Here is a 72,089-nt window from a genome sequence, read left to right as displayed (position 1 = left end):
ACCAGTTTTGCTCCCTCAGCATAAGTTAACTTCTCCTCTACTCTCCTTTTCTGAATCACCATCTCCATCTTTAACACTTCACATCCTCTTAAGGCTGCGCTGTTGTGACCCTCACCACAATTACAACACTTTTTGGTTTACTCCCTCCTCACACTTGCCATATTCATGATTTCCTCTGCATCGAGCACATCTACACTGTTCTCTACATCTTGTAGCAACATGCCTAAATCTTTGGCAATTAAAACATCTCACTGGTCCGAGGTGTATAAAGCTTAAACTCTCTTATAACTCATTACCCCCAACATCACTCTTTTTGGAATTTCCTCCCCTTGGAATTCTATCACAACTGTTTCAGTGTCTTTCCTAATCCCTTCAACAACTGACGATTTTAGCCTATAAGCAATCACTACTTTTCCTCCCTTTAGATTTCCTTTAAATTCTTCCATGCCTATGTTAAGAGGAATACTGAAAATAATCCCTTTTTGACCCCTAGCTTTACTTTTAGTTCCAACTCTTGTTTGTGCAGACTTTAATCCCTCCTATTTCCTTTAATTTGAGAGCTTTGTTTGCCTGTTCTTCATTATTACATCCAACTAGCAAATTTCCATCAGAGAGAACTTTAGCAAACCCAACATTTCCTATTTCCCTATTTATGATCTTTGTCAGTTTTAATGGATTCATTTTGCTTACCCCTAACTGCTCCCCAAATCTCACAATGCACTTAATGCTATCCCTACTCTTTTTGTCAGATTCATCAACATTACTCCTTTTCTTCTGTTTTCTCCTTGACTATTTCTAACTTCACTCCACCGGTTCACTAAATATACAACATTCTCCTCTTCACTTCCTACATCCATACTTCCTTCACTATTCCCCCACTGACACCCTCTCTGATCCATTCGTGGAGCAGTTGTGCCTCGCCGCCGATCCTTTCCATCCACCCTCTGAGGTTTCTGCCATCTTCCAACCGTCAGGATAATTTCTTCTTCTTCTTCTTCTTTGAGCTTATTGGCGGTTCACATTCTTAAAAGAGCATTACCGCCATCTACTGTGATAATGGATCAGAGACACTCCCTGCGTTCCATTAGGAAGGGCTCATCCCTATGCCCTAATCCCTTCAAGAATCTGTGCAAAGGATTATGGGAGCACAAAGTTTCCATCAGTTGTACCCTTCGAAATCCTTCATTCCGAGGGCCCTTTAAAGTGTCCAGTTTTGAGCACTTCGGTTTGGAATAACCCTTCAATATGGCGGCCATGATTGTTTTCACTCCGAAGCAGTGTTGTAGTCGAGACCAGCTCATTCGAGTTTGAGTCAAGATCGAGTTCAAAGAGGGTCGAGTCTGAGTCAAGACTGAGTTCAGAAAGGGTTGAGTCCGAGTCAAGGCAGAGACCAGAGAGATTGGGTCTAAGACAAGACCTTAAGAAATCTTCAAGAGTATGTAAAATGTTTGGTGGAAACAAAAAAATTGGTACCATACTCAAACAGTTTATAAAAAATATAACATGGCATGTACACTGTATTTTGTTTACTTGATATAGGTTTAAAAAATACTGTATTATCAGTTAAGGGTAAAAAGGCCACATATCACAGAATGTTTCTTTTTTAGAGTCTTACTGCATACAAACTCTTTGTGGCTCTTATATGCAAACTGAATAATAGATGATGTAACAGATGTTTTAAAAAGACGCTAGTTTTACTCAAATCAAACGGTCAAATGCTCATGAAGTGACTCTCAAAGCAGTTCTGGAGATGTTGTTCATGTGTCCTTATTTAGTGAGACTGCAGACGATGAAATTATGGCGAGCGTCACGCACGCTTCTGTGTGTGTAAATAAACGAAACCGCACTTCTGTGCCATTCATTAACACAGAACATGCAGGATTCATATTTAAATAGACTTTTCTGGCTTAATATTTGCAGGTACTAGTCCATATCGTGATTTGATGTAAGTGCAATGACCTACTTTTGATTAATTCATTCAAAATTGGACAAATTCTGTGACATTCCGCGTTAAACTGTAAATTCCGTTTTTATGACTGGATTCCGCGATTCCGTCTGCGTTTTCTGCATCGCGGAAATCATAGGGCCCTACAATCATATATCAATTTAAAGAAATATTAACATACAGTAGTAATCATGAAATATTTTGATTGGGACTCGAGTGGACTAGGGAATAAGTCCGATTCCTAATATGTTCGAGTCCGAGTCATTACCGAGTCAAAATGCACACAAGTCCATGACAAGACCAAGACCAATAAAATATGGTCTCGAGACCGAGTCTGAGTCTCGAGTACTCAATACTGCTCCGAAGTGCCCTTTGGAGGGCGATATATCCCATTTGGAACACATCGACTATATCCTTACTCCCCAGACCATTCAACAGTGTTAATTTCGTTAACGACGATGACAACTGGAAAATATTCGTTAACGAACATTTTTTCTGTGTTTTTTTTTTTCTATTATCTTCGTTAACTAGACGAGACTGGACTATAATGTTATTTGAGGACTACCGGACATTCAAAATGCATCCTATAGGCTTTTGTCTTTCAAAATGTGTGTCCCTGTCATTGGATTGCGATCGGATAAGGGGCGTTTGAATATCTAGTCAGTATAGCAGCCGCAGTGGATGGATAGACTAATAAAACGCGAACACGTGATCTGAATCAATGGCCTCAGCACCCGAAGGGGTAGGGATAAGGTAACCAGACGTCGTGCTGTTTTTCCCGAGAGTCACAATTTGTTGTTTATTTTATTGTTGTTTGTAGGCGGGATAGGCGGAATCACGCTGATAGAAGTGTTCTCTCTTTCTCGCACTCGATCCACTTCCTCAGTTCTCATATACAGCATGCAATCAGTTCTCAGCGCTCAAATACACACACAGCAGTCCAAATGTTTATCGTGTAGAGTATCTCACATAAATACAGTAGGTTATGGATTAAGTGAACGTAAACAGGTGGGTGAAAACTGAACGTGTGTCAGTATTTCATGCATGCCTTCCGTCTTAAAAGGACAGCATTCCAAATTAAATACCTATCTGTCATTAATGGTAACCAACAAAAGATGTTAAATAAATGTATGAATGTATAATGTATGTTAAGTAAACCTACTGTATCTGAAAAATGAGTTTAATTTGTATCTCTATTGTATTTGTCTTATTGTGCTTCTTAAAAAAAAATAGGAGGATATATATATAATATTAATATATTTATAAGTTGCTCCTTTTTCACTACTGTTAAAGGGATAGTTCAACCAAAAATGAAAATTCTCATAATTTATTCAAGTTTATCCAAATTCAGGCCTTGATTCAAATTTCTCATAAGCGTAATTGATTTGGTCTAAAGAGAGAAGAATTAATGATTATCTTAGTTTAAAGACTACATATAAAAATAGCTACCAAAATAAATTTTGGTAACTACAGTTTGGTTAAAACTATTGACTAAAAGTAATGACTAAATGACTAAAACTAGACTAAAACTATGAAAGACTCAAATGACTAAAATGTGACAGACTATTAAGCATTTTTGTCTCAAGATAAAGACTAAATCAAAAATTGCCTGCCAAAATTAACACTGCCATTCAGGACTCGTGCTTTCAATGTTGCGGCGTGTTCAGCTCCTCCATCTACAGCCCAAGTCCATCACAGTCCAGAGAGGAGAAATAACAACAATATTATTATTAATATTATTATCACTATCATTATTATTATTATTAACAATAACCTATCTATATTCTATTCACTAAATGAGTTCTATTTAAAAATTTTATTAATAAATTATCCCCTTCTACTGGATTTAAAAGCTTTTTTAATGTTAATTGTTGAACACCTTTCTTAAATTCTTCTATTAGATTACTTCTTTCCTCTGAATATCTATTACACTTAATGAGTACACATTCCACTGTTTCTTTAATACCACACAATCCTGTAGGGCGTTTTCCTATTATATGCATTGTTGAATTAAGACCTGTATGTCCAAGTCTTAATCTAGAAATACAGTCTTTCCTTCTCCCACTTGAATTCCTTCCTCTTCCTACCAATGGTTGTATTAAGTGAGGATGCCTTACCTTTTGCTCATTATCCCAATAAGATTGCCAGATTTTATTTATCTCCCTTTTTATTGATTTGAGTTCTGCTTTGCTATACATTATTTCCATATCTATATTTCCCTTTGCCATAACTTGTTTTGCTAACTTGTTTGCTGTTCTATTCCCTGACACTCCAGAATGTGCTGGAACCCACAAAACCGCCGAGGAGGACCCTGGGTGCCAACCGAGTGCAGGACTGTAGAGGAGGCTGTGCTAGAGACCAGACCACAGCACCAGGAACCAAGGGCACTTGGCTATGGAGGTGAAGCCGCACACGTCAGACCTCCAGGGAGGGAGACCCAGTGGCCAGGGAGAAAGCTGGAGGCAAGACAGGAACAGACAGAACTCAAAACACTAGACAAGATTTAAGACAACAAGAGAACAAAAATAGTAATAATAATAATAATAATAATAATAATAATAATAATAATAATAATAATAATAATAATAATAATCAAAACAAGAGCAAAAAGTCAGACAAGAATGCTAAGACCTAGAAAACAAGATAAAAGGGGAGCTAGAGAAATAAAACTGACTAACCAAAGTAAACTAAAAGGTAAAGAAACAAATACAAAATAAAGTTCTAGAAATAACTGGAAAGACCAAATCAAGAAAATAACTCAAACTCAACAAAAAAAAAAACAAGTCAAACCTCAAGAGAAACAAAATGAGATCCAAACAAAAAGAAAAACTGAAACTAGACTAAACCGTTACAAGATAAACTTAAACTAATAAATACCAGACTTTAACAGACAAAGAAAAACTCAATTAGTAAAGATCCGCTAGCAAGCTAAGCAAACACTAACTCACACCAAAACGAACCAGCAAACACATGAGGGGAATGACCACAATAAATAGAAAGGAAAGCACACAACACAAGGTGAGAACAATCAATTAATGAGCGCCAAACAAGGACTAAACGAGGGGGCGTGGTAATGTGAAACAAGGGGGCAGGACGAAAGGAGCACATGGCCAACATAAACAAAGACAAAGCCATGTGGTCATACACAGGACAAACAGACAAACACTAAACAAAGACAAAATAGACACAGCTGCCAGGGCAGAACCCTAACATGTAGTATCTTCAAAACAATATCATGTCTAGTTTCTGACTTTTGAGCTTCTAGGCATAACAAAGCTGAGCTTGAATCTGAGCATATTAGAGATCTGCTTAGTCTTATTTCATTTATTTTATTCATTGCTATCATAAATGCTATTAACTCTCCTGTAAACACAGAAACATGATCTGTTATTCTTTTCCCTCTAGCTACTTGTAACCTTGGAATGATATATGCTACCTGACCATTCTGCAGATCCTTAGATGCATCTGTGTAAACCTGTATATATTGTTCATACTTGGATCCAATATATTCTTTTGTCATCTCTGCTTCTAACATACTCTGATTCTTCTTATCTTTTTTTTTTTTATATTTGTATTGATTTAATATCTTGTTAATAGATCTATATCTGGTTGTGGTATAGATATATATATGTTTGTGGTAAAAATCCATAAAACTATGATTCTTATTTTGTATTGATTCATACATAAAATAGATCTATATATGGTTGTTGTATAAATATGTATATTGTAATTGATGTTAATATAATACTGCTGGAATGACACTGTATTCATTTAATTAACATGGTTTGATTATTACTTTTGTATGGTTTGTATTGTTTTGTTATTTAAGGTTTGTAATTAGCATCTCCCCCATCTCTACCTGAACAATTTAACACTGGAAAGTAAAGTGGAGAAGGAGGATATTCAGGTGTCCTGGAGAACAGACCACAGCAAATTCTCAAAGCTTGTGATTGAATTCTCTCTAATTTTCCTAACTGTAATTTAGTAGCTGAACTGTATGTCATACAAGCATAAACTAATATCAGGATAATAATGTCGATCAAGGATCAAATCGATCCACTATGGCAAACAGTGAATATTTGTGCTGTTTAATGCATTTGAAATGATTTGTTTTCCTCAGTGCATAACTGAATTGTTTGTTTTATTGTTTTTATTATGTGAATTTTAGAAGGTATTTGTTTTATATCCATTTTGCTGTCAGGAGTGAGCGAGACTTATGCGCCCTAAACAGTATGCACGCTAAACAGACTGAGCGCAATAGATAATGGATAAAATAAAATCTGAATAACATTTACATTTAATCATTTAGCAGACGCTTTTATCCAAAGCGACTTACAAATGACAACAATAAAAGCAATCAGACCAACGAGAGAACAACAACAGTATACAAGTGCCATGACAAGTCTCAGTTAGTCTAGCACCGTACACATACAGTAGGTGGAAAACCAGAATGGGTAATACTGTCACGTGTACCACCGCAGCAGGGCCGCGGCGTTAACTGCAAGTCAGTCGCGTGTTAAAATCATTCGCGAAAGGGTTAGTAAACGGAGATGAAAGGATGAAGTAAAACAACAATAACATTATAAAATAACATTGTAACATCCTTAAAATCCATTAGAAAATTTAGAGTTAATTTCAAGATGTGGGATAGTCTTAGGCTACAGTCTACTCATCAAAATTAAAAGAAAGACCTTTACACAAAGGCTCTTATGCATGCTATTGTTATTTAACAGTCATTACATATGTAGGCCTATATATATATATATAGACACACACACACACACACACAGACACACACACACACTGATTAAAAGCTAAATGTTTTCATTTCGGTTTGTTCTTGGTAAAAAAAAAAAAAAAAAAAAATCTTCAGCTTCCACATGCAGAACGAAATGAGAACGGTCCAGTGTTTAGAAATAATTATTATTAACTCTGCTATTATTCTTGATTTTTCAAACTGCTAACACTTTGCAGTTTTGAATTATGCCTTTACTGTGTGACCAAAAATGGAGTATTATCTGTTTCAGCTGTCTGATCACGCTGGTGCCTCACACACACGTATTCATTAGAAACAGCAGCCGTTCACCATGCCATTCGGCGAGAGCAGCGGTACACTTTGGCATATTATCCCAAAGTACACTAATTATGATTTTTTTTTTAATCGATACTGAAACACGCGTGAAATACAAAACCTATTTTACCTAATGAATAATAGTTAAGCTTCAAATGGGCAACATCACGAATATGGAAACGTTTGGATTTGTCCCGAAAGAGACAGGTAAGCCCAACCTTACCTTATGTTTCACTTTAAATTATTATATATTTTTTATTTTATTTTTATAGCTAAGCCTTTATTATTATTATAAACTGCAATTATATTTATCCATTAGAATTATATATCTTTAATTATTGTTCTGTTCTGATAGTTAAATTTAAAGGATTTGATGTAAAGTGAGGGGAACTAAAAATATCCTGTTGGTACATTATAACATTATTATGCCTGCCGTTATTATTTCTGAATGTAATAAAATGCGACTTATACATGACTTATTTATTTTTTTTCCTCTCAAAAACGTAATTTATTTTTACCGTGTTTTTAAAAAACATGCACCAAATGAAAATAGGTGATCAATGTGTTACTGTGGGTTAAAAATTTACATTATAGTATAGCAACAGAGTCTGGGCCTAATCTAGGCTATGTTGTTAACTACTTACAAGTTTCGTGTATGTTTTTATCCAGTTTTTTTTTTTTTTCCATTGCATCTGAAAATTACTTTAAGAAACAAAACAAAAAATACTATACAAGATACAAGTTAATTTAGGCTATGTAACATGCACTGTGACATTTTACCCAATTCAACTTATAAACTCCTTGAGATTTTAAAGTCAGTTTAATAGTATTGAGATTCAAGTTAAATCTAGTATAAAAAAAGCTTTAAATTGCTTAAATTATTTTGATGAATTAAAGTAGCCTAACTTAAAAATATTTTATCATGACTTTTCATCATATCATTTTTTACAGTGTGATAATGAGCTGTATTGATTTTCTATTTTGGAAACCAAGCACCCACTTTTTTCTTTTTTAAATCTATTATTCACTCGCATGTCTCCTACAATTGAGGTTTTAGTTTTTTTGTTTTTTGAGGAAGGTGCCACTGTCAGGGGAGTCAAAAGAAAATTACATCATTAGGGTTGCCAATTAACTTCATAAATGGAAAATAAGGGTTAATTGTGATTCTTTCTCTTTTATTCTTTAGGAAAATAGTGTTTATTCTTGTAGAAAATAAGTGTTTATTCTTTAAGAAAATAAGGGACAGAATAAGGGACGATCCAAATATTTGTAATGTACAATAATGTAGGGCTATATCTGCCTGCAGTTAAAAAGTTATCAGAAATAATCATATTTGTTTTGCTTCACCCATTTATGTACAATTATTAAAAAAAAATTATGTCATACAAAAAATGCCATCAGCCTGAGTGAATTTTACCATTATAGAATTGTGACTTTACAAAGGTAGTAATTTAGGAGGTGAAAATACAATGAAATTACAAATGGCATGGAATTTTAAAGCATAACAACTGAATGTCTATGAAACATCAGTCAATAAAGCATTCTTTTAAACAATGGCACTTAAAGTTTTGAACTAAAATATTATTTCAACCATATAGCCTTGCTTCTGGTGTTTGGATTTGTCCTTCAATATAATGAGGTCCAAGTTTAAGAACAGCCTACACTAGGTTTTTTTTTTTTTTTTAACTCTCTATTTAACAGCATTAATTTACAATGAAAGACGTCTTCCTTCAGGTAGACCGAATGTTTTCCTGCCTTGCTAAATGTTGGGCTCATGATCAATAAGTTGCATTCGACCAAACTGATTTTGTAAAATCAAAACTTGCGGACTGTGAACCTGGGTGCAGTAAGCGCGAGATGCGCTCGCTGTGAAGTGGGAGCAGCTGGCAGAGGATTCTGCTTGGTCTTAAAGCCTGCCTCAAATGCCTAAGTTCACAAATAACAATGATTTTGCAAAAAGAATGAATAATTATCAATTGAGAATTTGTTATTATTATGGTCTGGTGAAAATAATAATATGGGCTGCGAGAAAATAATGAATAAAAAGAGTAGGGCTGCTGTGAGTGCAGGCATGTTTCACCCCAGTAACAACACACCGTTCCTTGCAGCGAAAAAACAGACCGAATTCAGTTCAGCTGGAGGGGGTAGGTTTTTTTGGGGTAGTTCTGTATAGCTTGTAGGGGTTGAAATAAAGGTGTTAATCTCTTGCTCTTTATATGGACATTGTCTTATTAGGGTTTCAAACTTGCAGAGCAGGTTTAGGCAAAGTAGGACAAATGCCTCATTTGGTTTGGCTTTTGTCATTTTTGCAGCTGCATACAGAGTATTAGATACATTACAATATAATATATTTATTTTCTCAGGACAGAAAGAGACACGCATCTGCCAAAGAGACAAAAACATTTGTTCTTAATGTATTTGTTTAACTTTAACAGATGTCTAGAGGGTATTTAATAGGTCTGCCCCCCACGTACGATGTTTCTAGTTACTAGTAGCCTAGTCGTTCAGTTAAGTCATTATTCGACTAATCTCACATTTATAAAAAATTAAACGAACCAATTCGAAACGAAAGCAAATACTCCCTGATTATGTGCATCCTGTGGAGATGAGAGTCAGCACTGTGAATTTCATCTTGCAGCCGACAAGAAAACATTTGTTTATTAATAAATAATTAAAATGTCTCCTTTTTCACAATTATTAGGCTACTTCTGCCTGTGCTTTGTGGCAAACTTAATTCATGTGCTTGAGCGCGGAATATATTAAGCCTCATTATGGATTATAGATGTTAAAAGTAGACATTTAAAGCTTTCTGTAGATATATTTCTCATGTATGTGAGGCACCCTAATTTTAAGTTATTTCATAATCAGAAAAAAATTCAAGTGATCGAGAGGGCGCCTCCCTGTCATGCATGCGCATTAATAATTTTCGCACAAACACTTGAATAGGAATAATACTAGAGCACATTTCTTTTCGGTTACAGTACTGGATCCACATTAAAAAATAATCTTCACAAGTCTACAACTGAGACAGATGCAGTTATAACCTGTAAACTGAAGGCTATTTGACATTTTAAAATGATCTAATGGCTGATGCCGCTCCAATTCGTTGATCATTCATTGTTCTTGATCAAGATTAAACGGATGCATGACTCTTATAAACTTGTTTTAATAAATCCCTTTTGCATTAAATAATAAAGATATTAAAGAAGGTTAAGTTAAATATTATTGTACAAATAATAATAAAATGCTATAGAGTGCGAAAAAGATGGAAGTTTCACATTTTGCATATGCATTACAAAGTAAATAATTTTTTACATGCAATTATCCAAAATAAAACCAAACAAGATTTGTAATGAAGATAAAATATGTAGACAAATAAGAGTAAATGCTGCGCGTCACACACAGCATCATGCGTGCCACGCAAATCTTGCACTCTGATATTTTAAGGAATATGATACACACCTGCATTTAAAATTGTATGAAAGCAAGTAAACAAGGCTCCCTTTAAAATCACTGAAGTTGTCAATTAATGAAGCTCTTTTTTACATCGTGTGCATTTTGGTGATTATAATGAGAGAACTTGAGTTTAAACATGAGAACTTTTTATTAACCAGTTCATTCTTTAGAGTTTCAATGATTTAGCTAAATTGTGCAGGTTTAATTTATTTGTTTCTTATATTAATTAGGCCTAAATAATGGGAGCGAAATTATACAGTGCCTCACGTTTTACTAAAGTAAAGGAAATAATTTATAAAACATGCAACAATTTTTTAATCAGTGTACACACATATGTCTTTTTCCCAAAAGGTTATCTGTCAAAATAAATAACAGGTAACGAATAATAAAGTAGTGTGTGACAAAAATGCATGCTGTTTTATTAAAGGAATTTTAAAATATAAATTAAAAATGTATTTGTGACAAATATAGGCCTAATATGTGAGAATATTGACATTTTGCATATTAATCCATGTAGCCTAGCTCACTAAAATAGGCTACCACTTTTAATGCTCTGATGCAAAGTAAACCAGCATTTCTTTAGGATAATATAACACATAATTCATATTATATAAATAATACTGCACACCTATTAAATGTTTCAAATCTAAAATATGGTGTAATACTCTGTAGCTTAGAGAAAATATAAGCACAGGCTCATAGTCTTGACATTTATCCTGCTTGAATTCGTTCTAAGAAACGCACATAACTGTATAACTACTTAACTTTCATCTGTGAATATTCTATATTTTAACTACAGTGTTTTTCTTTCATTTTCTCTGACTGCAGCTGTCAAATGTAACACATTGGCGAGGCAAAGCTGACGGCTATTTGCAAAAATGTGCTTTGATGCGCCACTCAGCCGTCAAAAGCTACAAATGCACTTTGCAGACGCGGCGGTGGCGGCACTCGCGGAGGCAAAAAGCTCATTTTGGTTGGCCACCTAGTGTACCTATGTTTTTTTTTTTTTTTTTTTTAAGAATAGAATAGAAAAGAAAAGTAAAGTTAAGTGCTAGTATTAGTTGGTCAAGTGCTGGTGAAAAAGATGTGTCTTTAGATGTTTTTCTTTTTGAAAATGAGTAAAGACTGAAAGACTGAATTCAATGAAAATTGAATTAAAAAATATGCATTCTGCTAAAATATTTGTTGTTGGACATTAAATGTGACGCATGTAGAATTTTAATCCTACATTTAAGTTATTTTTTGTATCATAGCAGTAACTGTAAATTAAATGTAAGCTGCTAATACAGCCCTACTATCTTAAATGAGTTAATGTGTGTTCCTCTTACCAGTCAAAATGTTGTCTGATTTCTATTATTTATTTTCATTTTTAATTCAGTGGTTTTAACTTTTAATTTAGTGTTTTAAATGCTTTAATGCTTTAAAGAGAAATTTAAGATGGTACTGTTTTAATGTTCTAATAACCATAAAAGATACAGCTGTCATAAAACCCGAGAGAAGGCTGCATGGCTAGAAACTGCTGATCAACTGAATGGTCAAGTTGAAACGATGTTAAAATGTTTTCATCTTTAAAAAAAAACAAGAAAGAAAAGGGGGGGGGGGGGTCATTACATTTTGTCCACAATACATTAAATATAATTGGTTGTAGCCTATTTTTTATTTATTTGATTATTTAAGTTGCATTTTCTGTATACTTTTTTTTTCAACTAATAATAAAGTCAACTAATTGCAGCCTATGTGAGAGAGTCAGTGGTGATATCAATGTGTTCCTATTGGTCAGTGTTAGAGGAGCTCCTGACAGTTAGCCTGCTCCTGACCAGTTAGCCTGCATAAGTTTGCACCTGAGTTAGTTTCCCAGCATATCAAGTTAAGTAGACACTGAAGTAAGCCTGGGAAACATAGGAAGAGGTGAAAATATCATATGTAAAAGGGAAATACAGCTTCTTTTAATAAAACAAAAGGCAAAGTTTTATTTCAGATTATAGCTTTAGATAAAATCATTAGATAGAAAAAAAACCTAAAACAAAAATAGATAAAAGAGATAGAATGCGATAGATTAAATAGGAGACAGAGTAAAATGAGCAAAAATAGATCAAATACTGTAGATGCACATAGTGTATAAGTGTATGCAATTAATCATACGTGTGCTTGCATAAAGAACATGCATGTCCACTGGTCACATTTAAGGCAAAAGTGTCCAACTGTTAATTTAGGGAAAATGACAAATACCTCCTTGAATTGTAATTATGATGGCTTCAGTGGAGCACTGGTTATTTGGACTATTTTATGCATTCAGCTTGGTCCGCTATTGTCTGCCAGGGCTTACCCACTTATCCACTATGCGTATCTACAGTATTTGATCTATTTTGTTCATTTTTATCTGTCTATTAATCTATCTCATGTCTCTTTTATCTATTTTTTATTTAGATTTTTATTTTTTCTATCTAATTGATTTAATCTAATCTGATAATTTGTCCATGTTTTTTATCTATCTAATCGGGTTATTTATTTTATCACTCTTATCTATCTATCCTTCGTAAAGAACAGCGTGTCTGGCCAAAAAAAGACCTGGCAGCAAGTACAAGAACATTTTGCAGGCTCGGTAAGTGACTTGATGTGTGAAAAAAAAGACAAATTGGTGAATAGTGGTCTGCTGACATCTTTTATTGTCTGTGTGTTGATTTTAGCATTGGAAAAAAAAAGGCTCATATTCTGGCACGGGGGTGGCCCTCCAACCAAGAGACTACCTGACCCAGCAGAGATGGAGCTGGCCCTGGAGATGAATAAACGGGAAGCCAGTGATGGAAGGGACCAGTGAGGGACAGCCCACTGACTCTGGCCCAGCAAGAGAGACTGGCCTCTTCATACAAGGTACATTACTAGCGAGTACTACTGTCACGCTGGAAAACAATCAATTATTTAGATTTTGTTATTTGGACTGTCGCCTTTGCCTTACCTTTCAGTGTCTTGTAACGACACTTACACTTTGGAGCCACCAGAGCTATGATCCGCTGGTTCTTGTTTTGGAATCTTAAAAAAAATAAGCTTGGCACGTCCTGTCAAAACTTTCAATACAAGTTCTATTGATTACTGCAGAAGGGAAGGCACAATCTTTTTGTTTGATGAGATCGTGTCACTGGACTCCAGAAGGCTTGAGGTTGTCATGTCAATTTTGGTGTCAAGAAGATATTTTTGAATATTGCTGGTAATCAAACAGTTGGTTTCTCCTACTCTGACTTTGGTATTTTTTTTTTTTTTTTTTCAACTCACACGGTACTACGGATTAATGGCCAAAAGAGAACATATCAGAACATCTAAGTATTTTGTTATGTTATACTATTGATAACGGTTGTTGCCCATCCCTTGCGGGTAAGAACCAGTTTCAAATATATTTTAGTATTTTCTTTATTAAGTTTTTAACGAGACTCACACATTGAACCTTTATGTTAGAATAAGCCGATATATACAGAGTTCCTGGCCCATGGCAACTATCATCCCCATTTCCTTATAATCTCAACACTGGCATTTCTAAACCCGCTACACATATGAAACAGTCTTCATTAAAAGAGTTATTATGAAGGTGTATGTTCATGCTGAATATAAATGATGCAACATGTTGCAGAAGCACCGGATGACTCAAGCAGGCTCGACGACAGCGGAACTACCGATAAATTTTCAGAATCATCTATTTAGCCTGCTACTGCAGAGTGTCCTCCAAGTACTACTTAATTTTAGCATATTTTCTTTTGCTTTTGAACTGCGTCAGGGCTAAATCCAACCGATAACTGAAATCGCCGGGTCCCACATTTTGCTTTTGTGCAATGGCCTCTCAGAAATACTACTATAATATGTTATTGTGCTCCCATGTTCCCATCATACATAGGGGTTGTAACTGAGTGGGAAGATATAGTGTACGGAGGACATTGAGAGCTGGAATAATCAATAGGGAGGGGCAGACTTCATGTGATCACATAACAGAGCCACGTTGAAGGTGGAAACATTACTATATTTTAATATTTCAGACAGTTTCTTCTGCTCATAATGCATTATTTGATCAAAATAGCAAAGAAACAGTAAGAGTTTGATCAGTATCCACGTAAAATAGAGTTTTCTAAGTGAGGCCCAAAGCTGATTTTCAGCATCATTACCACAGGTTCGCAGGTACATCCAGTCTGTCAATGCTCAAGATCATGCTAATAAATTAGGGATGGAAACACTTAGATGAATGACTATAAAGTATTTATGTCACGTTTACTAACCTGCATCAATTTCACTCCAATTAAGTATTGATTGCAACATTTCTGGCCCAAAGAATGACCATGGAGTGGTGTTGACAGGTAGAAACATGCGTCTCCTGTTTTTTTTTTTTGTGTACTTTTTTATTTCAAAGTATCCTAAAAAGATTGAAATATTACGCCGCAGACAGTTCACTTGATAATGTATCATCATATTAGAATGTGCTTAAGAATAGATCCTCTAACGTCTAAATGGCTAGAAAAAAATATGGTTATAAACAAATTGGGGGTGTATTTGGTAATCCTCCATATAACTTTAATTGGCCGTAAGATATTATATTGGCTAGGGTTAAAACAAAGAATCCTATTGGCCGAGGAGAAAGCGACTCGTGTTTTGATTGGCCCATCACCCCGGGCGCTTTGACTCCATCCTTTCTGTTTATCAAGTTAGAAGCGTAAAAGACTCGCGCCTTGACACATTATGAGCGGTGAGTCCACATTATACTGTCTTTGTGTGTCCATTAACTTCAGTCATCATTGAGGACGCCTCTACTGACGAGTTTAATGTGAGTTTTATATAGTCAAACACCGACATTGATTTGCCCCCAAAACGCCAATTTATATTGTTCGCTAACAGCAGCAGTCTGGCCGGAATTCAGTTGTTTTGGTTTCTGGAGTCAGCGACCTGCAGCTTGTTTGATAACTTGTGGAAGCTGAGTCGATCTTCACAGCGACCTACACTGAGTTATATAACACGAGCGACGACCAACAGCGCTTTAGGGGAGCGAAAGAACAGCCGTTACCGATGATGATGAAGAATTAAAGTGGTTTCAGTCACTGATGTGGCCACTGAGCGAGTGTCAGCTCCTCAGCTAATATTACTGCTGCTCTGATCACTAATAAACCGCTTTATCTGATGATCCGCGAGGCACACTAGATAGATAACACACACGCTGCACTTTATGACTGAGTTTGTTGACTTACTAGTTCCCATGCTGTATCATGACTGAGTTTGTTGACTAACTAGTTCCCATGCTGTATCATGACTGAGTTTGTTGACTAACTAGTTCTCATGCTGTATCATGACTGAGTTTGTTGACTTACTAGTTCCCATGCTGTATCATGACTGAGTTTGTTGACTAACTAGTTCCCATGCTGTATCATGACTGAGTTTGTTGACTAACTAGTTCCCATGCTGTATCATGACTGAGTTTGTTGACTAACTAGTTCCCATGCTGTATCGCCGACTGAGTTTGTTGACTAACTAGTTCCCATGCTGTATCATGACTGAGTTTGTTGACTAACTAGTTCTCATGCTGTATGCATGACTGAGTTTGTTGACTAACTAGTTCCCATGCTGTATCGCTGACTGAGTTTGTTGACTAACTAGTTCCCATGCTGTATCATGACTGAGTTTGTTGACTAACTAGTTCCCATGCTGTATCATGACTGAGTTTTGTTGACTAACTAGTTCCCATGCTGTATCATGACTGAGTTTGTTGACTAACTAGTTCCCATGCTGTATCATGACTGAGTTTGTTGACTAACTAGTTCCCATGCTGTATCATGACTGAGTTTGTTGACTAACTAGTTCCCATGCTGTATCGCTGACTGAGTTTGTTGACTAACTAGTTCTCATGCTGTATCATGACTGAGTTTGTTGACTTACTAGTTCCCATGCTGTATCGCTGACTGAGTTTGTTGACTAACTAGTTCCCATGCTGTATCGCTGACTGAGTTTGTTGACTAACTAGTTCTCATGCTGTATCATGACTGAGTTTGTTGACTAACTAGTTCCCATGCTGTATCGCCGACTGAGTTTGTTGACTAACTAGTTCCCATGCTGTATCATGACTGAGTTTGTTGACTAACTAGTTCCCATGCTGTATCATGACTGAGTTTGTTGACTAACTAGTTCCCATGCTGTATCATGACTGAGTTTGTTGACTTACTAGTTCCCATGCTGTATCGCTGACTGAGTTTGTTGACTAACTAGTTCCCATGCTGTATCCTGACTGAGTTTGTTGACTAACTAGTTCCCATGCTGTATCGCTGACTGGGTTTGTTGACTAACTAGTTCCCATGCTGTATCGCTGAGTTTGTTGACTTACTAGTTCCCATGCTGTATCATGACTGAGTTTGTTGACTAACTAGTTCTCATGCTGTATCACTGTTGACTAACTAGTTCACATGCTGTATCGCTGACTGAGTTTGTTGAGCGGTAAATCTCTAAACGTGTGTGCGTTCACGTGGAGCAGCATTTACTACACAGAGCCGTTGTTCACTGACAAGCTGCGCAAAACCACAGTCATATTTTGTGCATGTTTTGTGCAGCTTGTCAGTGAACAACTTCTCTGTGTAGTAAATGCTGCTCCATGTGAACGCACACACGTTTAGAGATTTACCGCTGATTACAGAACCGGCTTTACTGACGAGATCCGCATCAATATCATGCCGAAATTTATTGTGCATCCCTCGGGGAAGTCGTGGCCTAATGGTTAGAGAGTTTGACTCCTAACCTTAAGGTTGTGGGTTTGAGTCTCGGGCCGGCAATATCACGACTGAGGTGCCCTTGAGCAAGACACTGAACCCCCAACTGCTCCCCGGGCGCCGCAGCATAAATGATACCCACTGCTCCGGGTGTGTGTTCACAGTGTGTGTGTGTTCACTGCTCCGGGTGTGTGTTCACGGGGTGGGTGTGTGCACTTTTGATGGTTTAAATGCAGAGCACAAACTCTGAGTATGGGTCACCATACTTGGCTGTATGTCACGTCACTTGTCACACTTGTTCTCATGCTGTTTTGCTCACTTTAACTAACTAGTTCTCATGCTGTATCGCTGAGTTTGTTGACTAACTAGTTCCTATGCTGTATCGCTGACTGAGTTTTTTGACTGTGTCAGATCAACAGAATGAAATGGCAGCGCTTCTGGACCACAACACAAGCTTCATTCAGAAGAAAGGCTCCAGCACAACTCAAGTAAGTCCTTCAGCTCATGTTGAGCTTTCTCTGTCTGTGTGCGTGTTTTCAACCCTCTATGGACACCTTGGCAATCAATCCACCATTGGCTAGTAAAAAAAAATGTTCTACTCTCCAGACTGAAATACTATACTGTATACAGGTGCTGGTCATATAATTAGAATATCATCAAAAAGTTTATTTATTTCAACTAATTCCATTCAAAAAGTGAAACTTGTATATTATATTAATTCATTACACACAGACTGATATATTTCAAATGTTTATTTCTTTTCATTTTGATGATTATAACTGACAACTAAGGAAAATCCCAAATTCAGTATCTTAGAAAATTAGAATATTTCTTAAAACCAATACAAAGAAAGGATTTTTAGAATTCTTGGCCAACTGAACATGAAAAGTATGAGCATGTAGAGCACTCAATACTTAGTTGGGGCTCCTTCTGCCTGAATTACTGCAGCAATGCGGCGTGGCATGGAGTCGATCAGTCTGTGGCACTGCTCAGGTGTTATGAGAGACCAGGCTGCTCTGATAGTGGCCTTCAGCTCTTCTGCATTCTTGGGTCTGGCATATCACATCTTCCTCTTCCCAATACACCATAGATTTTCTGTGGGGTTAAGGTCAGGCGAGTTTGCTGGCCAATTAAGAACAGGGATACCATGGTCCTTAAACCATGTACTGGTAGCTTTGGCTCTGTGTGCATGTAGCAAGTCCTGTTGGAAAATGAAATCTGCATCTCCATAAAGTTGGTCAGCAGCAGGAAGCATGAAGTGCTCTAAAACTTCCTGGTATACGGCTGCGTTGACCTTGGACCTCAGAAAACACAGTGGACAAACACCAGCAGATGACATGGCACCCCAAACCATCACTGACTGTGGAAACTTTACACTGGACCTCAAGCAACGTGGATTGTGTGCCTCTCCTCTCTTCCTGCATACTCTGGGACCCTGATATCCAAAGGAAATGCAAAATTTACTTTCATCAGAGAACATAACTTTGGACTACTCAGCAGCAGTCCAGTCCTTTTTTGAAGTGAGATTCTTCTGACGCTGTCTGTTGTTCAAGAGTGGGCTTGACACAAGGAATGCGACAGCTGAAACCCATGTCTTGCATACGTCTGTGTGTAGTGGTTCTTGAAGCACTGACTCCAGCTGCAGTCCACTCTTTGTGAACCTCCCCCACATTTTTGAATGGGTTTTTGTTTCACAATCCTCTCCAGGGTGCGGTTATCCCTATTGCTTGTGTACTACACTTCTACCACAACTTTTCCTTCCCTTCGCCTCTCTATTAATGTGCTTGGACACAGAGCTCTGTGAACAGCCAGCCTCTTTTGCAATGACCTTTTGTGTCTTGCCCTCCTTGTGCAAGGTGTCAGTGGTTGTCTTTTGGACAACTGTCAAGTCAGCAGTCTTCCCCATGATTGTGTAGCCTACAGAACTAGACTGAGAGACCATTTAAAGGCCTTTGAAGGTGTTTTGAGTTAATTAGCTGATTAGAGTGTGGCACCAGGTGTCTTCAATACTGAACCTTTTCACAATATTCTAATTTTCTGAGATACTGAATTTGGGATTTTCCTTAGTTGTCAGTTATAAACATCAAAATAAAAAGAAATAAACATTTGAAATATATCAGTCTGTCTGTAATGAATGAATATAATATACAAGTTTCACTTTTTGAATGGAATTAGTGAAATAAATCAACTTTTTGATGATATTCTAATTATATGACCAGCACCTGTATATATCAGGGCTTGAATTTTGGCACGGGATTACGGGGATTGTGCACAATTCTACTGATTCCCACAGTGTCCGTGCTTGTAACGTGGGAAATTCCTGCAAATCTTTCAGCATAAAAGATGCTCGGGACAGGTGATGGAGTGTCTCGTTTGCACGTGCTTCTGAGTCTTACAATTTTAAACACTCAAGTGCTCGATTCAGTACCTGCGCGCTCTCTGTGTGACCTCTTTCTGTGAGCTCACCCCCAAAGTGTGCACACAGAGCGCGCGACTACAGAATGAAGTTGTGTTGCACCTCATTGCACGCAAATACCTACAAAAGTATGTCAAAATGCCCGTCTTATTTGTATTCAGATAAACAGTCGATTTATGCTAGTTAGAATACAGGAACAATGGGAAAGTAAAACAGCCAGCAGGTGGCAGCAAGTATCTTTAGAGTAAGACATTAAATCATTCATTCAAACGGCAGATTCATTCAGTGAGGAATAAAGTGAATCATTCAGTATAAGGCTGCTGTGTGTTGCTTGTAAGACACTGTTCTGCTGTGGCTTTGTTTGGACTCTTCATCAAGCAAAATGAGAAAATAGGTACAATATTAAACTCACTCAAAATGTACTTCTTGTTATATTGATTTTATACAACAGTTCAATGAAGATTTTCAATGGAGCTGATATTCGTTGAAAACACTCTTCCTCTTGTGATACTGCTTAACTGCATGTCATTTTATAATCTCAGAGTAACACAAAATATCATAAATCTTACAAGACCATCAACCTTAAGGAGCGGTCACACTGCACATTTCATTCCATTGACTTCCATTCATAGGCATGCGAATGCACCAGACCGGAAACATATAGTTCAAAGTTCAAGTTTGGTAAACTCTGACCTGCAAATTCGCATCACGTGAAGACGTGTGACCAGTAGAAGATCGATACATCACTGCGGGACCTCTCTGTACAGAAACTCAAAAATGGAGGAAGCGCTAATTGTAACGGCAGCGCAGCGTAGCATCTTTAAAAGATTATAAAAATCTAATAAAAATAGCTGCATGGTTCGCGGTGTCATTGAAAACAGGAACAGATGGTACATTTGAATGCGGACACATTTTATAATTTTTATTTTTGCGATGTGCTTGTACTGTGTCTTTTGTGACGGCGTTGTAAAGCATCTTATATTGTTCTTTCTCTCTCTCTCCGTCGCTAAAGAAACAGTACAAGCACATCGGAATCCATGTAGTGACAACTGAGAGGAAAACTTGGTGCCTGATGTTATATCCTGCTCCCGCCCATATTCGCAGCGGCGTCCGAAAAAAAATTGCACGTTCAAAGTCTAGTGTGACCACCCCTTTATCAATGACATACTGTACATGAAAGAAAAAGCTCCAAAGCTGTTTGCAAAAAAAAAAAAAAAGGCAAAATATTGCCTACAGACAGTTAAAAATTACGAGCAATATACAGCAAACTAATCAATTGTGACTGGGATCTATTACTTATTAATACAAGCAAATCCCTCCCTTTCAAAGCTTGCTCTGCTCTGATTGGTCAGCTGGCCAAGCCTGTTGTGATTGGCACAGACAGGAGTCCTTGAGCCATTTAGCCAGCGCTACCATTGACAAAGCACCTTTACATAAAATAATAGTGCTCCAACCCATTCTTACGATAATGACATAAACTTAAAACAGTAATGGTGGATACGCCAAATGCTAAGGTAACTAACTGATGAAACAATACAGTTTGTAAACCAAAATATGTCTACTGTAATGTTTGAAGAACGACAGACAAAAGACGCTTTGTCTTAACTTTTAATCAGAACGCAGAACAGTTGTATCACAGGAGCACCAGCCGAAATCACTCATCTCTCCCGCATTAACCCTGTAACTGCCAGTGCAGCACAATAAACAGCAGTTTCACTATGTGTGCTACACTACATTCTTTATTTTTAAATGAAGTAATTAGAACAACGTCAGTCAACAATAATCGACATATTCTTAGGTTCACAGTGAATTATCAGAACTACTTCAGTAAGACAGTAATATCGTGCTTTACCTGGAAACCTAAAGCTGCACTAGATATACATCACATATTAGTACAAAAACTTGATATTTTGAGCACTCAATTGAAAATGTACACAATGTATGAATCGTACTTACAGGTTGTGGTTCAGAGAGCTTGTTAGTCCAAAATTAAGAAGATTAGAAGCCAACGAAGATAAAAGCCCAGATTAGAGAAGCAGTTCTTGATAAAATGGCATGCACACAACAAAAGTTTAGAATTGTATTTCTGTGGTATCCTTGAACACCGCGTCTCCTCTCAGCATGATGTAAACGCACTAACTAGCAGAAGTGTTTTTTTTGTGGTCAGATTATGTTCTTTTTTTGTTTCGCGGGCAGGCAGGGATTATGCAAATGTGTACCCAGTGACGTACACTGGTAACAGGCAAAAGAGTCGAAAATATAACGACTCGTTACGGCGATTCAGAACCAACTCTCTCTTGAGAGACAGTATCTTTATTTATCATGCACTTTTTTGATTAACAACTTTGCAGATTGTTTTCATTTAAGGATAGCTACGTTATAAACTGCAAAAGAGAGATTTTTCAAAAACCCATGTGACCTGCTCTTTAAAGGGTGCACTACTGTGAAAACCACACATCTTTAGCATGACATCAATAAGAAAAAATATCATTTCATAGATATTTCTTAATAATTGTTGTTCATAATAAAATATGTTTAACTTAATTTAATTTATCAAAAAGATTCTGCTCCCATTAAGCTCAGTGTACTCTTTTTAAGCTATTTCACACTGAACGTTTATATAAATACTTCATAAACAAACTTTAAATATAAACTTTTGGTTGTCACTTTAAGTTAATCTTTATAAAATGGTTAATAACTTATTTTCACAGCTTTAAGATGACAAAATCTAGACGTAATTATAGTTTATGCCCAAAGATAAAAGAGGCATGTCATCCATTCAAAGAAGGAGCCATTAGAAACCTGTCGTAACTGTCCAGGAAAAAGTGACTAAAGGCTGGAATAAAATACATGACACTTCAAATTTGAACAGATTTTTAAAACCCCAGTGTATGATCTGATCCTCAGTCGTTAAGTGTATGACGGCCAGTTTTCCTTTGTGTCTATTTACAAGTCACAGAGGAAAACTGGCCATCATACACTAAATGACTGAGGATCACACACTACCAGGCCTTCAAGTTGTTCCGATCACAACAAACTCGTCCAGAAACATGTGCATTGTTGCTAGAAAACACTTGAAATGATGGGAAAACAATGGGTTCTAAAATCTGTTGAAAATATCAAACATGTTTGATCTCCTCTGACTGAATGGAAACAAAGTCTAAAGCTTAAAAACTTGTGTCTGTGTCCATCATACACTATGTGATTTTCTATTAAATATGTCAGCTCCAATCTGCAGACTGGCTCTGAACTTTGGCTGCTAGCATCAACTTCTCCAGACTGTAAATCGGTGGAAAATTGTTGCAAAAATCGTGTAGTGTATTAGCCTTAAGAGACGATAGAAATTCACATCCATTTAATAAGAGTCTTCATAATGAGGCTAGTTTCTGTGTTCATCCCCATTAATGAAATGTTTAATTCAACACTTCACTATAATACATAACTGATCAAATTGAATGCCTTGTTGCTTGATTTTAGTGTTCATTTTTTTGTGTGTGTGATTTACTTTGTACCTTTAAATAAAACATTTTTCAATTATTCTTTAAAAAGGTTGTTTAAACATGATGTGAGCTTAATGGGAACAGGGGTGTGCTTTAAGCGTACAAAAATGTATCCATTAAGCACAGCCAGACTTTTTGCATTTAGTTATGTATATCTTAATCGAAATGCTTTTGTCATTTAAAATAAAATGTAATATTTTTGTGTGAGAGATTAAAATTTTATTTTAACATAACTTTTTGTACTGAAACCAATATCTTGTGCACTAAAAATGTCTCAGTGTAGATTTTGGTGAGCTTAATAGGTATGCTTACCCTAATGGCTGAGAAACAACACTTGTATAACAGATCCGTTCATGAGGTCTTAAAGAGACAGCAACCTAAATAAACCTGCTGCTTATTTATACATTGAAGACTAACCAGTGTTTGTAAAGTTAAACAGATTATTCAGTTTCTGTGGTATTTCTGTACCTGAATATTACTGTTATAGGGTAAACGTACCCAGGGCAATCGCTAGTGGGGAGCCCCGGAGATCTCAACTGACTGGCTGAGGCCAGCCTAAAAAGACGATCAGGACAGTTGACAGGCCACTGCTGCGTGTCTTCACGAAAGCTTATCATTTTCAGGTGTTTTTAAGCCTTGCCACTTGCCAATTTAAACATTCAAAAGAGTTTAAAGCATTCAAACACAAGACGCGGAAAAGCTCAACTGAGTAGCCGGTTACTCACGCGCGGTGTTCGGTGCGCACGCAGAGAGCCGCATACCGAGCTCTCCTTTGTGAAGTTCTCCTCGAAGTTCCTCCTGCGCCTGAACGAGCAAATACAAATCGCAGTTGTTTGAACAAACAGAAAAATATGTGAAAGAGCCCAGTTCAGCAACGCTGTGTTCTGGTGTTCAGGGCTCACGCAGAGAGACATGTCTCAAAACGCTTGAACACCGAATTTGCCTCTTTTTGCTCTTGTACCGATAAATACATACAAAATATGTCAAAATACCCATCTTGGAAAGTATGTTCGAAAAAACTCTCGATTATGTCTTAAGTGAAAGTAAACAGTTGAGAAAAAAATCGGATGTGTCTTATATTGGATGCATTAATTGTGTTTTAAAGTTGTGGTTGCTAATTTATCTATTAGATTGTGTGTTGTTAATTTAAGAAAATGAAAGAAAGAAAATCACTCACTGCTCTTGACTGAATTACTTTGTAGTTTTAACAAGAATTAATGCACAGTCAAACCAAAAATTATTCAGTCTCCAGATATAATTGTTTATATTGTTTTACTAGTGGGTGCAGGGCATTATAGTTCATTTATGTAAGTGAGTATAGCAAAATAAAGTGAACTGTGACATATTATACCCAAAAATTCTTCATACAGTTGACTACTAGTGAAATTGATAAAAATTGGGACCAAAAATTATTCAGACACTTTGACCTCACCATTTTTGCTTAAGTGTTTTTTCCTGAATTGCTAATGCAATCTTTTCACACCACATACTGAACAAAATTAAGCACTGCTTGGTAATTGGTCAACAAAGTATTGATAGCTGTGTAAATATTGTCATACTAACAGTTTGAATTTCTTGGTTGATTGTAATCCATTACATGCCTTTCTATCAAAGTTATCTGACATTATCAAGATGTATTTGTTCTGACAGTTTAACTCTTGAGTTCTTGTCATATTTTATTACCATTTTCTAAACTGTAGCAAATAAACTGTGATAATGTGAGAAATGTTGATGGTGTCTGAATAAATTTTAGTTTGACTGTATATTTAATTTTTACAGTGAAGTCTATGCAGTGCTATTTTACATTTAATTTTTCGGTTTCTGTACTTGCACACCTACAAACTTGAAAAATCTTAAACATTGTGTAAATAGTAGGGATGTGCGCGACGACTAATTTGACTGTTGTTTAAATGGAAGTTTTGTGTCCGACTAGTCGACTAGTCTAAAAACAAGAAACCCCCAAAAGATGGTTAAAAAAAAAAAACCGTGTGCATGTATATAATAGCCTGCATTTGAAATACTCAATGAATTCCGCTCAAAATAGGTCACAAATAAGCCATACCCTTGCCTCGCGTTATCATCATTTAATTTTAGGCGGTCGTTAAAAAAAAAAAAAAAAAAAGAACAGAACACACTCAACGTCAGCCAATGCTTGTTTATTAAAATCAGCTGGGGAAATGCAGAACAATGAAAAATCAATCAATAGCCTGACAGAATTCTTCATCTTCATAAAGCAAACATCAGCCAACATATTAAAACACAAGACAAAAACAAAAGGGATTTTTATCAAGGAATAGCATTAAAACGGCTTTTACATTTACATTTAACATTTAATCATTTAGCAGACGCTTTTATCCAAAGCGACTTACAAATGAGAACAGTAGAAGCAATCAGACCAACGAGAGAACAACAACAGTATACAAGTGCCATGACAAGTCTCAGTTAGTCTAGTACAGAACCCGTAGCAAGCTTTGTTGTTTTTTTTTCTTCCCAAGAATAGGATAAACAAGAAAAGAAAAGGTAAGTACTAGTATTAGTTGGTTAAGTGCAGGCGAAAAAGATGAGTCTTTAGATGTTTTTTGAAAATGAGTAAAGACTCAGCTGTTCGAATTGAGATCGGGAGGTCATTCCACCAGCTGGGAGCAGTCCAGGAAAAAGTCCGTGAGAGTGATTTTGAACCTCTTTGGGATGGCAACACAAGGCATCGTTCACTTGCAGAGCGCAAACTTCTGGAGGGTGCGTAAGGTTGAAGTAATGAGCTTAGATATGTTGGTGCTGTGCCAGTGGTCGTCTTGTAGGCAAGCATCAGTACCTTGAATTTGATGCTCGCGGCTACTGGTAGCCAGTGTAACCTGATGAGGAGAGGAGTCACGTTAGCTGTTTTTGGCTCATTGAAGCACAACCCTCGCTGCTGCATTCTGGATCAGTTGTAGAGGCTTGATAGTACATGCAGGAGGCTTGATGTTACATGCAGGAAGGCCCGCCAGGAGAGCATTACAAATAGTCCATTCTGGAGAGAACAAGAGCTTGGACAAGGAGTTGTGTAGCTTGCTCTGACAGGAAGGGTCTGATCTTCCTAATGTTGTATAAGGCAAATCTGCAGGACCGGGTCGTTGTAGCAATATGGTCTGTGAAGCTTAACTGATGATCCATCACAAACTCCTAGGTTTCTGGCTGTCCTGGAAGGAGTTATGGTTGATGAACCCAGCTGTACAGAGAAGTTGTGATGAAACGATGGGTTAGCTGGATCCACCAGCAGTTCAGTCTTAGTGAGGTTGAGCTGAAGGTGATGGTCATTCATCCAGCTAGAAATGTCACTCAGACAGGCTGAAATGCGAGCAACTACCATCGGGTCATCTGGTTGGAATGAGAAGTAGAGTTGAGTGTCATCAGCGTAGCAGTGATAGGAAAAGCCATGCTTCTGAATGAAAGATCCTAATGACGTCATGTAGATGGAGAAGAGAAGTGGTCCAAGTACTGACCCTTGAGGAACCCCAGTAGCAAGAAGTTGTGACTTAGAAACTTCACCCCTCCAAGACACCCTGAAGGATCTATCAGAAAGGTAGGAGTTAAACCACTGGAGTGCGGTTCCAGAGATGCCCATCTTTCTGAGGGTGGACAGTAGAATCTGGTGATTAATGGTGTCAAAGGCAGCAGACAGATCCAGCAAGATGAGTACTGATGATTAGGAAGCTGCTCTTGCCAGTCGCAGGGCTTCAGTAACCGAGAGCAGGGCAGTCTCAGTTGAGTGGGCGCTTTTGAAGCCAGATTGGTTGCTGTTGCTGTCCAATCTTTTAAAAACATACTTCATCATGAAGGCTAAATCATCTAAAAACAAAATGACCAAAAAGAAAGACAGGAACTGAGGTGATTAGGGTTTTCATCCAAAGTTGCGAACTTAACTTAGCCTATGTGCAAAATTGGAGTATCACATAAAACATTTGCGAACAAGCACTGTTTCCATCCAACGCACCAAAGAGAACAAAATCGTCACTTCCTGTTAAACTGGCACTAAATATCAGTAAGAAAACTAGGAGAACTGAATATAATAATTTTCATATATGATAAATTACTTGCGCCTCAGAGCGAGCAGACGAAACACAATAAATTATGTCATTGCTTTCAGAGGCGGATGCATGCTGTTGTTTGGGAACGCAGTTGTGTAAGACATTATACAGAAATACTTAGATGACAGACTTTGCTCAGGCATTTTAGAACAACCATAACAACATTTCAGATGCTGTGGAACAATATCATGCAGTCCGCTGCTAGTCAAGTTAGGGTCCCGCTTCATAGCGCAAAGTAAAAAAAAATGTATGTTAAAATGTAAGTGTAAGTGTAAAGTTTTTAAAATGTTTTAAATGTAACAATGGGAATTTGATAGTAAAATAAAATGATTGTTATTTTAATGATAATCATGTTTTTTTTTTTCTGTTGTGTAATCGACTATTGTTTTCAGTGTCGACTAGTAGCTGTACCGTTTAGTCGACTAGACCCACACATCCCTAGTAAATAGCACAAATAAATACAGACCCGGTTCCAAAAAAGTTGGGACACTGTACAAATTGTGAATAAAAACTGAATGCGATGATGCGGAAGTTTCAAATTTCAATATTTCATTCAGAATACAACATAGATGACATATCAAATGTTTAAACTGAGAAAATGTATCTTTTAAGGGAAAAATAAGTTGATTTTAAATTTCATGGCATCAACACATCTCAAAAAAAGTTGGGACAAGGCCATGTTTACCACTGTGTGGCATCCCCTCTTCTTTTTATAACAGTCTGCAAACGTCTGGGGACTGAGGAGACAAGTTGCTCAAGTTTAGGAATATGAATGTTGTCCCATTCTTGTCTAATACAGGGCTTCTAGTTGCTCAACTTTCTTAGGTCTTCTTTGTTACATCTTCCTCTTTATGATGCGCCAAATGTTTTCTATGGGTGAAAGATCTGGACTGCAGGCTGGCCATTTCAGTACCCGGATCCTTCTTCTACGCAGCCATGATGTTGTAATTGATGCAGTATGTGGTCTGGCATTGTCATGTTGGAAAATGCAAGGTCTTCCCTGAAAGAGACTACGTCTGGATGGGAGCATATGTTGTTCTAGAACTTGGATATACCTTTCAGCATTGATGGTGCCTTTCCAGATGTGTAAGCTGCCCATGCCACACGCACTCATGCAACCCCATACCATCAGAGATGCTGGCTTCTGAACTGAGTGCTGATAACAACTTGGGTCGTCCTTGTCCTCTTTAGTCCGGATGACATGGCGTCCAAATTTTCCAAAAAGAACTTTGTCTGACCACAGAACAGTTTTCCACTTTGCCACAGTCCATTTTAAATGAGCCTTGGCCCAGAGAAAATGCCTGGGCCAAAGTTGCAAATTGGTCCTGCAACTGTTCCTTATAGGTACATTTAACTTTTCCGGCCTCTTATTGCTACCTGTCCCAACTTTTTTGGAATGTGTAGCTCTCATGAAATCCAAAATGAGCCAATATTTGGCATGACATTTCAAAATGTCTCACTTTCAACATTTCATATGTTATCTATATTCAATTGTGAATAAAATATAAGTTTATGAGATTTGTAAATTATTCCATTCCTTTTTTACTCACAATTTGTACAGTGTCCCAACTTTTTTGGAATCGGGTTTGTAAATAGAACGAACAAACAAATTTAACAATTTCAAACAGGGCCCACTGGTACAACTTGCACCAGGGCCCCACAAACCCCAGCTACAGCCCTGAACGTACCTATTATAGGGCCCTATGATTTCGTGGAATCCAGTCATAAAAACGGAATTTACAGTTTAACACGGAATGCCATGGAATTGATAAAATTTTGAAATAATTAATCAAAAGCAGGTCATTACACTATCTACAAATCGCGATATGGTCTAATATCTGTAAATATTAAGCCAGAAAAGTCGATTTAAATATGAATCCTGCATGTTCTGCATGTCTCTGTTAATGAATGGCACAGAAGCAGAAGTTTTGTTTATTACACACACATATGGAAGCGCTCGTGACACTCGTGGTGAATTCAGCGTCTGCCGACTCACTAAATGAGGACGTAAACTAGTGTTGTCAAAAGACCCGGTACTTCCGTACCAAGTCGGTACTAAAAAAACTAAAATGTCACGGTACCAGTTTTTTTAAGCTTTGGTGGTACGGAGTACCCGGTCAACCCGGTTCTTGGTGCACTATCCGAAAGGTGCGCGGATGCGCTCTCTTCATAAAAGCACTGAGATGAGGCAACCTCAAAAGAAGGAAACACACCAAACTAACCAAACACTTTAAAGACAGACACCCAGATCAAATTAAAGAGTTCAAGCAGGTAAGTTTCACAGTGTTTCTCATACATTGGGAAATATCAAAACTGACCGCAACAAACAGATTTTCCAAAAGGCGTTGACTTCGTTGAATAAACATGAGCACTGCACGTGTCAAAGTCTAAACCCGGAGCGGGTGTTTTTATATCACTGTATTTCTGAAGAAAACCGACTGTCTTCAGAAAATGATGGATGTCATCTTGCCTGTAATGCCTGAGCAGCGTTTGTGAGGCAGGCTCAGAGCTTATTTGATTACAGCCGTTACCGGGGAAACCTCTCTCTGCTCTACAAGCGCCTCCTGCTGGCAGAGAATGAATCTAAATATGCCGCTGTGGGAAACCCCGCTTCTGTTATGAATACTATGAAATATTTTAATTTGAATGTCGGATTGAAATGAACGCTGGTTTTAGAGTAGTTAATCGTTAGCATAAGCGCAGCTAACGCTAATATAATGAGCATTAGAATTAAGTTTCTTTATTAACTATGTAATGCTCCTATAACTTTTATTAGGGTAAAAAAATTGGATGACATGATATTTACTATTTTACACACCAGAGGCTTTTTAATGAATTGTGAATCCTAAATATATGTGTTAGAGAATGTACAAATTAACATTGTTTGTGTCATATCAGTCAGAAAATCAGTTCTGGGCTTTTTATTTATTTATTTATTAGCAAACTTAGTTGTTATTCTTGGCTTTAAAATTCAGAATCCATTTAAAATTAAATATGTACACAGTTTGGATTAAAGTATAGTCAAATTTTTTAATTAACATGTTTTTGTGTTTTGCTTTGGTATAGAAATTGGTACAGAGAACCGTGGATTTTCACTGGTACTGGTACCGAATGCTGAAATTTTGGTACTGTGACAACACTAACATAAACAAATGAACAACATCTCTAGAACTGTTTTGAGAGTCACTTCATGAGCATCTGACTGTTTGATTTGAGTAAAACTAGCGTGATATCACATACACAGAACTGTAAAGGTATTCACGGCAACCCGTCAAAATAAAAGTCTGGTTTAATTTAAAGGCAAGTATTTGCCAGAAATGTATTACTATTGTTCAGCAGAATGTACATAGCCTACTACTACTACTACTACTACTACTACTACTACTACTAAAAAGAAACAAACATTATTTTTTAAGAAATAATCACACAACATTTCTTCCATGTTTTGCAAAAGTTTGCTTCATTTTCAATAATTAAAAGATAAATTTAATTATTATGTTTTATGTATTCAATTCAATTTAATTCAAGTTTATTTGTATAGCGCTATTTACGATACAAATCATTGCAAAGCACACAAAATGTGTAAATCTCGTGGCAAAACAGAGAAACAAATAGAGACATAATTAGCGTAGCTGCTGTTCCAGCCAAGTAAAATTAATTAGTTTAACCCAAGCTAAAGAATAATAATGTGCATCTGATCAGATGTAACTGCAGTCCAAAATTATGAGATGCATTATTTGAATGCTTGGCCAAAGAGGTGTGTTTTTTAATCTAGATTTAAACAGAGGAAGTGTGTCTGAACCCCGAACATTATCAGGAAGGTTATTCCAGAGTTTGGGAGCCAAATGTGAAAAAGCTCTACCTCCTTTAGTGGACTTTGCTATCCTAGGTACTATCAAAAGTCCAGCGTTTTGTGACCTTAGGGAGCGTGATGGGGTTGTAGCGTGGTAGAAGACTAGTTAGGTGCGCAGGAGCTAAGCCATTAAGGGCCTTATAAGTAAGTAATAATATTTTGTAACTGATACAGAACTTAATAGGTAGCCAGTGCAGAGACTGTAGTATTGGGGTAATATGATCATATTTTCTAGACCTGGTAAGGACTCTAGCCGCTGTATTTTGGACTACCTGTAGCTTGTATATTGAAGATGCAGGACAACCACCTAGCAGTGCATTACAATAGTCCAGTCTAGAGGTCATGAACGCATGAACTAGCTTTTCTGCATCAGGAACAGGTAACATGTTTCGTAGCTTGGCAATGTTTCTAAGATGGAAGAATGCTGTCTTTTGTAACATGGGAAATATGATTTTCAAAAGACAAGTTACTGTCTAATATAACACCCAGATTTTTGACAGTAGAGGAAGTAACAGTACATCCGTCTAATTGCAAATTGTAATCTACGAGATTCTGTGTAATGTTTTTTTTGGTCCAATAAGTAATATCTCTGTCTTATCTGAATTTAATAGGAGAAAAATTACTGGTCATCCAATCTTTTACATTTTTAACACACTCTGTTAGCTTAGATAATTTAGAAGTTTCACCTGGTCTTGTTGAGATATATAGTTGAGTATCATCAGCATAACAGTGGAAACTAATCCCGTATTTTCTAATAATATTACCAAGGGGCAACATGTACAGTATATTGAAAATAGCAGAGGACCTAGGACAGATCCTTGTGGCACTCCATATTTTACTGGTGATAATGAGATGACTCCCCATTTAAATAAACAAAGTGGTAGCGATCGGACAGGTAGGATCTAAACCATCTTAAAGCCTGCCCTTGGATACCTGTATAGTTTTGTAATCTATTTATGAGTATGTCGTGCAGTAAGATCAAGTAAAACTAGCAATGAGATGCAGCCTTGGTCTGACGCAAGAAGCAAGTCATTTGTAATTTTAACAAGTGCAGTTTCGGTGCTATGGTGGGGCCTGAAACCTGACTGAAATTCTTCATAGAGATCTTTTTTTTGCAGGTAGGAGCACACTTGAGCAGACACAACTTTCTCCAAAATTTTAGACATAAATGGAAGATTTGAAATGGGTCTGTAATTTGCCAGTTCACTAGGATCTAGTTGTGGTTTCTCAATAAGAGGCTTAATAACCACCAGCTTGACCTAAAGATAACGACGAGTTAATAATATTGAAAAGCGTTTTTTCTGCTACAGGTAACAACTCTTTCAGTAATTTAGTGGGTACAGGATCTAATAAACATGTTGTTGGTTTAGATTAGAGATCGACCGATATGGGTTTTTCTATAGCCGATGCCGATGTTTAGAGGTCAGGGTCAGCCGATGGCCGATATGTGCTGCCGATTTTTAGGGCCGATATCTTGAAGTTTTCCTCTTCATTTGCATGCTAAAATGTCACACTAATAATAAGTGGATGCACAACATTTCTAAACTTATCATCATTTATTGAGCACTCACTTGAACCATCTCTCGAATATTAATTTTGTGCACTGCACGGTATTACAAATAAAAAAAATTTATCTAAAGTTAACCAAACAAATCAATAAACTGACCAAGTATTAAATATATAAAACAGGTAATATACATATATGTCAATCATTTACATAAAAATTTTAGAGCATTTATCAAGCAGAATTTTTCAAGTTTGTTGGAACATAAATGTAAACTTAAATATACATTTAAATAAAAGAAATAAAATTTTATAAATAAAAATCAATTAAATTGAAAAATATAAAAAATAATATATATAAAAAATAAATAATAGTAGTGCTGCAAACACACTAGCAACCAGCAACATTTGTGTTTGGGTATAAATGACACAGAACATCTAAAGTGCATTCTAACTTCAAACTTACATCGCAGTCTGTTCATTATTAAGATTAACTACAGTCAACCAAACACATAAAAGGTTACACTGGTCAGTTTAAATAGACCGTAGTATACCGGTCCACTCTGCTGTTATGCCAAGGACGTTTTTCCTCATGTGAAGACGATGATCTTTTCCGTCTAGTTTACATTAAAAAAATTAAAAATATTATAGTTTAACATTCAGATACATTGCGAATATGGAAACATTTGGATATGTGCAGAACGAGACGTGAGCAATAACCTCCAAATACATCTAGCCAAACCCGCGCGCGCTCGTCCTCGTCTGCACGCACGCATGCACTGTCACGATCTAATGCACTGTACATGCAGGATTTTTTAAAACAAATAGGCCTACCGGAATGCAAAAATTCAAAATCGAACATTTTGCAGAACAGGATCAAATAAAGTACTGGTCATTAATACTCGCATAAAATGTTTAATGTGAAAAATGCGGTTCACTGACTGCGCAGCACAGCCACAAGCGCCACAGAACAAATGTCCTTCACCGTTCTGGGCAGCTCCAGGACAGCTGTCTCTCCGAGCACGGTGCTGTCTGTGAGCGGGGCGGAGTAACATAGCAATGTCTTCAAGACATTTTGAGAAACCTGCCTCCAAAGCTACAGTACTGTGAGAAGATTTAGTCACTTGTGTAAATATGCTGTAAAGTAAGGATGCTTTCAAAAATATTGTCATAAATGGATTTTATTCATCAATTAACTTCTATTAACTAAATCAAATCAATATTTGGTGTGACCAACCTGTGCATTTAAAACAGCTTTTGTCCAGGTACACTTGCACATTGTTTTTCAGGTTTGCAGGAAGCTTTCTTCAAGCGTCTTTGAGATACGACCACAGTTCTTCTGGATTTAGTCTGTCTCAGTTTCATCTGTTTCTTCATGTGATCACAGACAGATTCGATGATGGTGAGATCAGATCTCCATCTGGAGCACCAGCTGTTTTAACAAAAATATCACTAGATTATTATTAAAATGAATGTTTGGAAATGTAAACTGATATTTTCTGCTGACACACTACAGCAAAAGATATAAATAACTGGCCGAACACCATTCTTTAGGTGAAAATATTAACGTGCCTAAGACTTTTGCACAGTAGTGTATGTATAAAGTAAGTATACTTAAATTAAGTATATTTAAATTAGTATAATTCAGGTATGCGTTCATATGTGTTAAGGGCTAGAGTTTCTCTGAAGGAAACAGCTGCGGTGTGATGAGCGGTGAATGCAGAGAAAACTTTACAGTAGATGAGAAACTGATTGCTCCCTCGTGACTGTATTTATGACAAAGAACTGCACAGATACAGATATTCTAACAATCTATCGATAAACACACACCTTGTGTCCTCTGTTTCTGTTCGAGTCCGCCGCTGTCTGGGGATTGAAGAGAATTACCACAATGGTAATTCAAAATGTTTTATGCAAAATGAATGAATAATATAAAGTGGGTTCATGTTGTTGTCTGCTTTTGAAATGCTGTGAATGAACTGATCTAATCTTTTCAAAAACAGCAACGACAGTGATTTCTAAAACGGCTCAAAAGCACGTTTCTCTCTCCAGGACTCGCAGCAGCCGTCACCTTTAGCGCTGCTGGCTGCCACCTGCAGTCGTATTGATGAAAACGAAGCGGTAGATCAGCAGTCACAGCAAAGCCAGACCCAGGACGCACAGATCGACTTCCAGCAGCCCCATCTGTCCCACGCCGCCAACGGCTGGCACGGTGGAGCCCCGGTGTCCAGCAGCTCCGCTCCCAGCACAGCCTCGGAGGACAAGAGCAGACCGCCGGCGATGCAGCAGCAGTATGTGATGGCCTCCTCACTAAACCTGCAGAGTCAGCAGGTGCTCACTGCTCTCTCTGGTGTGATGCCGAATGTCCAGTATCAAGTGATGCCACAGTTCCAGACCGTAGATGGACAGCAGCTCCAGTTCACTCAGGAAGCCCAGACCGTGTCCTCCACAGCCCCGGGGCAGTTTCAGCTGGTGTCCTCTCTCAACGCTGCCCCCACCAACACAGCCGCTGGCGCTGGCAACATCTTCACCGTCCCTGGCCTCTTCCAGCAAGCTATCCCTCTGCAGAGCATCAGTCTGGGCGGTACAGTGCTGCCCAATCAGGCACAGTTCCTTACCAACGTGCCTGTCCCACTGAATGCTAACATCACCCTTCTCCCAGTGGCATCTGCTGCCGCTGTTGGATCTGTAAGCGACGCAAACGCCGGAGGAACCTTAGGAACTTCTCAGCAGCTGCTCCAGAGCACGGCGTCTACAGCTGCAGCAGAGTACTGCACTACCACCGGCACACGGACGGCTGCTTCTGGCGGCGGCGTAACACTGACCCAGAGTAGCACAGGAGCGTCTGATAACAGAGAGGGACAGAAACCGTGCAAAGCTCAGATTCTCCTTCAGCCGCAGCAGGTCCTGCAGACCGTCCAGCCCAGCTCCGTCACAGCCAGCGGGCAGCTGTTCGCCACACAGAGCCTGTCTCAGGACGGAGTGCAGAACGTTCAGATCCAGACCATCGCCAGCGGCAGCCCCATCCTGATCCGCACCGTCGGTCCGAACGGCCAGGTCAGCTGGCAGACACTTCAGCTGCAGAGCCCCGCTAACACCCAGATCACGCTGGCACAGGCGGGGACGCTCTCCGGCCTTCAGACCATCAGCCTGAACACGCTGGGAAACACAGGGCCGCAGGGTGTTCCTCTCACCGTCACCAACACAGCAGGTTAGTCTGCTCTGATCTCCGGCTCTAGATCTGTTCAATCTGTGCTCAGTTCGGTTCAGGATAGCAGACAACGCAGAGTGTGACGAAATTAAACAAAGTCTACGCTTTAAAAATCTGTTAATTTTATCACAAAACTCAAACAAATACCGGTTTGTTTCTCTTTAATGTGACTTGACAGATCACTGTAGTGCCTCGGTTTGTGTGACCCGTGAACTAGGGCTGGGACAATTCTCTCTCGAACCGATTCTGAGCTTAGTTTTTAACAAAAGAGGGTGCTCTAGACTAGTTTTTAACCGCACACTCCTCTTTACAGGCCAAAACAAACATGAATGAAGTAGGGATGGGCATTCCAAGCAAAAATTATATCGCTGTCTATTATTTGAAAGTCGCACCCCTCCCCCGCATGCATGCACAAATACCCATAAACTCAGAGATACGGGTTCACGCTTTCAATCAGTATGATAAACCATTTAATTTAGAAGATAGGCTACCTTAACTCAATAATGATTGTAACGTACTGAAACATATTAATATAATAAACATAACCGAATGACGGCACTTATTAACATAACAGTCCGTCGATTAGCATAAATAAGATATTTCCATTTAAAATAATGGAACTCCTAAAGTGAAAAAATACGAGAAGAAAAATATTCGTAAATATCTTCTGTCACAATTTACATTTACATTTAACATTTAATCATTTAGCAGACACTTTTATCCAAAGTGACTTACAAATGAGAACAGTAGAAGCAATCAGATCAACGAGAGAACAACAACGGTATACAAGTGCTATGACAAGTCTCAGTTATGCTAGTACAGAACACGTAGCCAGGGTTTTTTTTTTTTTGGTTTTTTTTTTTTATTTTTTTGTTTGTTTTTTTTTTGTAATAAGTAATTACTAGTATTAGTTGGTCAAGTGCAGTAAGTACTAGTATTAGTTGGTCAAGTGCAGTTTAAATGAGTAAAGACTCAGCTGTTCGAATTGAGATCGGGAGGTCATTCCATCAGCTGGGAGCAGTCCAGGAAAAAGTCAGTGAGAGTGATTTTGAACCTCTTTGGGATGGCAACACAAGGCGTCGTTCACTTGCAGAGCGCAAACTTCTGGAGGGTGCATAAGATGAACTAGTGAGTTTAGGTAAGTTGGCGCCGTTGCCAGTGGTCGTCTTGTAGGCAAGCATCAGTACCTTGAATTTGATGCGAGCGGCTATGGTAGCCAGTGTAACCTGATGAGGGAGAGGAGTAACATGAGCTGCGTTAGCATCATTGAAGACAACCCTCGCTGCTGCATTCTGGATCAGTTGCAGGATGCTTGATAGTACATGCAGGATGGCCCGCCAGGAGAGCATTACAATAGTCCAGTCTGGAGAGAACAAGAGCTTGGACAAGAAGTTGTGTGGCTTGCTCTGACAGGAAGGGTCTTATCTTCCTAATGTTGTCCCAATTATATCATTGAGCATTTATACTGTATGTAAACTGCGGGAATCAGGGAGCTGTTATTAATATGTGGGGCATTTAAATCGCTTTTGAACGAGCGCTTGTCTTTTACTTTCACTTTCGAGATTCGCGATCACACGTACGGAGCAGCGTTTGGCAGAACTTAGCACACATTTTACAAGATTAGATGTTTGTCAGTGCTGCTCAGGATCCTTCAGCATCATCCTATCAGTCATCTCTCCCTACTCTGTTCATGTGGTCAGTGAAATGTCATGTACTGTAACAGGCTACTGTTAGCAAGCGGCTAACCGTGTCCCTTTAGCGGCTCCGTATAACATGTTATTTGTTTTCTGTGCCTTTCTGAATTCAGATTCAGCCACACCTCTAACCCAGCTGGCGGTGTTTGTGGTCAGCACAGAGCTCTTATTTGACATCGTCCCAACTTACTGGAACCGTTATATGCTACGCAAGTCTTTTCTTATGCCACGCACGTCTACAGTGTGTGTGTGAGACACTGTGTTGTTCTGTTGTCTTTGACAGCAGCTTTTAGGTGCTATTGGCAGCGCCACCCTCTGCTTACATGAACGTATCAGCACAGAAAACATGGGGAATTTTTTTAAAGACGATAATCGCACAACCTATTAGATTTTTTTATAATGAAATCAACTAATTGAATATTCGAACATCGTGAGCTATCCCTAGAATGAACGTCAGAAGGTGTTGAAGGAAACAGAATAACTGAAATTAATAATGCCTCATTCAGTTGCTAATCAGTGTGTGAACCGTGGAAAGACATCAGTAACCCAGCTTGTGAACAGTATGTCCCTTAACATCTCATTCACCTCAGGAAAGACGTTCAGTGTCCAGAATTCTGTTAGTTAGCTAGAAAACCCCTCAGTACTTCACCTAGTTCCCTGAAGCAGCATGTTCACGCAGGTGATCAGGATCCCTGGACCGCGCTCTTCTGCTGTCCGTAGAAAGGTCTCTTCAATGTCAGAAATTATTATAGCTGTGACTTCAGTTGCCTGCTGCCTGTAAACTGTAAGTGTCTGTTCTTCAGGTTCCTTTTAATACAATTTAAAGTTAAACCAAAACTTTTATTTTGGTGGGTTGTCGTAAAGACCTTTTATCTGTCTCTGATGATAGTTTTCTCAAACAAAAAGGTGAAATGCTGGTGAAGTGAGGTGCGCAGGACACATCTCAACATCCAGTCCACAAGCAAAGCACAGAGCCAAGCCTGAGATTTCATGTTGTCCATGTCTTTAGACTTGACCGTTTCTAACCGTTTGCAACACACAACACCGCTCCAGAAGCTTCGGATCAGATGTGGAAGTGTGTGCAATGTAAAACATTATTTCTAGTGAGGCCAAGAATGCAGTGCGCACTGATGAACGCAGTTATTTCTGCTGCTTGTCAGATAAGGAACAATAAATAATGTCTTCAGTGCACGTCGTGGAGCCCAGCTACAATAACCTCTGCTTGTTCTCTGGGCAGTTTAGTTAACTCTCCCTACTGAGTGTGATGTGCAGCTGTGTGGTCTGCAGGTGAAGTGAGCGGCGCAGCTGGAGACGCTCTGGAGGACAGCGGTGTGCTGGATGAGCGCGTGGAGAGCAGCAGACGCTCGCGCAGGGAAGCCTGCACCTGCCCCTACTGCAGAGACGGAGAGGGACGGTACTACACCTCACTCACCTCACCAAGCCAGCATTTCACTCACATTTGCAACTAAAATTAGATGTGTACGATCTGGAAAATGTATTTAGGAGCATAAGTGCAAGTAAAATGTATTAAACATCCTAACTTACACAGTAGCCTATAACAAATTTATTAATTTCTTCCATTCATTTATGGAAAACAGCGATATAGACTCATGATTATTGAACTTTAAAAAGGCGATGATTTAATGTAAATAGATGCGGAGTGAGTGAAGGAGACGCGCTGAAAGAAACACATTCCTCACTAGAGGCAGAAATCAGCCGTTACCCCGGTAACCCTGTAAACAAAGCAGCTGCCGTTACCCCGGTAACCCTGTAAACAAAGCAGAGGCCCCGTTCCCCCGGTAACCCTGGTAAACAAAGCAGCTGCCGTTACCCCGGTAACCCTGTAAACAAAGCAGCTGACGTTACCCCGGTAACCCTGTAAACAAAGCAGCTGCCGTTACCCCGGTAACCCTGTAAACAAAGCAGCTGCCGTTACCCCGGTAACCCTGTAAACAATGCAGCTGCTACTTTCTGTTTCAGACAGTAATTTACATATTTACATTTGCTTTTATTCTTCACCATAGCACCAAATAATTCATACTTTTTTTTTATCTAACCTAAAACATACCCTACCTGTATACTGACTGATTCGTTATTATTGTTCGGTAACACTTAACAGGTTCCATTAACATTAGTTTACATGAAATAACAATAACTGCATTTATTAATCTTAGTTCATGTTGATTTCAACTTTTAATGATACATTATAAAATCTAAAGTTGTGTCTGCTAATATTATTTAATGGAGCTAACATGAACTAACAATAAATAGTTGTATTTTTATTAATAAACGTTAAGAAATAATATTAACTACTGCAACAATTAGCTATTGCACATTGTTAGTGTTAACCTGCTTTAACTAAAGTTAACTAATGGGACGTTACTGTAAAGTGTTACCTGCTGTTCTTTCGTTCATTTGAACTTTAATCTTGAAATACTTCTTTACTTTATATTTTTGTGTATATTTTAAAATAAAGTCTTTCTTTAGTAAAAGATCTTTAATAAAGTTATTTAACCTGTAAGGAGGACAACACTTTTTTTCACTTACTATATTATTTATTGTGATAAAAGCTTCAATAACTATCGTGAAAATTTGATACAGTCACATACCTGATGTACATAGAATTTAATAGGACTATAAATAATTACATAATTACCCATTGAATTAAAAGCCATTAAAGAGTCTGAAGCCAAATTATTTAAAAAACCTTGTGATTAATTGATTTAAAAGCCATTTAATATAGAGAATCTAGTTAATTTATAAAAAATTGTTTACGTTTTTTTAATGTGCTCCAAAAAATTTTAACTTGGGGGCACGTGTGCTGCTTGGGGAAACGGTAAGCGTCGAGCCCTGCAAAGGCTTCAACACACACTCCGATGCAGGAGAGAGGGTCACGTTCACAAGCAGATGAGCGCTATAATGATCACAGACAAGAGTATGTACAGTATATCACAGATTCTGCATCGTGTCAGCATCTGTGCCAAATTGAGTTCCTAAATATGCCATAAAATCAAAGACAAGGTTTGGCTACTTTTAGTACATATCTACTTCTCCACTTAACGACTGAAGATAGGAGCTAGGAGACACATGACAAATGAGAAGAGCATCTAGGATCAGCTCAAAACATCATCCGGCTGATGAATATGTCCATCACACGCGGCTGGATTTTCTGTCAAATCTGTGCACATGTCTCTGGCTTTAGCAGCTAGCATCAGCTTGTCCAGACTGTAAACCTGTACACAAGTCATGTGACAGAAATAGCTCAATTGTTCACTTGTTTGCTCTTTCTTACTGTGTTATATAATGCTGTAACAGCAGTGCGCTCCAGTCAGTGAGGCTCAGATCAATATTAAAGTCTCTGCTGCGTCTCTCAGTCATTCTCCATTCAGCATTCAGTTTATTACTTCCATTTATTACCACAGCGAAAACTAGTAGCATCCTTTCAAACATTATTAAAGGCAAATGAACAGTCAGTAATGAAATAATGAAATAAGAAATATATACAAATTACAAACATAGATAAATACAATAAAATAAAGTTACAAATGAAATACGGTCTAACAGCAGTACAGAAATGTCATAGTTAGGCCTAAATGTAAAATAACTATAGTGTTTACTGTATAAATGCAGATTAATCCTGGTTAAAGCTGTGTTTTGTTTGATTCGACAGCAGGCTACTGTCACTTTAAGACCTGATGCACAGATACAATATAATGATACACATCCATTTCTCTACCAGTCCAGTTGTTAAACTGCCTGGTCAGCAGATTGAACTTTGGAGAGAAAGGCTGACCATGAGTGTGTATTCACACTGCTGTGTGTCTTATCAAACAGGTGATCTTATCTAGTTCTGCCGTGCTGCTTTCCGAGCTGTGTTCAGAAAGTAGGATCAGTCCACAATGATCGATTCAGCATGACATCATAAATCATGTTTGTTCATTCACCGGCGGAGCCTGGTTTCTCCCAAGGCTTAGTTAGTCTAGAAGACTTCTTCAGAAAATATTAGCAGTCTAACTGCACTGACACTAGAGAAGCTGAGCTGAATAATGACTCGTGTCCGCTGTAGAGCTGCGTTATAGCTGAGCGTCGTCCTGCTCATGCTGTGAGGCTGTATTATAAGTGAAATGAGGCTTGACTGTGCTGCATCTCTTGCCTGCAGCTGAGCTCTACATGTGTTTGTAAATGTGTGGTCTTGCCTGCTCTTGTTACAGCAGTGACCCCAGTAAGAAGAAGCAGCACATCTGTCATATTCCTGGCTGTGGCAAGGTCTATGGGAAGACGTCTCATCTGCGAGCACACTTGCGCTGGCACACAGGAGAGAGGCCCTTCGTGTGCTCCTGGTCCTTCTGCGGGAAACGCTTCACACGCTCCGATGAGCTGCAGCGGCGGAAGAGGAGGACACACAGGTGTGTTTTGTGTGTAGGGGTCTCGGAGATTTTAGGGTTTGGGTCGTGTGTGTGTGTGTGTGTGTCAGACTGTGTTTGTTGAGCTGTGTAAATATACCCACGCAGGTTGCACAAACCCTTAAAGTTGAAAACAAAACATGAATGAATAAGAAAATGAAGAGAAACTCAGTAAGCCTCGGAAAAACCTGCTTCTGGACTCCCACTGTCTGATCTGAACCCATCTCCAGCATTCAGTTAGAGATTAAAAACTAAATCAAATGTGTGACACAATCAAAATATTGTTCTTAACATGTAAATGCAGTATAGCAGTAAATTGGAATATTCATTCTTTTAGATAATGTAGTCTATATGGTTGAATTTGTTTGATTTTATTTGATGTTAAATACAGTTATATTGTTTATTTTTTGTTATATTATTTGTTTTCTGTGTGAATGTATTGTAAAATGTGATTTATTTCTGTGATCAAAGTGAATGCAGTGCTGTCAGATGACTTCATGTCTCGTTCAGCGGTGAGAAAATGGGTTTAAATCGGAGCATTCGTCACGATATGATATCGATTCTCATAACCTGTAACACAATATTTGCCTCAAAAAATTATACGATACATTTTGGATATGATTCGATTTATCAATATTATGAATACAATTTTTAGTTATTTTTAAGACTCTTGTTTTGGCTGCTACTATACATACAAACATAAAACCAAAATCAAACATGAAACCAAAATCATGATCTTTCAGAAAAGATCCAGATCCCAGGGAACATTAGGCACTAACCAGATAACACACACATCACACTACAACTACCTGCGTTTGAAAATCACATCCACAGGAAACTTTAATCCTGCTGTGAATGAACTGAGAGATAAAGCATGCAGGGCCTTCTACACCATAAAACACCAATATCCTATCGAAATCCCTATTAGAATTTGAATGAAAATATTAGAATCAGTATTTGATCCCGTTGCCCTCTATGGCAGTGAGGTGTGGGGTCCACTGACGGATCCAAATCAAGATCTCACCAAATGGGAAAAACACCCAACTGAGACCCTGCATGCAGAACTCTGTAAAAATATATTACATGTGCACCAGCACACAACAAATAACGCATGCAGGGCAGATTTAGGCAAATATCCTCTAATCATAAAGATACAAAAAACGCAATTAAATTCTGGAAACATCTGAAACTCAGTGACCCACAACCATATCATTATAAAAGCCCTGCAACACCAAGAGATGAGCAAAGAAAGCAGCTGATCCAGAGCTTCAGTCCTGATGCTTCACTAACATCTACTGATGCTCTGAATCACATCAGAATCAATCAGATCACTGCACACGCCAAAACACAAACACAACAACAGAGAGTAAAGTGCTCTAGAGAGAGAGTAGAGTATGACAGAGTATCTGTACACAGGGTCAGATAAGAAACTGACCAGATACAGACTCAGCGGACACAAGCTGATGATAGAGACGGACAGAGGTTGTGTTCACACTGTGATCTGAATCAGATGGAAACAGAACTGCACTTCCTCACAGAATGCAAAACCAAACACACGGACAGTGTTCTGTGATCAAATACAGCAGATCCATCAGACATTTAAACTCTCTCACACCAGGAGAAACTGTGGTATCTGTGAGGAGAACACAAGAACTGCTGTGTGTTTGCTGCTCAATATGTGTCTGTCTGTCACCAGAGAAGAGAAACACTCCACCTGCCCTGATCTGATGTTCCAGCACATGCCATATTACTCTATTATATTACTCTATTATATTACTCTATTATATTGCCTCTGTAAATCTAATACTATAGCTTATTTATTTCTAACTTATACACTTACATACACTAATTCCTTTTGCACTACATGCTTAATACTTTTATATATATGTATTTTTATTATTACTATTATTCTTTTTCTTTCTGTTAATACATATGTGCACTATTTGTAAGCAGCCCAGCTGCAACTGCTTTAGCAATACTAATATACAGTTTGTGTCACGCCAATAAACGTCAATTTCAATTGAAATTGAAAAACTGAGATAGAGAGAGAGAGACAGAGAGAGAGAGTGTGTGTGTGTGTGTGTGTGTGTGTGTGTGTGTGCGTGTGTGTGTGTGTGTGTGTCTGTGTGTTATACACTGGATAAGTTGATCTCTTACCTTCCATTCAGGGGGTGTGAGGTGGAATTTAGGGCCAACCAGTTTTGCCGGTTTTACCCGCTCCCTTTTCCTCACAGTTGTAACTTTTTCCCCCTCGCTACACTTAACGCTGGTTAGCTAGGTGAGACACTCACTACCTGAGGACTCTCAAATAGTTTACCAGCAAGAAGTTTTGTAAGATCTGCATATGCTGTAATTGTTGAATTGAATAAGTTAGAATATAAACTAGAGCTTGTTTGTTGAGTGTTCTCAAGCAGCAGGCAGCTTTTCAATAAGATCCCTGCTCACGGTGTGTGTCTGAAAGTCAAGTCACTTTTATTGTCACATCATCACAGCATATGTGGCTTGGTGAGTGAAATTCTTGGGAGAGTGCTCCAGAAATTACAGAAACAATTAACATATAACCATACAGACTTCAACAGATGACAATGTGCAATATGCACATACATATAGTCAGTACTCACAGTGTACTATTAGACATACAGTTAGCACTACACATTATACACTATACACAGAATGTACACATCGTACATTATGTAGACATATATACGCATGAAAATATGCTAAGGTTAAACAGATTAAACATGAACTGGATACACAAAAGGTCATGGATGTGCACTGGATGGTATCCAGTGGTAGGAGATAGATTATTGTATTAAATGCAGGTGTGTGTATAGTTCGGTGTTGAACTGTTGAAGTTAAAGTGCAGTGTGTGGCATACTGTATTGTGGGAGGATGCTGTAGGGTGTATTAGTTCAGACTGTTCATTAGTCTGATAGCCTCAGTGGGCTAGTGTGGGATCGGATGCTGCGGAGACGTGTTCCTGAGGCCAGCAGAGAGAGCAGTCTGTGGGACGGGTGGCTGGAGTCTCTGATGATCCTCCGGGCTTTCCTTATACACCGCCTGGTGTGACGGGCAGTACACACGACCCTTTTCAGAGCTTTGCGGCTGCCAGCGGTGCTGTTCCCAAACCAGGCAGTGAACACATGATGCTGATGAAAGCAAACAGAGCCAGCAATCACAGTAGAACTAGTTCTCACTGTTAACTAGTGGCTTATTAGTAAGTGAGCTCACCGGCGCCTCCTTCTGTCCTGTAGTGACCTACTGTTCAGCTTCTACACTCCACACAGACACAATAGCACACATTTCTCTAGACTAACATTAGATTGAGAAGACATGGAAAGTTGCTAATAGTGTTGTGATTGTGAAGTAGACCCATATTTGAGGTCGATGAATGAGTGTTTGGATGTCCTGCCTGATGTAATGTATTAACGCTATGGTTGGGAATCGTTAGAAATTTTCCGGTTCCGGTTTCGGTTCCGGTTCCATTAAAATCATTAAACAACTATTAAAAAAATAGTGGTAAGGAAAAATGCACAATACTCAAATACTCAATGCTCAATACTGTTTATTACTTACTGTCAACTTAATTTAAAGGTTGTTAATGTCAAAACTCAACATATATATTACAGTATATTTTCTGGTTCCGATACCATTTAAATGAACTATTATTACGTTTTTTTTTTACTATTTTACCTTCATTGAATGTAGTGTTGCTGGAAGGTAGTCAGTAATGTTGAGTAATGCTAGTCCATCAATCAGCATGTGCTTCAAAGTTGATGTTTTTTACACTATCAATAACATTTTGCTTTTCAAGCAGGAATAAGGTTGGGTAAATAGTCCCTTGAGGGGCTGAGACACTTGTTCATTTCCCTAAATTAATGAAATATAAACTGTTATACTTATAACCATGTATACACACACTCCATAAAGCCCCTATTTTACAAATAATAATGCAGTCAGGAGATGCTGTGATGCAGTGAGTGGTTTCCACATCTTTAAACATTTAAAATGCATGAAAATAAATATTTTCTATCACGTTGTTTATCACTCTTGAAATGACCCGTACACTAAATAATCTAACCCTCATACTTACATCACAATAGCAGTCTATTTATTTAGTGGTCCAAGTTAAAGTCAATATGTATATTAATGACAATATGGGACAAATATAATGTAATTTTGTGGCGGCAGTTGCTGCACGCTGCCGGTACATGTACAGTCAGACAAAACCATGTGCACAGTTATCAGAGGCGCGAGTGCAGTACAGTCGTAGGAAACATGTATTCGGCAGTTAAAGACATGACTCGGCACGCGTGTCTGTGGAGTGTGCGTCATTAGAAAAAATGTGCTCAGTAATTAAAGAGGCAGGGTGACGTTTCTGTTATTTGGTTTGTGACATCCTTTACGGGAAACGCCAAATCGTCAGAACACCAGCGCAAGGCTGCTCACAGCGCTTGGTCACGTGTTGCATCAGAACCGTTTTTGGAACCGAAACTTAGAAATTGCGCACGGTTCCGGTTCTTTTCAAAAAACAGAACCGGTTCTGAATAAGAACCGGTTTTCGGTTCCCAACCCTAATTACCACAGACGAGCCATTAACGATCTGTCCGTCACGGACTGCGTGACTTCGCTAATGTGATTTTTTAATTTTTTTCTGCAACTAATAAAATTTTGGTCGACCAAGCTTCTTCTGGTTGACTTAACTATGTGTCGACTATTAGTGGGCAGTCCTAGTAATTATACAATTAATTACTGAGTAATAATAATTGACAACATGTAACAGCTGTACTGTCAGGATCAGGCTCTGTTTTAGTTGTTGAGTGTAATTATGCATAATTTACTGTTGATGCTATCCACCTTTTTCTTCAACAGAAGTAAGCCTATGGGTGAGACTTCCGGTTCATTAGCCGCTAACGGTAAATAACGAGGAGAATAACACGTGCAGTAAACGTTAAAACTGTTTGCACTACAAACCAATGTGTTCATAATCAAGATAATACATTAAAATAATATAAGACACACCAACTTTCAATATCAAGCAGCAAAACAGAGCTGTTTTGTTCAGCTAAAAATCGCTGGACGGAGTGGACGCAGAATTAAAATTAACAACCAAACTATTCAGTTTATTTTTAGATGATACAGTCAGCACTCAAATAAAAACTTTGTTTATAGAAATATCAACAGTTAAATGGTGCCTATAATTTAACTTAGAAACAAACCATATACAATATCACTTTTTCTTTTCCTCTCAACTTTTTATGCTTATCTTTTTAGGAGCAAACTAAGAGTGTTATTTTCTTCGCTTTATATTTCTGTAAATATGAAGTATGTGGTGTGTGTGCCTGGAGAGCAGTCTCTGTCCATCTCCTCACACACAGATAACACAGAGCATGTCTCGATGCAAACTGCTATGATTGATCACATCTGTACACAGGAAACCAGTGTTATACCTGTCAGACTGTGAAAGGTGATCGCAACTCTTTAGTGTGGGTTATATTTATCGAAGGTTCTCTTTAGCAGCATGTTTTTGAACGTTGATCACTGTAGCTCTTATCACAACCAACAACGTGTAGAGACTGTAAATATCAGATTCCCTCTGCGGTCTTCTGTGATCGTTTTCTGTCATTTATTCACTATTTAAATATCATTTGTTTTTAACTTACTAGAAGGAACTATGTGATGTGGACCTTTGAGTCAAAGATTTGATTTACTGATGCAGAACATGGTTTGAGTGATGAACCTGTGGTGTCCAGACCTGCTCGTGGAGGTCAGCTCTCATTAAACTGTGTTGCTCTTTGGACAGACCTGCTTTGGGCATCATTTTAAAAGAACAGATTAAACCTGGAGGTTTGCAGTGAGATTTACTCAAACTCTGACATCTGCTCACAGGTGAGAAGAAGTTCTCGTGCCCAGAGTGTCCCAAACGCTTCATGCGCAGTGACCACCTGTCCAAGCACATCAAGACCCATCTGAACAAGAGAGGATGTGCAGGTGACGGCGTCAGCGCTGATCAGCACACTCTAGTAACTGTGGAGCCGTCCGCCGAAACACCCAGCGGCATCAGCGTCCTGCAGGTCACCGATCTGCACTCCATGCATCTGAACAGCAATGGCTATTAATGCTCTTTGTGTGGCCAGAGCGGAGCGAGCATCCGTGAACGAGTGAACAGGGAAAGAGGAGCGCGCTCCCCTCATCCTCCACCAGACTCCAGCCGAATCACCCTTACATGTATATTCTGCATTTCTCAGCTTTCTTTTGCCCTCTTTTCCTGATTCCCTGAACTGAAATTGTGATGTGCTCACCGAAACATAACTCAGTGGCCACTTATCATCAAGAAATGGGAAAAATTATGTGTGAAAACTGAACGACAGATTTCAAAAACTGTGGAAGTGACATCGTAATCTTCTTTTAATAGTTTACTCACAGGCCATCATGCTTTCATCTGTTAATCACAGTAAATGAGATGAAACAAAAAGATCTGATGCTTTTTGTACAGAAGTTATATTTTTCTAAGTATGGAATACTGCTAATTCTGAAATGACCTTTGTTTTGTGAATGTATGAATTATGCAGTCTTAAATGTCAACATTTTTATATTATATAGATCTTCTGTAACATTTTTTGTATTGCTTTAGTACTTTGTCTTGATAAACAAAACATATTTAAGTTAAAGTTTAACACATGCAGGCGTGCAGTGCTAACTGTCCCAGGTTTCTTGGTCACTGTGGTCTTAACGTTTGGTTTCTAGGGAAAATGTTAACCAGTTCAAATACAGATGCTTTAAAGCCTTTATTTAGAGAGGAATCTTTAATGAACTTGAGTTCAAACCAAAGCTCTACACTTTCCATTACATGTTAACTCAGGTGGATGTTACTTTTTTGATGTTAAGCATTCATAATGATTAAATTAAGATGATCTTCAGAAGGCTCCTAGTGGTTGTTTGTTTTCTTCTTCTCGTCAATGTTTCAGGTGAAATCTCATGTCATGAACTTGCTCATGAAACTGTGCCACTACGTGCTGTAAATCTTTTATTCTTCACACCGTTAGCATGCACATTGTTCAAAAACATGCAGGCCAGATATAAACAAGAGTTGTCCTCTGAATTTAAGGCCAGAAACTACAGGTAAATACAGGAAGTATTCCCATTAAACACGGGTGAGTTGTTACTCGTTGCTCATACTCATTGGGTTTCTCTGACATTCAGGTAACAACGTACTGAAAACAGAAAAGTTTATCCTTTGCTTTTTTGAAATGTCTTCAGATGATAACATTGGCCAAACGATTCCTATTCACACAGATTCGTGAAGAGACTAAAAGCGCTGGGTTATTTATGGCAGGCCAGTAGTTGGCGATGGCACTTTGTGAAGAAACACTACGTGACCACACACAAACACGTTCCTGTAGATTGAACATCTTCAGCTGTACAACTCTGCATTTTTAGTAGATTACACAGAGATGATAATGGAAAAACCCCTTTTCAAACGTTTGCATTTTGAACAGCTAAAACAGGTAAACAGTGTAAACACCATCTTAAACAAATGAGCTCTACTTAGGCCCACAAAAGATTTTTGTTTTTTTGTTTTTTTTGCCAACTGATAAACACAAGGTACTCCTTTAACCACACCACCTGTATCAGCTCACATGCCCAGTGTGAAGACCTTGAGCATGTACATCTGATGCTGAATGATTTTTCATTTCAGACCAACAGTAATCTTGCAGTACAATTTTTAACTCGCAGTGTAACTACACTTACTATCTCTCAAATTTGGGTTTTCACACCTTGACTTTTGCAAGAACATTTGCAATAAACCTGCAAACTTGTGCATTTGCAGTTTGAGACTTGATCCTTGTTTCAGAGAAGGGACGACTATGGCGGCATTTCACTGCCATTAATAACCGAGCATACACCTGATGCTTGTGCGCGGTACATCACTTCTGCGAGAGGAAAACAAAATCGCCCGCGAGCTCATTTCAAACTCTCATGCGCTTGATCATTCCCCACATCCTCGCACTTGATCTTCTCACCTCTGCTCGCGCGAACACTTTTATTTTTGTCAGTCGTGGGGCGGGGCTTGCTGTTTTAGTTGTTATCTCAAATGTGATTGGTTATTCCCCTTTTCCTGAAGTCAGTATTGGACGCCTGTTAGAAGATGATTAATAATTCACTTGACTTGACACATGGCTTCATCAGTGGACCAGATACATGTGAGTTATCATTTCATTTGCTTGTTTTATTTATTGTCTTTATTTAATGTAATTTAATGCATTGTTCATAGAGTAGATTTTGATGTGTTTTATCTTTAATCTTGTAAATAGATACATCGTTATATTTGAAGGTTTAGTCTGTGTTTCTATAAAGCACAGGTTTCATCAGGTTTGCATTTGATTTACAGGGTTACTAGTCATCTACTATCAAGACCAGTCCATTCACTATGATGTTTATGAAAACTGATTCCTGTTTATTGAAAAGAAACTTGTAATACTTTCAATCCCAATGTATTTACTTGTGTTCTTTTTGTTGCATTATTATTATTTTCTTTTGTATTTGCAGGTCATGTACATGAATGCAGCAAATAACAACCGGGCCTCGACGTCATACCTATTCTTCTCAGAAGCAATCCAGAAATTTCAGCTCCTTATGCTTTCGGATCGCTCTCGCACCTTTGCTGTCTTTTTTTTTTTCTTTTTTTGTGTTATGGTTTGCGGCACGATGTATGTTAAAGGTGCCATGTGTAAAAATTGAGGTAAAAATATCCAAAAAATTACCTACACGCATCAAAAGAATGAGAAGAAATAAGGGCGATGATGTCATTAAAAAAATGTCACGTTATAGTGCTGAAGAGATATCAACCTTAATTAGCATTAGCATTACTAGCCACGGCCCGACAGGTGTCGTAATACCAGTTTCGGCCATGGGAGGCGGTATGCGGGCAACATAACCACCAGCCAACCTGCAATACACGAATAACTCGCACGGCTTGTGGGCGTACTTGAAGCTGATGTCAAGCAACCGCGCTCGGAATCACAAATCAAATCCGATAAGAAAAGGGAGCCGAAACAGAGTAAACATCAGCACTGCTTTCCATCGCTGGAGACAACTGATGGACTTGAAAGAAATGAGGTTTGACTCCGAACTTGCAACATTTCTTTTGGATTGGTAAGTAAGATGCTGTTAGTATTTCGCTAGAAGTTTGTTTTATATGTTTGCGTATTTTTTTCGGGAAGTTATAACATAGAAATGTATCGAAGGCTGTTTGATAAACGTGCTAATGTTTAGCTGATGCTAAAATGTAACATTACCTAAGAAGCTTGAAATGTCTTCGATGATAATGAACCCGAGAGAGAGAGAGAGAGAGAGAGCGCCCCGGCGCTCGCGCGCGCACTCACTCACTATATTCAGAGTGTGGTCAAGTTTTTGCTAATGAAAATCAAACTTGATATATGCTGCTAAATTAGCATCAGGCGGGCAGCATACGTAACACTCTAAATAGATGTTGTCCCTATTTTCACTTGTATATGTGCAGCTAAGAATACTTTATCATTTTTAACTAAATTGATGTGTGGCGTGAAAGCGTGTGAAAAGAGTCAATTGCGTGTGTCTCACGGTGAATGCTTGAGAGTTGGCAGCTCTGGTTACGTTGGTTGGCGCTAGTTTGATGTTGACAGAATGCTGTCTGTCAAATTAATTTAATTCAAATAATGTGTATATACAACTCAAAATGTAATATGAACAAAACGAATATGAACATATTTACTGGTAAAGGTGAAGGGGAGTAGCTTGAAGATGTCATGTTTCAAAATCACTTGACATCACCCAACGTTCCTCTGGAGGCAAAACGTCCTTTTAGGCTTCGGCTATGGCTCTAGGGTTGTTGTGAAGGTAGGGGCGGAGCATAGAGACTATGCCGTTTCTCGTTTGTTACTCTAGAGTAGACCAATTCACTTTATTGAGGCATACTGCCCCCATCTGGTATGGAATGTGGAGTATGACTTGATTTTTTTGCCAGACATGACACATGGCTCCTTTAAAATACATCGTGTATACACTCACTAAACAAAGATTATTGCGTGTTTTCTTTGTGGCATGGCCCCATGACAAAAAAATCTAATTGGGCCCCCTCTGCGCAGCTGTTGTCACCACATCTCTAGGACCTAACTGTCCCATCAATAGCTTTACATAACTCTAATCAAAGGCTTGCAACTGTCTTGCTTCTTGTAGTTCAATACTAGTACTAGCACAATATTTACTGCTGCTGATTTGTAAATGCAAGTCTGCATACAGTATGCAGTTCACTATTTGATGCAAGATTAAAAGCCACCATAAAAATGTCCTTAAAGCAACACTATGTAACATTTTTTACCTTAAAATGTAGGATGCACACAATGCATGTGGATATACATATATACTGTGATATATACAGTATATTAAAATATGCTATTCCAATAAATGACACTAACACTACAGAACATTGACACAAATTACCTATAGTTCTGTATTACCACCACTTGATTACATACATTAGATACAATAGATTTGCGTGTGTGTGTGTGTGTGTGTGTGTGTGTGTGTAAGCTTCTCAAATAAATTGCCCTTCATGATGGGAATAATAAAGTCTGTATCTATAGATGTTATTTAACGGCCAAAATTCAGTCTAAATGAACACAACCAACTGGATTATTTTAATATTGTCTGTAACTTACATGCAGGTTGAGGTAAGCTACTCATTGTTTCTAACTGCATCCAGTACAGACAGGGTTTTTTTATTTATTTGTTATTTATGTCATAATGGTCATTATGTGAGAAAATAATTTGTGTTTGATTTCTGTCATAAAGAAATATTTCATTTTCTTTTTTGTTATGGTAAAAACGAGCCAGAGAGACCGAGAACCCCACACAGACTCCCTGGAAGGATGAAGTCATTAACACAGTGCTGCTGCTCCTCTTCTTCACTGGGACGGGGGGGGGGGGTGGGGGTTGGGGGGGGGGGGTGCAGTTATGGGGAGACTGGGGTGCTGCTGACTCATCTGTTGTTAAGTCTGATAAAAGGGGCGTGGACAATGATTTAGTATGAATATCTTGCTAAACGTTTCCCTGCACTGATTAAATGTTGATGAAATGTAGGCTAACACTAGCCTGCAGCTAGCTAGCTTATTTCACTTTGGACAACAGCTTAATACCACTCACAGACTAAAGGCTAACGTTACCCACCTTTCTTGGTGAAAAACTGGGATACAGAACAACACCCTTTCTTTTGTCTTTCCTCTCTCTCTTTTCTCTCTTTCCTTTTCTGAAAACCAGATTTTATTTTACTACTCAACATTATGGTCTCTGTATTTCATTGGTTGACTGTCTGCAACTAAACACCGTCACTGATGTGCTTAGGCAAGACCAAACCATTTCATGCAGATACAGAGGGGTGGTCGGTAAATAAAGATGTTTTATTTTTTGGTCAATGGTGATATTTAACTTTTATTGCCAAAATAAGTAAAATCAAAGACATCATTCATTTTATTATTATTTGAAATATACTCAATGATGATGGTTTATATAGTGTATAATATAAAAAAAAAAAAATTAAAATTAGTTTTTACCTATTTGTTGGGGCCCCTGTCAGTCAGGGGCCCTTGGAATTGTCCTAACTTTTCCCCCCTGTACATCGCCCATGTGACAGCTTTTTTTGTGGTAATGAGCACTCTTTGCAAGCTTTCTAGTCTATGATCCATTTAAAATGTAGAACTTTGTTTTTCAGCCACACGTTGCAAAGTTTCGGGAATGACATCTGCATATTTATGTGGGATTCACTCTCGAAGTAGCAGTGATTGACACAATGATGACCAAAGCAATAGACGGGATGTGAAATTGGGCATTAAGGCTAGAGCACCCGCACTAATTTTAGAAGCACCCAGTGATTATTTCTGGAACCTGGTTAATACGCTTTTATTGCAAAACTATATACAAAAACAGCAAAATACAAATGCACTTAATAAAACAATTGAATAAATGCATATTTATAAGTTAAGCACCTTAATAAAATAAGTAGGCTATTAATAAAATAAAGAAGGATGACTATAATCAGCTTGCTGCCAAATTTCGGGGGGGGGGGGGGGGGGGGGGGGGGGGGGGGGGGGGCTGGTGCCACCACGTAGACACGCCTCTGCTCACGCGCAGCCCCACGATTGGTCGATTATGTATAATACCTGGCGTGGTATACCTGCATGTAATTGGTCAAACTGCTTTGGATGTTTTAGGCAATATTAAAATCCTGGCCGGGACGTGTCCCGTATGAACGGCGCATATGCTCACCCTAATGAGTTGTATGCTCGGTTATTAATGGCAGTGAAATGCCGCCATAGAAGACAGTCAGTAGGAAGCCGTTCTTCTGGGGAATCACTGGGGGGGGGGGGGGGGATATTCTACTGGTGCAAACCACGTAGAGTTGCTGATGCCCCAATACCTGCGTGTGATTGGTCAAACTGCTTTGGATGTTTGGCAATATTAATTGGTCCCATGAACGGCGCATTTGGTCACCCTAATGAGTTGGGGTTCCTTAAGGCAAAAAGAGTGAACAGCCAGTGGGGGGGTCCCAGGGAAGCGTTCTTCTGCAGAATCACTGATTAAGGAACTGCTGCAAAAACAGAGTTCTGAACATGCTCGTAGCTCAAACAGTAGAGAATGAACCTGACAACTCCAACATCATGGGTTTGATTCTCAGGGAACATGATGTTACTCTTCTGCCTAATGTTGTCTTTTAAACACTGTGTACATTAAAGGGCATTAGAACATGAATGCATCTATGTGTGCAAAAGTATTTAACATTTAAACACTGCAAACAGTACACAACACTTCGTCCACAGCTTTAAAAGCAGAAGGCTCCAGCAGGCTCGATATTCTAGATTTCTTGTGTGATTATTATTACTGAATGCCAGACTGGATTCATGGCCAGCCAACAATATTCTGGTCGGATACAGTCTGAAGCAATTATTGTTTCAGACTTTCACAAGGCTTTTGATACTCTATATATATATATATTTCATGTTTATATGTTAATCTAAAAATGCATTTTTTTTCTATTTATATTTCTCCCTTTTTTTTTTTTTTTTTTGTGGTGGCTTTGCTGTCTATAATGTCTGTGCTTGTTCAGACCGTGTCACATGCAGCTCTTCTGAAATATCTAAATGACACTGATTTCTGAAGCAGTTTGTGTCCTTCACTATGAGACCCACGATGCTGTGTGTGCAGTGGTCATGAAGGCTATGTCTGCTGGCCACCGGAGCGTGAGTGGGGTGAATGTTTGACTGTTTTCTATATTTACTACATTTCCCAGAACCCCGTAGCTGTCAGTTCACTGCAGAATACACGGCTCAGTGAGGAGTCTCGGCTTTATTGTCTTACCTTCACCTGTGTTCTCCCGGTGGTTTACCTCGTTTGTGATTCTTGAGACCCTGCTCTGTATTGCCTTGACTTTGGTGTTGACTGTTTGCCTCCTTTTGTTAGCAAATATTTAGTCCATTAAAGACCAATCTGAGCTCCATTCAAGAAAACAGGTGAAATCAATCAAAGGCAGAATCTCAGAATCAACAGAACTGGGCAGAATGAGTGTGTATGCGATGCGATCTCCAACCCTGCTCTCCTCTAGTTCATCCAGCTGTCTTATAAACCGTGCCATGTATTTTACGAATATTGTTGGCTTTTTGACAAATAGCTTTAGTTCCTCTTTTGTAAGTCATTTTGAATAAAAGGCACAAATGTGAATGTAAACGTGACTCAGGACAGCAGGAAAAGCTTAAAAAGGCCCTGAAACAATCCGTTGAGTCAATATAGGACTCCAATTTTGACATGCTGAATTTTGTTCTGACTGAGAAATAATGAGCAGCAGATCTGCATCAGCACACGCTCAGCCTGTGGCATCAGTCCTGAAGGGGTTACTGTCAGCGGAAATAAATCTAATCTGAGAGCTTTGAAAATGATGGGTGAAAGAGAGGACAGGAGTTTATAAGCAGATGATTGCAGATTGAACAAGTTTGAGACAGACACCTGCCGAAAGACTTTCCATTCTTCATTACTTTGCAGGTTGGGAGGAGGATCCTGCAGACGCGTGTAGACAGGACTGTGAGGCTGAACTCCAGTTAGCTTTACTAAACACTGTTGTTTTTCACAGTGTGCAGAAAGTCCCGCTGCAGACCCTTCTCTCTCTCTGGAGGAACGAGCACAGCAAACCTCTCTTTCCACTGTAACAATATGAAAAAGTCAATGGACACTGTGCTCTTATGGTCTGCTCTCCCAACAACATCCCGTTAATAATTCACGGGAACGTCTCGTTTTTCTCCCCAGTTCTCACTCGTGTGTCTCTCCCAGGTTTTGTTTTCACACAAGTGCTTTAAAAGTCAAGTCACCTTTATTTATATAGCGCTTTAAACAAAACAGATTGCGTCAAAGCAACTGAACAACATTAATTAGGAAAACAGTGTCAATAATACAAAAAGGCAGCTAACCCTCTGAAGTCGATTAACACGTATACGCGTTTTGGGGTATTTTCTCCTGATAACCCCGAAAAGAACTTAAATTACACTTTCAGTTTTGATCGTACAGATAAGAGCAAATACATCAATCGAATCTGTAAAGGGGTCTACTTTTTTATATACAGACATAATAACAACAAAACTTTGTGCACTTATAAAATAAAGATAACAAACAAGGAGTGCTGTCTGCAGCCTTTGTCTGCGCTGATCTTCAGTTACAAATGCGTCATTAAAATGAACTGTAACTCAGTGAATACTCAACGAAGAGACATGAGAGAGATATCTATAGAAAGCCTGACATGTCTACTTTTAAACTAAACAAGTGCTGCTGAAAACAAATATTCTGTGATAAAGTAATCCATATGAAAACAACGCGATGTCCGTCTTTCATGTCTCCCTTCATTATCTTATAATGTGACCACCCCCCCGCGCTGAACGCGCTGTTGTTATTATAATCTGGAAGCTGCGCAGGTAACGGCCCTCATCAGAGCAAACAAAGCAGTGACTGTACTTCACGTTTTTAAATGTTACTGTTCACTTCGCGCTGAGCCAATGTAAATAAGCAGCCCACTCAGGAACCTGGAACACAGCTAGGACCAAGCGAGGCACTCGCTCCCATCTCTTCAACGTCTCTTCAAAAAAGTACGTCCTTCAGTACGTCTTATTTAGCACACAAGTGATGATAAATACAATAATCATGTTATAAAACGATGCTGTTCTTTCAATTAATAAAACTACACGATTCACGATTCACGATTCACTACAGCACGCTTTATTTGACTGTTGAACAGAAACACCCGCTGACTGCAATGATAGAGCTCGGAAGAGCCAGGACAATTTTTAATACAACTCCGACTGGATTCGTCTGAAAGAAGAAAGTCATATACACATAGGATGCTTCAAAGGTAGGTAAAACAGTCTAATTTTCATTTTTGGGTGAACTAACCCTTTAAGTGTATTTTTCTTATTTTGCAAATCTGCCAGTGGGGTAAGAAAAATAATTGTTTCCATTTACATTTACATTTAATCATTTAGCAGACGCTTTTATCCAAAGCGACTTACAAATGAGAACAATAGAAACAATCAGATCAACGAGAGAACAATAACGGTATACAAGTGCTATGACAAGTATCAGTTAGTCTAGTACAGAACACGTAGCCAGGGTTGGTGGTTTTTTTTTATTTTTTTTGTTTTTTTTTAAGAATATGATAGACAAGGTAAGTACTAGTATTAGTTGGTTAAGTGCAGGCCAAAAAGATGAGTCTTTAGATGTTTTTTGAAAATGAGTAAAGATTGAGATCGGGAGGTCATTCCTCCAGCTGGGCACAACTCGGTCGGGTCATTTGCATTAATATTTTCTTGTTTTAAGTAAAATGCACTTAATTTAGATTCCAAAATACTCAGTAAGAAAAGCATTTTTGCAGTGTGAATGAATGAATAAAGTATTTAAACATCATTTACACTTTAAAAAGGTGTTTAGGTTCATAGAATAATTTCCCACAGTAACTGACTCTGAGTACAAGTCACTCTTTCAGAAATGGGCTTGACTTTAGGAGGTCTACACGGGTCCAAAAATTAGTATCCGAACCCGAAGAGGCCCGTTAATGTGCTACACTACACCGAAGCAGACCGTCAATTATTTGAAAGCTGGACCCGAACCCAGCCGGGAAGACACAGACCCGACTGGACCTGATCGGCACATATTCCACAGCTAATTGCTATAAACAAGTCAATAAACAAGTTACAAAAATGAAACTTTTTGTCTTCCCTAATGTAAGAAGTCTTCTCCCTTTAACCTGAGTGTGATGCACACAATCCTCCTCGCCAAGAAACTTCCATCCCTGTTATTCCTCTCTTGATTAATCCACTCATTACTGCAGCTTCAAAAGTCCACTCTCTGACACGGTGACGGATGACCAATGCGACTTTGCAGTTTTGCATGGTTTGTATCTCGAGTCAGCTTTCATCATAGTTTAGACTGTTTGTCCATGGATTATAATAACGATTGCTCGTCCAGTGCCATGGCTGCTGACGTTAGCTTCACCTGTGAACCGAGTCTGAGCAAAAACTTTAGATATAACAACAAGACGGTTCATTCAAAATATTATTATAAAAATCTGAGAAACTGCAAAGTGCTTCTAAATAAAAAAAAGTCAATTGTCAAACCATATTGTCACTTTTCTCATCCTAATTTGGAAGTTACACAACAACACTTGACTCTGATAACGGCCGGGTGTTCTTCGAGTCCAGTCGACTCGGGGATTACACACAATGTTAAACAGACCCCGGACCCAAAGTAATAGACTGAGACCCGACTCGGACCCGGCTGACCATTTAAAATATAGCCCCGGGTCGAGTCCCAGGTCCTCCGTGTAGACTCTACTTGACTTACCCTGCTTTCTTGGGTTTGACAAACCTCCCATTCTGAACCAGAAAACCCAGAGTATCCCTCATTTCAGGGTTTACACACTCAGAGTTTTCCCTTAACCTTCTTTCTGAAACGGCCCTCAGGCAGTCCTGGCCAAAATGACAGCACAAATAGTTTCACATGTTAAAATAATAATAATAATAAATAAAATACAACATATTAAATAAATAACACATCAATAAAAATCATATCCAACACTCAAAGATTACTTAAAACAAGCACGTTTCTTTAAGTTTAGTATGTTTACAGTAGTGATGTTATGACACTGAAGCTTCAAAGCGCGTATGGAGTACACAGTGCTATTCCTCACGAAGCTCTGTGACGGAGTGTGTGTTGTTTTCAGAGATTCACGTGATCAACGAAAACAAAGCCTCACTTTCTGTCCAATCACGTGCGTGTGTCGAAATGTTCGAGCCGAAGGCCCAGATCTTACTTTACGAGTCACTCAAATATGTAATCATATATGTATACATTATTCTATTACATCATATTGATATTCATATTGGCATTTAATGCCACAGTTTAATGGGTAAATTATTTTATCAGAGAAAGAAATTCAACAAACAAACACACACACTGTAAGGCTTTTATTTGTGCACGTAACATTTATGCAGTGTGTGGTCTTCCACGGGCTTTGGGCTGCTATGTTTGTTATTAATCACCAGGTGGCGCTGTTTTTGACACTCGCGAAGCTTTGGATCTTTCATTCGCCCATCACTAGTTACAGACGGGGTTCCCGCATTGATGTGCTCTAGTGCATAAAAGGGTGTGAGTTTCAGCAATCTCGGAGTAAACTCTAGGAACATGTAACAGAATCTAGCGGTAGACCCAGCCCTGCAGCAGCACGCACAGATCTCCAGCAGCACGCACTGATCTCCAGCAGCACGCACTGATCTCCAGCAGCACGCACAGATCTCCAGCAGCACGCACTGATCTCCAGCAGCACGCACTGATCTCCAGCAGCACGCACAGATCTCCAGCAGCACGCACTGATCTCCAGCAGCACGCACAGATCTGCAGCAGCACGCACAGATCTCCAGCAGCACGCACTGATCTCCAGCAGCACGCACTGATCTCCAGCAGCACGCACAGATCTCCAGCAGCACGCACTGATCTCCAGCAGCACGCACTGATCTCCAGCAGCACGCACTGATCTCCAGCAGCACGCACTGATCTCCAGCAGCACGCACTGATCTCCAGCAGCACGCACAGATCTCCAGCAGCACAGCACAGCACGCACAGATCTCCAGCAGCACGCACTGATCTCCAGCAGCACGCACTGATCTCCAGCAGCACGCACAGATCTCCAGCAGCACGCACTGATCTCCAGCAGCACGCACTGATCTCCAGCAGCACGCACAGATCTCCAGCAGCACGCACAGATCTCCAGCAGCACGCACTGATCTCCAGCAGCACGCACAGATCTCCAGCAGCACGCACTGATCTCCAGCAGCACGCACAGATCTCCAGCAGCACGCACTGATCTCCAGCAGCACGCACTGATCTCCAGCAGCACGCACAGATCGTCACAGCATCTGTGTGAGCTGCTGCTGCTTCAGACTGGAGCTGCTGGATCTCCCCACACACACAGAGCTGCTCTCTCAGACTTCCTTCTCTATCGACACACAGCAGCATGACTCGCTGATCTAATCTAACCCTGTTCGGGTCAGAGTGCGCTCGTGACGTCACGACGGTGCTCGGTCATCTCGCGGAACCCGGAAGCGGGAGTCAGTGCCTGGCAGCTTTCCTGGGAAGAAGGTACGTGCTCTAAACGCGATTATCTGTGGCCTTACTGGGGGTGTTCTTTATTTTTAGCAAATACTAAATGCATTAAGTATCTTTAGGGAACTGCCAGCGGCTTATCTTTACCAAAAAACTTAAAAGCATGATCTGTCGCGTGACAATCTTTATTACATTATTAATGATACGCTACTTCATATCATTGACTTTTAACGTGAACTGAATTTGTATTTTGGGCTAATTGACAATCACACGTTCCCGTTTGTTGAGAGAGAGAGAGAGAGAGAGAGAGAGTGTGTGTGTGTGTGTGTGTGTGTGTGTGTGTGTGAGAGAGAGAGCGCGAGCTGCTGTTTGTCCAGGGCGTTTCAAGGCGAGGTGTTCCAGTCCCCGGATGTGGATTACATTGAAAGCGCAGTTTCAGGAAAAAACAAAAACAAATAATTATGTGTGTTATTTGAGTAACGACTTTTTAATGAGCAGAGATGTTGTTGAATGTAAAAATCATAGTTCTATGAAAAAATAATTATTTCCCATTTTTGTTACGAATGTGGTGGATTACTAGATTAGCAGGATTATTCTTATCACAATTCATCTGTACAATAAGTGCAAATGAAATTCATATACACAACAGCAAATCTGAAGCTCACTGGAAGGGCATAACTTATTAAAGTTAGCGTGCTGGTTGGACAGATACGGTCCACGGTGACGCCAGAGAAGGATAGCAGTAAAGTCCCATATCAGTTCACCTTTCACATAGGGGTTTTATTTTTATTTTTTATAAACTTACTCTTGACTCTTAACTGTCTCAACTCCAGTCTGACATCCACAATCCAGAGAGCAGATTTAAGTGCTTTAATTGCATATTCATCTTTGGCTATTTTAGGCGCTGTGTTTCCTGTAAATGAGCCGTATTTGTAGTACATCTCTGTTCAGCACATAACCTGTCTGAGGTGAGCACAGGGACAGCGGTAAATATTGGGTGGACAGTAGTGATTGTTTACTTTACATTAGTGAATAAAATCTGTCTCTTTATGTGTTTCAGGTCATTTGGAAGAGACAAACATGTGGCCAAATCAAGGTGGGTTTTGCCTTCATGTTTTCACCAAATACATTCATTAATCATTCATTAATCACTTCTCAGTGCTTCAGTGTCTGTGTTGTGCGTCAATAAGGAGTGTTCAGTCCTGCAGAGTTTAGACTCAACACACCTGCTTTAGCTCTGTGTGTGTGTGTGTGTGTGTGTGTGGAAAGTTTCTTGAAAGTACTTGAATATCAGACACATGGTTTCAAGGCCTGGAAGGTACTTGAAAACAAAGTCCTTGAAATAGCTTGAATAAAATTTAAAAAAAATTGTTTTTAGTAGAATGGTGCTGTTTCAAAAATTGTTCTCTATGTGCCATCAAAGACAAAACGTAAGCGTGCTAATGATTGAGGTGGAGACGGGGTTGCGTGAGGAAAACTTTGCATATGAGCGGATGCACAGCTCTGCATGAACCTATTTGCGACTGACAGCTCCTGCGTACGACTATGAAAAATATTTAGGAGCGTCAGTGTGACTGACTCGATCAGCAGATTTGTGTTTGGGTTAGGGGAGCTCCAAAGGTTTCTAACTTACTTACAATGTGTTTGTACAGTGTTATACAGTGTTTAACAGGGAGTCAGTGTAGCGTCTTCAGAACAGCAGTTATATGGTCACCAGCCCTAACCCCAGTTAAAATTCTAGCTGCTGAGTTCTGAAAGTATTGCAATTTAAGAAAGGATTTGGACACTCCAACAAGGAGAGCATTGAAATAATCAATTTGTGAGAAAATAAAAGAATTAATCAATTTTTCAGCAACAGAAAAGGGCAACATAGGCCGAATACGTGCAATAGTTCTAAGATGAAAAAAGGAGATCTTTACCGTGTTCTGTACAAGAGGCTCGAATGAGTGTCGTCAAAGATAACACAAGATTTTTAGTTTACTGTGTAGCTCTACTGATATATCTACAGAAGCAGCATTTATCCATTGGTGGGGAGAGCCAAGAAGCATAACTTCAGTTTTAAAGCTATTCAGACACAGAAAATGTTTAGACATCCGCAGCTTAATCTCAGAAATACATTTGGAAAGAAGAGGGACAGCCACAAATTGACCAGGTTGAGAATGTATATAAATGAGTATCATCAGCATAGAAGTGATAGCTGAGGTTAAGGGATCTTAATAGCTGACCAAGAGGTTAAATATAAATGCTAAAATGCAGGGGACCAAGAACTGAGCCCTGTGGGACACCAGAACAAACGGGATCCACATCAGATCTGAAACCATCCATGAAGACTAATTGACTGCAACCTGTAAAATATGACCTAAACCAATCTAGTGCAGTCCCAGATACACCAAAGACAGTTTCAGTCGATTCAGTAAAAGCATGTGGTCAGCAGCGTCGAAGGCTGAACTAAGATCGAGTAAGATGAGAATCGAGAGAGCGCCACAATCAGAAGCTAACAGTAAGTCAGCAGCGTCGAAGGCTGAACTAAGATCGAGTAAGATGCTCAATCCTAACAGAACAGCTTTAACCAAAGCTGTTTCAGTGCTGTGCAGTTTCCTAAACCCAGATTGAAGGGGCTCAAACAGATTATTAAATGGTTGTGTAATTGAGACGAAACAACACCCTCTCCTAAACCCAGATTGAAGGGGAAAAAAAAAAAAAAAAAGCTGACAAACCAGCACATCGCTATTTACGCTCCAGTTTGCGACATTTTTGCTTCTTTTTACACGTTATTTGTAATTATATTGTGGTTATGTATGTGAGATGTATGTATTGAGTGTTTTTTTAGTTTTTTAATTGTTGAAAACATGTACAAGTGCATTAAGTAAAATAATTTTATGCTCTGAAGGGACAGAAGACAAATCATCCAGGCATGCATTGATCAAATTAGCAAAAGCCATGGGGAGAAATTAATTGTCATTTACGATAAGAGACAGTACGTACAACAGTCCTTAAAGAATACGGTACCTCCAAATTAAAAAGTATGGCTGAATGATCTGAGAGTCCAACATCTACAGTGGAGAGATTTGACACAAAAGCATCATTTGCCATAACTAAATTGACTATGACTTTTACAATGTGTAGGAACATTCACAAATTGAAATCCCAGAGATTCAAGGTTCAAGAAACGCAGTGAGAACATTGTTAAAACAGTGACATCACTGGCTCCACCTTACTGCCTTTCTGGGCCTTGAAAATTTCAGTTCCCTTGCTGTCTATGCAGGGTCAGAAAGCTTTGGGATTTTATCAAAAATTATCTTAATTTGTGTTCTGAAGATGAAAGAAGGTTTTACAGGTTTGGAACAACATGAGGGTAAGTAATTAATGACAGAATTATCATATTTGGCTGAACTAACTCTTTAAAGAAGAAGGTTCAAGGAAAAAAAATAAATGTAATTTTTGTTGTCATTTACTCACCCTCATCCTGTTCAAGCTGCTGTAACTGACAGTATTTTCTTTCTTCAGTCAAACACTAAATTGTAAGTAGAATGGCATGAAAGCGGACGGTGATTTTGAATGCCAACGCAGTGTCATACAGCACTTCCTGTTATGACGGTGCTGTTTTAGAGTGTGGTATTTGCAATCATCTTTTTGTCGTTTCAGCACAGTCTGGGTTGGAAGAGCATAAAGGTGTTTTTTTTTTTTTTTTCCTAAACCCTTCTGTGTATTCATGTATTGACGTTTTTTTGTCTCATAGGACCTCCTTACGCAGGACCTCCTTACGCAGGACCTCCTTACGCAGGACCTCCTTACGCAGGACCTCCAGCCGCTCAGCCGCACAATCCTGCCTTTCCTGCACCTCCAAACCCAGCATATCCAGCCATGACCATCCCATCATGCCCTCCTGGACCCAACCCCGTCTACCCGCCCGGCATGAACCAGCCCACAACCATCCCTTACACCACACCATACCAGCACCCATTTCCTCCGGCTGTGGCCGGGCCGCACGGGCCGTTCCCTGGAGCAGGACATCCCTGCCCTGTCCCGCAGTATGGGGGTCCCCCGGCCGGAATGAGCGTACCTGGACATAAGAAACACAAGAAGATGAAGAAGATGAAGAAAGGGCATAAAGCTCACAAGGAGCATAAGCACATGAAGCACGGCAAGGTAAGAGGCTGGATGTGCAGCGGATACGAGTGATTTCAAGCGCTGCGTGGATGATTTTGAGTACCGTATTTTCTGCACTATAAGGCGCACTTAAAAGCCTTTAATTTTCTCAAAAAACGACAGTGCGCCTTATAATCCGGAGCGCTGGATCAAGGCGCTCTGTCAAAATGTTGACATTCCCTTTAGCACAGCTCCATCTAGTGGATGCATAACGCAAACCCAGTCAAACATTTGACTGCAGTATCTTCTATTCTATGCGCCTTATAATCCGGTGAGCCCTGTATATGAAAACAGTTCTAAAATAGGCCATTCATTGAAGGTGCGCCTTATAGTGCAGAAAATACGGTAGACTCATTTAAATCCCCTAAATCACACTTCCATGTTATTCATAAGATTTCTATGATTGACAATGTCATAGCAGCAGCATCACTGTCTTAATTGACTGATGCATCAAACATCATGCAGCTCCCCTCATTCTTCACACAGTCAGTCAGGCAGGCTGTGGAAACTCATTGTTGAATGGTTCAGTGTCTGAATGCTGTGTGTCTTGTGGTTTTGCAGCATTCCTCGAGCAGCAGCAGCAGCAGCAGCAGTGATTCTGACTGAAGTGACCCATTCACAGCCTGTTTTCCTCTGATTTCACAAGTGCCAGGGCAAATAATACAGCCCAGCAGCAATAACATGATAAACAAATGCAGTGATGCATAGCACTTAAGTAAATGTATGTGTTTCTGTGAGTCTGAATGCTTTTCTTAATTAAAGATCTATAAATAATGAGCTGTTGTTGTGAGGAGATCATCTTCATTATAACTCGACTCGCACACTAATGTCAGACGTTTGCCTCTATTTGACACTGGACAATTGTAATTAAACAAGTTTACTTCCTTTATGCATTAAAGTTACTTTGAGAAAAGTGCTCTTTCCTCTCTTCATTTTGTTGATTTTAGAAAAAATGTCAGTTAAAAAAACGATAAGAAGTGCGTTTGCCTGGATACATTTAGTTTTAACTGAGGAGGATTCTAAAACAACGCCTGTTTCTTTGTACATTGCTCTTTACTACCTAAGCAGTAAAGTGTATTGATCAAAGTTAATAATTGATTAATCCGAGATAGATCTTGTTTATTGTAGTCATGAGTCAGATTTAAAGGCGTCATATGGCGTTGCTAAAAAGAACATTATTTTGTGTATTTGGTGTAATGCAATGTGTTTATGCAGTTTAAAGTTCAAAAAACACATTATTTTCCACATACTGTACATTGTTTCTGAAACGCACCATTTTTTTTACAAAGCTCATCGTTCTGAAAAGCGAGGTATGCTCTGATTGGCTGGCTATCCAGTGCGTTGTGATTGGCTGAATGCCTCAAGCATGTGACGGAAATGTTACGCCTCTCACCATACGGTGATGCTGTGTGTCCCAGCATGACGAGACAAAAACAATAAAACCCATTACAAATGAGGCATTTGTTGCATCCAGTGGGGACATAATTACTGATTATAACGACTTGTACAGTGTTTTTATGTTGCGTTGCGTATCAAGCCGCATAAACATAAAACCATGTCTGCATTTGTGATCGGAGAAACAACAAACAAGCTCTACTCTACACTGCTCACAACTCACGTTTGTATCATCAGTGACAAATCCTTTACATATGTAAACATATTTACAGACTGTGTCAGAAGTGCCAGACTGTCCTTGCAAAGTTGGAACTGCCCCACTTTATAGAATAGCCTTTGATCACAGACCCATTGTAGGATACTCTGCAGGTTCAGGAAACAGTCCTCCATAAAATGTGTCACACACTGCAGACTTGAGAACGGCGCGGCCGCCGGATTCGACGAAGGACACATGTGATGACCCCGGGCTGGACTCCGCTTCATCTACGGTGAAAGCCGATCCGGTGATCCACAGTGTGAAGTTGGTATATTTCCTCAGCGACTAACACGGATCAGCTCTAGGTATGACGAAGCAGATATCGTCCTCTATTGAAAGGCTAAAAAAGTAATTTTGCTTTCACAACAAAACACACAGCTTCTCCACAACATTTTACATTTACATTTAACATTTAATCATTTAGCAGACACTTTTATCCAAAGCGACTTACAAAGGAGAACAGTAGAAACAATCAGATCAACGAGAAAACAACAACGGTATACAAGTGCTATGACAAGTCTCAGTTAGTCTAGTACAGAACACGTAGCCAGGTTTTTTTTTTTCTTTAAGAATATGATAGACAAGAAAAGAAAAAAGGTAAGTACTAGTATTAGTTGGTTAAGTGCTGGCGAAAAAGATGAGTCTTTAGATGTTTTTTGAAAATGACAGGTTTTTTTTTTGGAGGTCATTCCACCAGCTGGACGCAGTCCAGGAAAAAGTCTGTGAGAGTGATTTTGAACCTCTTTGGGATGGCACCACAAGGCGTCGTTCACTTGCAGAGCGCAAACTTCTGGAGGGTGCGTAAGGTTGAACTAGTGAGTTTAGGTAAGTTGGCGCTGTGCCAGTGGTCGTCTTGTAGGCAAACATCAGTACCTTGAATTTGATGCGAGCGGCTACTGGTAGCCAGTGTAACCTGATGAGGAGAGGAGTAACGTGAGCTGTTTTTGGCTCATTGAAGACAACCCTCGCTGCTGCATTCTGGATCAGTTGTAGAGGCTTGATGGTACATGCAGGAAGGCCCGTCAGGAGAGCATTGCAATAGTCCAGTCTGGAGAGAACAAGAGCTTGGACAAGAAGTTGGGTGGTTTGCTCTGACAGGAAGGGTCTTATCTTCCTAATGTTTTATAAGGCAAATCTGCAGGACCGGGTCATTGTAGCAATATGGTCTGTGAAGCTTAACTGATGATCCATCACAACTCCTAGGTTTCTGGCTGTCCTGGAAGGAGTTATGGTTGACGAACCCAGCTGTACAGAGAAGTTGTGATGAAACGATGGGTTAGCTGGAACCACCAGCAGTTCAGTCTTAGTATGGTTGAGCTGAAGGTGATGGTCATTCATCCAGCTAGAAATGTCACTCAGACAGGCTGAAATGCGAGCAACTACCGTCGGGTCATCCGGTTGGAATGAGAAGTAGAGTTGAGTGTCATCAGCGTAGCAGTGATAAGAAAAGCCATGCTTCTGAATGACAGATCCTAATGACGTCATGTAGATGGAGAAGAGAAGCGGTCCAAGCACTGAGCCTTGAGGAACCCCAGTAGCAAGTTGTTGTGACTTAGAAACTTCACCCCTCCAAGACACCATGAAGGATCTATCAGACAGGTAGGAGTTAAGCCACTGGAGTGCGGTTCCAGAGATGCCCATCTTTCTGAGGGTGGACAGGAGAATCTGGTGATTAACAGTGTCAAAAGCAGCCGACAGGTCCAGCAAAATGAGTACTGAGGATTTTGAAGCTGCTCTTGCCAGTCGCAGGGCTTCAGTAACCGAGAGCAGGGCAGTCTCAGTTGAGTGGCCACTTTTGAAGCCAGATTGGTTGCTGTCCAGGAGGTTGTTCTGTACAAGAAACATAGAGGGCTGGTTGAACACGGTCTGTAGTTTTCTAGAAGTGCTGGATTTAGAGATGGTTTCTTCAGCAGTGGGCTTACCCGAGCCTGCTTAAATGCTGAGGGAAATGTTCCAGAGTGAAGAGAGGAGTTGATAATGTGAGTAAGTGAAGGTATGACTGAAGAAGAAATTGCTTGAAGGAGGTGAGTGGGGATCGGATCCAGTGGGCAAGTAGTAGGATGACTGGAAAGGATAAGTTTGGAAACGTCCGTCTCTGAGAGTGGCGAGAAGGAGGAGAGAGAGTGTGCATTAGTCGTAGTGAAGTTATCCTCAGTCTGCGGTGTGGAGAATTGGTCACTGATGGTTCTTGTCTTATTTGTGAAGAAAACTGCAAAGTCGTCAGCTGTAAGAGTCGATGGAGGATGAGGCGGATTAAGAAGAGAAGAGAAAGTTTTGAAGAGTGCCTGAGCATCACAACAGTTGTTAATTTTGTTGTGGTAGTATGATGTTTTAGCAGTGAAGACATTTGCAGAGAAGGAAGAGAGGAGAGACTGATACACACTGAGGTCACCAGAGTTTCTTGATTTATGCCATTTCCTCTCTGCAGCCCTGAGTTTAGAGCGATGTTCACGGAGAACATCGGACAGCCAGGGGTGCGTGCCGGTCTAGACGACAGTGGGCAAAAGTTGTCCAAGCAAGAGGTCAGAGTGGAACAAAAAGTGTCCGTAGCACTGTTCGTGTCCAGAGCTGAAACCTGAGAGAGTGAAGGAAGTGAGGATGAAACCACAGAGGATAGGCGAGATGGAGAGAGTGAGCGTAGGTTCCATCGAAAGGTGATCCGCGTTGGAGCGTGTGCCACTTCAGGAGTAAGTGCTAGGTTAGCAGTAATGAGGAAGTGGTCTGAGGTGTGCAGTGGAGCAACTAAAGAGTTGTCCACTGAGCAACAGTGCGTGTAGATGAGGTCCAGTTGGTTGCCTGATTTGTGAGTCGCTGTAGTAGACACTCGCTTGAGATCAAATGAGGCGAGCAGAGTGTTGAAGTCAGCAGCCTTGGGTTTATCTAGGTGGATGTTGAAGTCACCAAGCAGTACCAGAGGAGTACCATCTTCAGGATAGTTTGATAGCAGCACATCCAACTCCTCCAAGAAGTTTCCCAATTGACCTGGGGGACGATAAATGACCCCAAAGTGGATTTTAACAGGGTGGGTTACAGTAACAGCATGTGATTCAAATGAACCGTTACCTGTAGGTGGTTGTTGAAGATCAAATTTCCAATCTTTCGATATAAGGAGACCAATACCTCCACCCCTCCCAGTCGTATGAGGAGTGTGGGAACAAGTGAAATGAGTGGAGAGGGCTGCGGGAGTGGCAGTGTCCTCAGGTTTGATCCAAGTCTCAGTCAGTGCCATGAGGTTGAGACTGGAATGAGTAGCAATAGAAGAAATGAAGTCTGCTTTGTTAACAGCAGACTGGCAGTTCCAGAGACCAACTGGAATAGAGAGTGTAGTAGTAGAGGTCAGAGGGACAGGCCGTAGATGTGTCAGGCAGGCCTTCCTTCGACGTACATAGCGTGCTCTCCGAGTGTTAGTAGTGATAGTAGAGATCTGAAAGCACATAGTGACTACAAGTGACCAAAATAAGTATTTGAGGACAAGCTATACAAAAATTAAAGGGGAGAAAAGCAATACTCAAGTGCCCTGTCGGTGTCCTTGCTCGGTGGAGTCGCGCAGGTAGAGTCGATGGTCTTTATACTCGTCCGTCTTCACACGAGGAGGCTTCACACAAGGGCTGCCGCGGTGACACCTACCCACTTATATATTTGCCTGAGTACCTGTGATTGAAGTCAGCTGGTCACGCCTCCCTATTTAGCAGACCGAAACTGGCCAGTCCCACGATAGGCAAACGCAAAACCAAGTTCCACTTCAGCACGTATTTACCAGGGTAAGACACACAGTAAATAAAGTAAAGTTTTCCTAGCAACGATGATCACGCAGTAGTCTAATGAGAAAACGAGGGAAAACACTTACAAACTGCTGTCCTTATTTGTTGCTTGACTGTTTCTTCAGACAAGCGCTTCCAAAACAGCTAGTTAACTGACAGTTAACATGACAGTGAGAATAAAAGTTACACCTTCTTTGTGTGAACATTTGGGTGGTGTTATGCTAATCTTCCCACACAGTGATGTAGACATGTGGGGGCGTGTTTAAACGAGGTGTTTTAGGAGGGTGTGGACTGGTCCCCAGCCTGTTGCTTGACTTACGATGTTTCTCTTTCCACATGTACAGTATTATGTGAAGCATTCGTATAGTCTATATATTTTTCCTTTTCAGTCTATGTATAGGTAAACATTTATATATAGTATATTCATATTCAAACCTTAATATATTCTGCGCTCAAGCACATGCATTAAGTTTGTCACAAAGCACAGGCAGAAGTAGCCTAATAATTGTGAAAAAGGAGACATTTTAATTATTTATTAATAAACAAATGTTTTCTTGTCGGCTGCAAGATGAAATTCACAGTGCTGACTTTATCCACATGGACGCGCCTTTAAAGAGAAATGTAACCTTTACAGATTACATAATGCTTTCGTTCTGAATTGATTCGTTTAAAAGACATTTCAAGCTTTCTGTAGATATATTTCTCATGTATGTGAGACACCACAATTTTAAGTTAATTCATTATCAGAAAAATATTCAAGTGATCGAGATGGTGCCTCCCTGTCATGAATGCACATTAATAATTTTTGCACAAACACTTGAATATGAATATTAATTCACATTTTGCCTATGCATTACAACGTAAATTATTTTTTTACATGCAATTATCCAAAATAAAACCAAACAAATAAGAATAAATGCTGCACGTTGCACACAGCATCACTCCCGCCGCGCAAATCTTGCACTCTGACATTTTACACACCTGCATTTAAATGCGGCTGCAATTTTATTTTTTTTACTTAAATTATATGAAATCAAGTAAAGAAGGACTCCTTTAAAATCACTGAAGTTGTTAATGAAGCTCTTTTTTTTTACATTGTGTGCATTTTGTTGATTATAATGAGAGAACAATCCGTCCATTCTTTAGAGTTTCAATGATTTAGCTAAATCGTGCAGGTTTCATTTATTCGTTTCTTGTTTTAATTAGGCCTAAATAATGGGAGCGAAATTATACAGTGCCTCACATTTTACTAAAATAAAGAAAATAATTTATAAAAAACGCAACAATTTCTTAATCAGTGTACAGACAAATATATTTTTTCCAAGAAGTTATCTGTCAAAATAAATGACATGTAACGAATAAAAAAAATGCATGTTGTTTTATTAAAGGAATTTTAAAATATAAATTAAAATATAGGCCTAATATGTGAGAATATTGACATTTTGCATATTAATCCATGTAGCCTAGCTCACTAAAATAGGCTACCACTTTTAATGCTCCGATGCAAAGTAAACCAAAATTTCTTTTGAATAATATAACACATAATTCATATTATATTAATAATACTGCAAACCTATTAAATGTGTCAAATCTAAAATATGGTTTAATACCATGTAGCTTAGAGAAAATATAAGCACATGCTCAGGCACAGGCTTCCTTCTAAGAAATGCACATAATTTCAATCAGGGAGTAGAAAAACATCTAGGAAACAATTCGATGTCCGAAAGCTACATGACACCAAGGTCAGAGGATGTTTTGTGTTACAACTTATGAACAGATTTCAGGCATTAGCAGATATGTTGGATCACACAGAGCCCAAACCAGACTATATCAACACAGAGGAACAGACGAAAGTAGCCTATGTGAAGACCAGTAAAGCCTGTCTTGGATACAAGCACAAAGAAAAGAAGGAATGGTTAAGTGATGACACGTGGAAAACTGTAGAAAATAGAAGGGCCCTAAAGAAGAAAGTAAATGAGACAAAGTCTGAACGGCTTAAAGAAAAATACAGGAAA

The 72,089-nt window shown here is 39.2% G+C and overlaps 2 protein-coding genes across 7 annotated transcripts; both read left to right on the top strand.

The window, feature by feature from the left end:
- Positions 1 to 15,154: 15,154 nt before the first annotated feature.
- LOC109055633 (transcription factor Sp1-like) lies at positions 15,155 to 48,768 on the top strand. Its single transcript, XM_042766081.1, has 6 exons — positions 15,155 to 15,195; positions 17,609 to 17,685; positions 34,589 to 35,747; positions 38,729 to 38,855; positions 41,653 to 41,849; positions 47,734 to 48,768. The coding sequence occupies exons 1-6, from the start codon at positions 15,189 to 15,191 to the stop codon at positions 47,961 to 47,963; spliced, it is 1,797 nt and encodes a 598-aa protein (XP_042622015.1). The 5' UTR covers positions 15,155 to 15,188; the 3' UTR covers positions 47,964 to 48,768.
- Positions 48,769 to 60,241: 11,473 nt separating this feature from the next.
- Positions 60,242 to 65,578, top strand: prr13 (proline rich 13). Of its 6 annotated transcripts, none has more exons than XM_042766076.1 (5): positions 60,308 to 60,549; positions 61,415 to 61,481; positions 61,574 to 61,609; positions 64,253 to 64,662; positions 65,224 to 65,578. In XM_042766076.1, exons 3-5 carry the CDS (start codon positions 61,594 to 61,596, stop codon positions 65,266 to 65,268), a joined length of 471 nt encoding a protein of 156 aa, XP_042622010.1. In that variant the 5' UTR covers positions 60,308 to 60,549; positions 61,415 to 61,481; positions 61,574 to 61,593; the 3' UTR covers positions 65,269 to 65,578. The 6 variants fall into 6 exon arrangements, with proteins under 6 accessions (XP_018965045.2, XP_042622011.1, XP_042622010.1 ...); XM_042766079.1 differs by having other exon boundaries at positions 60,315 to 60,549; positions 64,283 to 64,662; XM_042766078.1 differs by having other exon boundaries at positions 60,444 to 60,549; positions 64,268 to 64,662.
- The last annotated feature ends 6,511 nt before the right edge of the window (positions 65,579 to 72,089 follow it).

The sequence above is a fragment of the Cyprinus carpio genome, chromosome A11 (assembly GCF_018340385.1).
Source record: "Cyprinus carpio isolate SPL01 chromosome A11, ASM1834038v1, whole genome shotgun sequence".
NCBI classification, from domain to species: domain Eukaryota; kingdom Metazoa; phylum Chordata; class Actinopteri; order Cypriniformes; family Cyprinidae; genus Cyprinus; species Cyprinus carpio.
The sequence above is the reverse complement of the archived record's forward strand: the minus strand, read 5'-3'. Positions and strand labels throughout refer to the sequence as shown.

Bases quoted from the DNA above. Each gene is read 5' to 3' on its own strand.
- LOC109055633 (XM_042766081.1), top strand. The intron at 35,748-38,728 runs GTTAGTCTGCTC...TGTGGTCTGCAG, and splicing joins CACCGTCACCAACACAGCAG to GTGAAGTGAGCGGCGCAGCT. The intron at 41,850-47,733 runs GTGTTTTGTGTG...ATCTGCTCACAG, and splicing joins GAAGAGGAGGACACACAGGT to GTGAGAAGAAGTTCTCGTGC.
- prr13 (XM_042766077.1), top strand. The intron at 64,663-65,223 runs GTAAGAGGCTGG...GTGGTTTTGCAG, and splicing joins AGCACATGAAGCACGGCAAG to CATTCCTCGAGCAGCAGCAG.